The sequence below is a fragment of the Durio zibethinus genome, chromosome 14 (assembly GCF_047325235.1).
Source record: "Durio zibethinus cultivar Kanyao isolate XHJ-2024 chromosome 14, ASM4732523v1, whole genome shotgun sequence".
In the NCBI taxonomy this organism is placed as follows: domain Eukaryota; kingdom Viridiplantae; phylum Streptophyta; class Magnoliopsida; order Malvales; family Malvaceae; genus Durio; species Durio zibethinus.
This window is the reverse complement of record NC_143175.1, coordinates 22,539,578-22,600,525: the sequence shown is the minus strand read 5'-3', so window position 1 is coordinate 22,600,525 and position 60,948 is coordinate 22,539,578. Positions and strand designations below refer to the sequence as shown.

General features: G+C 31.7%; 7 protein-coding genes across 23 annotated transcripts; 3 read left to right on the top strand and 4 right to left on the bottom strand.

The window, feature by feature from the left end:
- The first annotated feature begins 4,579 nt into the window (after nucleotides 1-4,579).
- LOC111295123 (lipid phosphate phosphatase delta-like) lies at nucleotides 4,580-9,950 on the top strand. Of its 3 annotated transcripts, none has more exons than XM_022888494.2 (9): nucleotides 4,580-4,922; nucleotides 5,925-6,125; nucleotides 6,268-6,363; nucleotides 6,447-6,521; nucleotides 6,636-6,766; nucleotides 7,120-7,223; nucleotides 7,311-7,439; nucleotides 7,866-7,981; nucleotides 9,403-9,950. In XM_022888494.2, the coding sequence occupies exons 2-9, from the start codon at nucleotides 5,964-5,966 to the stop codon at nucleotides 9,811-9,813; spliced, it is 1,224 nt and encodes a 407-aa protein (XP_022744229.2). In that variant the 5' UTR covers nucleotides 4,580-4,922; nucleotides 5,925-5,963; the 3' UTR covers nucleotides 9,814-9,950. The 3 variants fall into 3 exon arrangements, with proteins under 3 accessions (XP_022744229.2, XP_022744232.2, XP_022744228.2); XM_022888497.2 differs by having other exon boundaries at nucleotides 4,829-4,947; XM_022888493.2 differs by lacking the exon at nucleotides 4,580-4,922 and adding an exon at nucleotides 5,380-5,651.
- Nucleotides 9,951-10,669: 719 nt separating this feature from the next.
- Nucleotides 10,670-16,658, bottom strand: LOC111293758 (serine/threonine-protein phosphatase PP2A-4 catalytic subunit-like). Its single transcript, XM_022886685.2, has 11 exons — nucleotides 16,393-16,658; nucleotides 14,684-14,740; nucleotides 14,445-14,528; nucleotides 13,934-14,005; nucleotides 13,198-13,269; nucleotides 12,961-13,001; nucleotides 12,578-12,644; nucleotides 11,699-11,890; nucleotides 11,509-11,598; nucleotides 11,303-11,410; nucleotides 10,670-11,117 (listed from the first exon to the last, which is right to left on the bottom strand). Exons 1-11 carry the CDS (start codon nucleotides 16,483-16,485, stop codon nucleotides 11,052-11,054), a joined length of 942 nt encoding a protein of 313 aa, XP_022742420.1. The 5' UTR covers nucleotides 16,486-16,658; the 3' UTR covers nucleotides 10,670-11,051.
- Nucleotides 16,659-21,573: 4,915 nt separating this feature from the next.
- On the top strand, nucleotides 21,574-26,048 carry LOC111293761 (DEAD-box ATP-dependent RNA helicase 37-like). Of its 3 annotated transcripts, none has more exons than XM_022886688.2 (7): nucleotides 21,574-21,925; nucleotides 22,110-22,989; nucleotides 23,063-23,146; nucleotides 23,536-23,778; nucleotides 24,248-24,415; nucleotides 24,618-24,731; nucleotides 25,464-26,048. In XM_022886688.2, exons 2-7 carry the CDS (start codon nucleotides 22,228-22,230, stop codon nucleotides 25,947-25,949), a joined length of 1,857 nt encoding a protein of 618 aa, XP_022742423.1. In that variant the 5' UTR covers nucleotides 21,574-21,925; nucleotides 22,110-22,227; the 3' UTR covers nucleotides 25,950-26,048. The 3 variants fall into 3 exon arrangements, with proteins under 3 accessions (XP_022742423.1, XP_022742425.1, XP_022742424.1); XM_022886689.2 differs by having other exon boundaries at nucleotides 21,798-21,970; XM_022886690.2 differs by lacking the exon at nucleotides 24,248-24,415.
- Nucleotides 26,049-26,744: 696 nt separating this feature from the next.
- On the bottom strand, nucleotides 26,745-28,924 carry LOC111293762 (Ubiquitin carboxyl-terminal hydrolase family protein). The gene is made up of 2 exons (XM_022886691.2): nucleotides 28,533-28,924; nucleotides 26,745-28,040 (listed from the first exon to the last, which is right to left on the bottom strand). The coding sequence occupies exons 1-2, from the start codon at nucleotides 28,808-28,810 to the stop codon at nucleotides 27,038-27,040; spliced, it is 1,281 nt and encodes a 426-aa protein (XP_022742426.2). The 5' UTR covers nucleotides 28,811-28,924; the 3' UTR covers nucleotides 26,745-27,037.
- A 2,483-nt stretch (nucleotides 28,925-31,407) lies between these two features.
- Nucleotides 31,408-37,825, top strand: LOC111295345 (F-box protein At3g58530-like). Of its 12 annotated transcripts, XM_089743867.1 has the most exons (12): nucleotides 31,411-31,717; nucleotides 31,841-31,900; nucleotides 32,060-32,143; nucleotides 32,318-32,446; nucleotides 33,516-33,586; nucleotides 33,876-33,962; nucleotides 34,059-34,270; nucleotides 34,379-34,447; nucleotides 35,126-35,231; nucleotides 35,751-35,833; nucleotides 35,916-35,963; nucleotides 36,714-37,825. In XM_089743867.1, the coding sequence occupies exons 1-4, from the start codon at nucleotides 31,559-31,561 to the stop codon at nucleotides 32,411-32,413; spliced, it is 399 nt and encodes a 132-aa protein (XP_089599993.1). In that variant the 5' UTR covers nucleotides 31,411-31,558; the 3' UTR covers nucleotides 32,414-32,446; nucleotides 33,516-33,586; nucleotides 33,876-33,962; nucleotides 34,059-34,270; nucleotides 34,379-34,447; nucleotides 35,126-35,231; nucleotides 35,751-35,833; nucleotides 35,916-35,963; nucleotides 36,714-37,825. The 12 variants fall into 12 exon arrangements, with proteins under 12 accessions (XP_089599995.1, XP_089599994.1, XP_089600001.1 ...); XM_089743866.1 differs by having other exon boundaries at nucleotides 35,751-35,963; nucleotides 36,686-37,825; XM_089743873.1 differs by lacking the exon at nucleotides 35,126-35,231 and having other exon boundaries at nucleotides 32,325-32,446; nucleotides 34,059-34,447; nucleotides 36,686-37,825.
- On the bottom strand, nucleotides 36,156-37,119 carry LOC111295346 (non-specific lipid transfer protein GPI-anchored 22-like). 2 transcript variants are annotated; one of them, XM_022888804.2, is made up of 3 exons: nucleotides 36,750-37,119; nucleotides 36,407-36,499; nucleotides 36,156-36,288 (listed from the first exon to the last, which is right to left on the bottom strand). In XM_022888804.2, exons 1-3 carry the CDS (start codon nucleotides 37,117-37,119, stop codon nucleotides 36,167-36,169), a joined length of 585 nt encoding a protein of 194 aa, XP_022744539.1. In that variant the 3' UTR covers nucleotides 36,156-36,166. The 2 variants fall into 2 exon arrangements, with proteins under 2 accessions (XP_022744539.1, XP_089599988.1); XM_089743862.1 differs by having other exon boundaries at nucleotides 36,157-36,288; nucleotides 36,428-36,499.
- Nucleotides 37,826-38,577: 752 nt separating the features above from the next.
- On the bottom strand, nucleotides 38,578-46,077 carry LOC111293878 (carbon catabolite repressor protein 4 homolog 1-like). Its single transcript, XM_022886917.2, has 12 exons — nucleotides 45,349-46,077; nucleotides 41,654-42,407; nucleotides 41,438-41,524; nucleotides 41,270-41,353; nucleotides 41,106-41,192; nucleotides 40,923-41,009; nucleotides 40,161-40,214; nucleotides 39,977-40,068; nucleotides 39,755-39,869; nucleotides 39,426-39,570; nucleotides 39,129-39,281; nucleotides 38,578-38,934 (listed from the first exon to the last, which is right to left on the bottom strand). Exons 1-11 carry the CDS (start codon nucleotides 45,504-45,506, stop codon nucleotides 39,136-39,138), a joined length of 1,809 nt encoding a protein of 602 aa, XP_022742652.1. The 5' UTR covers nucleotides 45,507-46,077; the 3' UTR covers nucleotides 38,578-38,934; nucleotides 39,129-39,135.
- Nucleotides 46,078-60,948: the final 14,871 nt, after the last annotated feature.

The following is a 60,948-nucleotide window of genomic DNA, read 5'->3' as shown; positions in this document are numbered from 1 at the left end:
TCAAAAATTAACTTTTTAGGCATGCATTTGAAGGATGGTCAGCACATTGCTTAACCTCATATTGCTAAGATATTTAAAAAATTTTCTAATGAAAATCTCTTCAAAAAGCAAGTGTAACAATTCTTAGGCATAGTCAACAACATGAGTGAATTTCTTGTAAATCTTGCATAAATAACTCATTTTCTCATATGGATACTAAAAAAAGAACCACCCGAGTGATCTCAAAAGTAAACATAGTCTATACAAATACTGAAGATAAGATTACAGTCATTTCTAATTTTAAAGATTTTCTCATATGGTAAAAAGATATTACAGATAAATACAAGTGATAAATTTTGGTGGACAATCCTTATTGAAAAAAAAGATAGAACCAGATAGATATATGGATAAAAAAGTGACAGATTCAAAGATTTGAAATTTTGAAAATTCATATGCTAAAAGAGATTTTAGCAGTGAAATGTGAAATCTAAATATTTGAATTTTACCTCATTAGATACCACTTTCTCGTGGAACTAGATATGTCAACCTTTGACCAGGTGCTCAATTTTAAGAAGAAATAGATGTCAAATGCATAGTTACTCAGACTCTCTTAATGATTTTCAAAGTACTCCTTTATTACAGCACATATAAAAAGAAAAGATAATGTGCTCGCAGTTATGTTATTCAGACCTCTTTGTAGTTGTCATTTTAAACCTCTTTGAAGATTATTCTTATGATATCAATGATGAATCCCTCACCTTTACCTTCATCATAAAAAAACCTCTTTGTTCCTCCTTTAATAAAACCCCACCTCAGTGATGAATTTGGCCTTCCTAATGAATTCCTCAACATCTCAGTTGAAAAACTCATTCCAAAATTACCAAGATTGCTTGTAATCAAATCTCTTAACCAAAAAGCCTCACACCTTTTGTTTAAATACAAATCCAAGATACTTAGAAGATATAGAGACACTTTCATTCAATATATTGAAATACACCCAGAGATCTATTTTGGAATATGAACAAATATGAGATTTTTATCTGTAGCTTTTAACTTTACAAATATAACATCATCAGAGTTAGGTAAATGTAAGTTTATGGCATGATCTTGAATTCTGTATACCATCTAATAGTGAAAGATTACCTAAAATTCTTTCATCTTAGTTCTTATAATCTATACTTGAACTTTTAGAACATCTAGTAATGTTGGATCATGGAGAGACATGTTGTACTTGAATTTGAGGTGTTGATGACTATGGTCCATTTGGATTCTTTTTGGGTTGATGGTTGATTGGTAAAAAATGTGAAAGAATGTTTTAAGCTTTTGAAATTAGAATTATACAGCAATGTAGTAAAGGTGACAATGATACCATATGAATAAATAGTTTCTTTTGAGAACCAAAATAGGTCAGGGAATTTGAAGAGGTGAATGAATGGGTAGTGTTCATTGGGCAAGTTTTCTGGATTAGAATTGAGAAAAGCTTGCTTCAAGTTGACATAATCAAATCCACTAAATATGTAGAAATATTGAAAAAAACTATTGGTAATATTTTTCAAGATCTTTTGAATGAAGTGAATAGCATTTTAGCTTGGAGAATTATTCTTTGATTTTTTTTAACTTAAGAGTCTCTTGGCCACAAAATATTATCAAAAATTGGGATACAACTTCCATGATTGTTAGCATTAGAGAAACTATAGTTATTTGTATTCACTAATATTATCCTAAAAATTTTTAAAGGTTTCAACTAGTCTTGAAACTAATTTGATTAAAACTGTATTTATCGTAACATTAGGATTGGAGTTTAATTCAACCAGTCCCCATACGAAAAACTTTTAGAATTTTGAAGGCTATTTGGAATGAGGAATATCATCAATTATGAAAAATAAGAACTTGGATGTGAAAAAAAGAACATGTGTCTATGTTGAAAAATGTTGTTGTTCAGCATCCATGGCTTTAAGATTGTATGTTTCTAGTTTATCTTCAAATACTTCAACTCATGGTTTTGTCATGAAGATCTGTGAAAGTGTTTCATCTGAATCATTTAAGTTATCTGACTTAATATTTTCAATCTAAGATTACGTGTCATATCTAGTATGAAAGATATCTTCAATAGAGAATTAGGGGATGTTTTCTTATGCTATTTGTTGCAACATTTCTGGAAAAATTTTTGGTATGGGAAAAATCATGAGTTGTGTTGGAAGTTATGGTTTTGGTGTTGGTTGAGGTATAGGGTTAGAAGGGGTAACAACAAAGCTTGAGCTTGGTTTTGGTTTTGGAGGTTGTAGATATAGTTGGTTTGTAATTCTTTTGGGCTTCTGGTCAACTAAGTAATTTTCTCTGAATTTGTGAATCCATTTTTTAGTTGTTCCAAAGGAAGGTTGTTTTGGTTTATATGATATTAAGGTGAAATATTATATTGGTTGTGAGGGTATTGATGTAGGAGGAGATTTGTACTAAAATGGTGTGAAAAAAGGTTTTTTAGGTAAAATTGGGGGTGGGTTGTATAGTTGATAAGGAGGAGAAGTAAAGATTTTCTAGTTTTCATATTCATCTCTATCAATTTGAGATTTTTAGAATGTGTTTGTATTAGTCTCTATGAAATTCTTGAAAATGAAAAAATTTTGAATCATAAGATTAAGTTGGTTGCATCATACACATCTGGGGTAAGGGTTGGTTTGTTTTTTATTTTTAATGAGCTTGGATTTTGCAGGGTTTGAAAAGTGTCTTTGTTTTTCTTTTTTAGGATAGATGACATAATAGTCAAACTTTTTCGAGGGTACACCAAGTATTATGATATTGATTGCAAATGCAAAAGATGCCAAAAAGACAACAACAGAAGCTTCTTTAATGATGATGACCATTCAAAAAAGCAAAAAAAAAAGATTCACAACAAAAGCTAAAAGAAAGATATTAAAAAAGAGACCTTAAAGTTGATTTCTTTGCAAATGGATTGGCTATCGTTTGAGCAGCACCTATGTTAAAAAAGACTATAACTATAATAAAAGGAGAATGTTTGTGGATAAAAATTTATACTGAAGATAAAAGTATTTTTGAAGGTTGAATGGTTTGGATCTTTTGGAGTTCTTGGACTGACATGTACTCAAAACATTAATCATCTGAATAGTCATATGTGTCTGAGTCTGAGCTATCATCATCATATAAGCGGTTCATAGTTCATATATATAACCAAGATATTCTAGTCAATGTTTAAGACTTGATGCCTTCTTGGCATAACATCAAACTGGTGGCCTAACTTTTTTGAAGACATGCCTTTCATTATAGTAGCCTAATTTAATATTCTTTGGTATAGTAACTTTTCTTCTCTTAAATGGATCAATGATACGATTGACAATTTTACAAGGCTTTTTGATGCAAAAAATTAACAATACTGTGGTAACTATAGATCATACATAATTGTATCACTACAAAACATGATGTAAAAAACTCTTTCTGATTCTAAACCTAACAACTAAAGAATAAGGAAAGAATTACCAAAAGATATTAGAGTTTTTAGCCAAACATATTTATAGAAGAGGATTTTTTACAAGGGAAAACTTCTTGAAGATATTAAGACTTGGCTTCTTCGAGAAGAAGGTACAAATTTATACAAGAAAAAAAATAAGTAAATAGTAACGAAATAAAATCTATAATAATGACATTAGGTTCATGATTAAACATAAAGCAATCGACTAGACTTAAAGCAACTTTAATAAAGTAGCTTTAATAAAGTAAATGTAAGATTCATTTTACTTTATTAAAGTTGCTTTAGTAAAGTAAACTTGACTTGAATACAACATAAAGCATGACCTGACAAATAACAAAGTACACATAAAGTTGACACCGAAGTTGATGTTGGTAAAAACAAAATTTAATGTACCATCATTTTGTCTTGGAGTCTTTGAAAGGGTTTGGAAAGCATTTTTAACAGTATCACATATAATTATACATAATTAAACTGAAATAAAAAATTTCTTCTAGTTTTATCACCATGACTGAATTTTTGACTACAATAGCATTATCACTTGAGAGAACGGTGGGTATGGTCTACAGAGAGGTTCAAAAGTGAATTATCGACGCCTGAAGTGAATTCATGTTCTAATAATTGGTTTGGGTCAAAATCTTCATACGAGTCTTGAAAATCTTACCATTCCATTTCTTTGATGACATCAAGGGAGTTTAATAAGGGTTTCATTCTATTAGTCCAGCATGATCAAGTTCATATTTTATTGTTTTAAAAAAGGATTATTTTTATGCACCATCAAATCTTATTTCATAAATCTTTTTATCAATCTTGAGCTGATAATTATATTTTAAAAGATAATTTTCTTATGAAATATTAGCTCTGGCCAATTTTGACTAAGTATTTTATAGTTCATCTCACATATTTAACGTTGAAAGTTTGTGTATTCAACATGATAATTAAATAGAAAATTTGATAATGAATAACTTTGTGAGTTATAAATTATATTATAAAAAAATACTATAATTCATCTATCATATAACTACAAAATTTATGAACAATCAGAATAATACGAAGATTAGGGGAAATTTTAGTGTATTTTTCGTAGGTTTTTATCCATTGAATCCTTATTGGAATGGTACCGACTATTGATGAATCCCTTTTTCAACTGCAACGATAAATTGTAGTTTCTCTCTCCTCTTCTTTATACTACCAATTACTCTCTCTCTCTCAAATCTTCACCACCAATTTTCACGATTGCTTCTCTCATCTTGTTTCATCACCCTTGCTTCTCCCTCTTCTTCTCGAACATGCCTTTCGCTGTGAAGTTTGTTGTGAACTCCTGATCCTGCTACCTCCTTTTGATTTTGCTTAATGCATAGTTGTTGCAGCGTTGAGTTCTGCATTTGCCTGCAGTTCCTGGGATAATCTATGCTCTCTACGTCATTGGTTTTGTGGATCGTGCTGAGTACTTTGGCTGAGTGTAGGCTTCCACTACATAATCTTCGGTCTCTCTTTACTATAATTAGTAATATATATGATGAAGTTAAAACTCCCTTTTTTTGTATAATTTAACTTTATATTTTGATGTTGTGCTCTTATTCACGTTACAGATTTTGTTAATTATGGTAAATTTTGATTGAGTTTTAGGTATGGGTATTTTCTTGGGTTAATAAATGAGTAGAGTTTTAGAGTTTTAGTGTGATATTGGTTGTTTATTGTTGAATATTTGTTTTGGTTTTGGTTTTGGTTTTGGCAAAGTATGAAAATCTGGGTTTCTTCGACTGCACTTGGTGCTATGTCAAAGCTTGAATCTGGGCATTCTTTCTTTGATAGTTTTTTTTATAGTTGTTGAAATAGTTAAAAGTTTTTTCTTCACGAAATGTCTACGCACCAGTCTAGAATAAAAAATATATATATGATTTTTTTAAAATGAAAATGATATTTTAACAACAATGGAAACTAAAAGAGAGAGATGGCAGATTGTTGGGAAACTGATCCGATTTTGATGATTTTGGATCCCAATTTTTTTTTTTTTTAATTTTGGACTAACGGCTGTGAACAGCCAAAGGGTGAAATAAGGTATTTCGAAACAATAGGGATCAAACTCAAAAGTGTCTCTAAAATTAATTTCAAGGGAAATTTTTGGATTTTACCTTTTTTTTTTTAGAATGTTCTAACCCGTGTTGTTGCTGACCGTTCTCTCTGCCAGGTAAAAGCCATTAACCCAAAAGAAAATTCTTAATTTTATTAATTAGCTCACAGAATTTTTTTTTTTCTTTTATGTGAGGAAAATTGAAAACTACAAATTTTAGCCAATTTCATCCCAAGTCCAAGTCTGTCAATAGTTTCAAAGTTACAAACTTAGAAACTGTTCTATTTTTTTTTTTCCATCTGTTTTGGTTTGTTTCTTATTATTATGGGATATAAGGCTTGGTTTGTTGATGTTGTTTGGTTTGTTTCTTATTCTGATTCCCATTTGCAGGGGGGAAAAGAAGGGAAAAGAAAGAGAAGGAGAGATTAAATGGAGAGTGTTGGAGTGTGGCAGGGGTTGGCTTTATCTGGAATTTTTTCATGGATTGTAATAACTTCATATTTCAATGTAACCAAAAAGATTAGATCTTTGCTCCAACCTTGTGTGGCTCACCATGTTGTAACAGGCACTTCTATAATCCTCAAGATCCAGGTTTCGACCAAAATAAACAAACACAGATTGTCATGTTTTTGTTTGATTATCTGGGTTTTTTGTCTTTTTGTTGGTTGTGAAGCTTATCTGGGTGATCCTAATTGTTTTTGATTTGGGGGTTTATTTTTTATTTGTTTGGCAGAAACATCAGCATAAATTCTGGGATGCTCTCTTTTCTGGGTTGTCCTGTGTAGTTTCTGTGCCCTTTTACACTGCGTTTCTTCCTTTGCTTTTCTGGGTATGTTTCTGTCTCTCTTTCTCTTTGTGGTTAATTTTGATTTGTAATTGTTCTCATTGGTTTTTTTTCAATGATGATTCCAGAGTGGGCATGGAAAATTGGCTAGGCAGATGACCCTGTTGATGGCTTTCTGTGATTATTTAGGGAACTGCATAAAGGTTTTTTCTTTTTTTCCTCCTAACTTGATTTTATCATTTCGTGTTGGTAATGTATAGAATGAAGTCTTAAAGTTAATAATATATTTGGTTTCTGCTTGGTGATCTGTATTTTAGGATGTAGTGTCGGCTCCTAGACCCAGTTGCCCACCTGTTAGAAGGATAACGGCCACAAAAGATGAAGAAGAGAATGCGATGGAATATGGATTGCCTTCTTCTCATACTCTCAACACAGTATGCTTATCAGGGTATTGAAATTTCCTATTTACATAAACCTTTTAATCTGCAGCTGTTGTAGCTTATATGACTCGCATTTTATCAATACAGTGTTCTTGTAAATGACTTTGAGAAATAGTTATTGAGACACCATTAAGTTGTGTTGAAAGTGCTTTTGGGAACATAGCATATATATTGTTGGCAACCTCAATTCCCATGCATTGATAGGACAGGAAAATGAGGAAAACTAAAAGAAAATTCATGGGTCGGACTGGTTGCCAATCCTTACAATAAATTAAGCACTCTATATTTACTTGTCAATTCATCAGTGGGTATTTCTTAAGAATTGAAATTATTACTGAATTGCTTTGCTTATTGCATCCAGATACCTTTTATACTATGTTCTGTCCTACACAAAATGTGAAGATGCTTGTGTGAAACTTGCTGCAGTCGCCTTTGCTTTCTTGCTTGTGTGCCTCATTGGTTTTGGTAAGTTATTTTTTCTTCAAAAGTTCTCGATCATACTATTAGCTTTCCTTACTGCAAATGTTCAACTGAATTTTATTTCCTTGGTAGGAAGGATTTACGTTGGCATGCACAGCTTGATTGATATCATTGGTGGTCTTGCTATTGGATTGGTGATTCTTGTAACGTGGCTAACAGTCCATGAATATGTGGATGGATTTATTGTCACTGGACAAAATGGTAAGTAAACTTATAGTCAGCATATTTGTGCTTTCATATGCTGAAAGAGTCTGTCTGATCAGGTTGAATTGTTCTCAATCCAATTAGATGAATAGGGATCCAAGCCAAGTATAGATCTTGGCCTGGTAGGGATAAGGACTCCGTTTGATAGAATGACATGTGCAGAAAGAGGAGACATGTTGTGCCATAGTGGAGGTTAGCTTGTAGTTCCTGTAATGATGGGGACTTTTAGAGGCTGTTAAGTCGGTCTTCTATTTCCCTACCCTCAGTTCTGCTGATTAAAATGACCAGTGGCTTTTGAGCTTACAAAGTACGATTGGTATTCTAATGCTCAAAACATAATTTATACTCTTGGTTTTAGTTGAGTATTTGAATTTTGAGACATAATACTTTCTATATTTTTTATGCTTACTTTTCCTCTTGCAGTTACATCCTTTTGGGCTGCCCTGAGCTTCCTTTTACTTTTTGCTTATCCCACTCCCGAGCTTTCAACTCCAAGTTTTGAGTACCACACTGCCTTCAACGGCGTTGCATTTGGAATTGTAAGTAATTGATCAACCATATAGCATTGAAACAATTCTTTGCTACCTGCTGTTATCACCAGAATTGTTATGGGCAATGCATCTTTGACTAATTACTTCTCTAAAAATTAATTTACATTATTGAGTGCAAAAGTTAAGATCAGAGTGGCAGAAAACAAGGAATTGATATTGTGAGATCATTGTTCATTTAAAAAAATAGGAAAAATGTAACTGTCTCTGGGCAAAATCTATAAGACAAAAAAAGAAGATAGCTGCAGTTGCTTGTGCCTGGAAAATGTAAAAGTTCGTCTGTACTGTTTTCTGTCACATCATATGCTTATGCATATTTCATGCTTGACAAACAACTGATACTCTTGGCATCTATGGTTAGCATTAGAGATATTTAGAGGTTATCATTAGATGTTATAGGGGTGGTTTTAGGGTTTATAATAGGTTATGGAATTACCATATTAACTCTTACCTATTGAGTACAATAAAAATTAGCTTTGGTTGTTTCAAGTTCTTTTGGCCTTTTGAGAACTTAGGATTTGCATGATTTAGCAAACAAAAGAGAATTTCCATTTGTTTCCTTCCAAAAAGCCTATGGTTAGGTGGCAAATCAAAATGTCTCAATTTTATTGCCCTTCTGACTGCATTATGGGAATGGTGGTGGTTGTGTCAAAGAAAATTCCTGAAACCGTCGGGTTGTCTAGAAGATGCATCAACTGTAATTCTAAGCTAGGGTTCTGCATTTTGACAAATATGATTAGTATGAATAGACATATACCCAAACACAGAAAAGATGAAGTAAATGCATTGGCCTAGAGGAAAAGTACCTAAGAAGTTATTAAAGTGATATGATTGGTGCTTTTCAAACATACCGCATGGTGTTTGATACCATTATAATACTAGGTAAATCACCTCATGCTCAAAAAATTTACTGGGAGTAAAATTCTGTGCCCTTGTTACCAGATAGAATGTTGTTATGGAGATAGCATTCATTGTTGCTATGAAATTCTTCCTTTTCAACCTAGAGTGATACCTTTACATCGAGTGAGTAATGTCTCCTTCATCCGAGTGATATTGAATTCGCTTTTTCGATTGTATAGGCAGTTAGGCACCCTACCCTCCAGATGAAACAGATCAACTACTCTACAACCATCATAACCAAGGCCTTCGCTCTAAGCCTTGTGCTCTAAGCCTTGTATTTATAGGAACTCAAATTTATTAATAATAGCACTGCAAGGCACGCATGTTACTTGTTAAGCGAGCAACATTTATTAAGGTAATATAAATATCACTTGTTTAAATAATGTCCGCATTTGTATTTGTATTTGTATTTGCATTAGCAAAGAAAATCCTTAGATCCCCCCCCCCCTCTTTCAAGTGCACCCAACAGGGATAAAAGGTAATGCTTTCACATTCATGGTAATGTTTACCAGGTGGCTGGGATACAACAGACGTACCACCAGTTCCACCATGAAGCCGTTCCACGAATATTTACCTCAGAACTCGCAATCCCTGCCTTTGTGGGAAGAGTGCTTGTTGGGATACCAACAATCCTGATTGTCAAGTTCTGTAGCAAGGCCCTTGCAAAATGGATTCTTCCTGTAGTATCAAATACATTGGGTATCCCAATAAAATCAACCAGCTACATCCCAATGCTTAATGGCTCAGCTACTGGTAAGAAATCCAGTGAGATTAAGCAGTCAAGTTATACCCACAAGATTTTGTTTTTCTCTCACCAAGATTTATTTGACGTCGACACCGGTATTAGATTCCTTCAATACGCAGGCCTTGCATGGTCAGTGGTAGATCTCGTTCCTTCTCTCTTCTCTTACCTGCGCTTGTGATGCTTGTCCTCGGTACTACTCATTAGCATGTTTTAGTGTGGCATGCAGCTAATTTGTAAATCAAATTTTTTGTTTGTCACTGAATTATCCTTTTTTTGAAATTATAGCAATTATAATTAAATATTATATTCATATAATCAACTGAATAATTAATTATTTTATCATAATCAAATTACAATAATTGAATAATCAATTAACAAATTATAACATAATTAAACATCAAAACTTACATAAAATGAAACATGAACTTAGAACTTAAAGTCCTAGATCTCTTCTTTGTCACTAAATACTTGTCATTAAACCAATAACTCATCCACCCATTCTCCAATTTTGCATATGTTAATGAAATGGTCTCATTGGTAAGTCCAAGAAAGTTGGGGATTTATGAGATTGGGAGAGACACTGTCTCTTGCTATATATAATCATGTATCCCTAAAAAATGGAATGAAAAATCATCTCTAATCTAGTCCAATTTAAAGTTTAATTTTTTTGGAGAAATGCAGAAATACAGAAATATTACGATGAGATATTATGTAACACATGGGGTATGCATCAAATCACAAACTAAACACCCCACGGGCTTAAAAATGATTAGTATCTTCCTTTTAATCTGCCATTTTGCAATACTTGAAATCTTCCTTTGTTTGTCTTTGCTTTCTCTTGTCAATTACCTATAATAATCTTTCTCGTTTGCCAATAATTTGTAATGCCCTTCCTAAGCCTGTAACCTTAAAAGAATAAAAATTTAAATTTCTAGTACCATCTGCCTCAACCGGTTAACGGCTTGATACCATTAACTGCTGAGGCATGATATAAAAACAGAATAGCTGGGAACTATCACCATTTGAGTCAGTGGTAAAAGAAAAAGTTAAAACACCACTAAAAATTGAACATTTCCATCTCCGGTAACGAGCTCAAAAAGATAGGATGAACCCAAAAAAAAAAGAGAACAGAAATCGAAAACAAACACAAAAATCTACATAATTAATACATTCTGGTAGTGTCAGTTCATCAGCTATTCAATCTCTTTGACAGAATATCCAAGTGTAAGATAGATTAAAGGCCATCTTTCTATCCTAATATACCTGCTTTTGGTGCTTACCATCACCAAAAAGAAAAATGGCATGTAGTAGATGCAACAGACTTCTGTCAAAAGATCTGCAACTACCTGACTATGTAAAAGGTTGGAGGAGAGGAGGAAAAGTAGAGTATCTTGAATCAGTTATGGCATAGCTGCTTCAGAGGAAGTAATCAGGTGTTCTACGAGTAACATCAGGTTCTCCTCTCCTTGGAGCTGGCTCAAACTGCATGAAGATGAACTTGACAAATTTTACAAACACAAAAAAAACATCCAAGAATTTGATTTCAAAAGTTAGCTGTTGCTCTTTTACCTTTATTTGTGTACACACGTGTATGCATGTATAGGAAAAGGAAAAGAGGAAGGAGGGGAAGAAAGAGGACAAGAAGGAGAGAAGAGAGAAACAGAGACCTGGATGAATGTGTGACTCTTGCAATCATCAACTTCCAAGATAGAAGCCATGTTCCCACAGCGATAACAATAATTAGGGGCACTAAATATAGTAACCACCTTTTGTTCCTGTTCCAAGGAAAATAATTGGTAATTAAAAAACCCAAAGCACTTTATACTAAGCATACAAGCAAATATAATAATTTAACTCTGACAATCGTGATTACATGTGCCCAGTTAAATCCATCCATAACCAGCTGATGAGCTCTAGCAATCAATTTTAAGTTGTTCATGTGATTGAATTGTTCAGATATATCCTGCAAACAAGAATGCAACATTTTGATATTAAAAAAACTAAAACAAAAGGCAAGACAACCACAAAACCTCAAAGAATGGTCACTCATGAACATTAGTTACCTGACCAAAAGTATACCCAGCACCACGTGGTGAGATACCCCAACCACATCGATCATCTGGATCAGACCACAATAAATCACACATGGGCCCTTCATGGGGAACCTCTTGAACACGATCAAAGTTTCTTATATTATCCAGGGTTTCAATTGAAGGGGACAATCCACCATGCAGACAAAATATTTCAGACTCCACCTAAATTGTAGAAAATGGCACTACATCAGTGCATGGAAATTCCACTTCAGTTCTAGGAGGTACAAAGTCAACTGTGAGCATTACCAAAGCTATATATCTCTTTAGCTGGGACTAAAATAATACAGTAATCAAGTAGGTTATCTTGATTTTACAATAACCGTTAATTAATCAATCTTCTTGTGCAGTGAAAACCATTTTTGGGGAATTTTTTAGCAGTTTCTTTAATCTAGCTTAAACATAAATACAAGAAACAGCCAATTGCTTCTATGGCATTCTAGAAAGATTTGATGTCATTTTTTTATGGTAGGAACTAAGAGAACTCTAGTTCCTGCTTTGAATGATCTCAATATGCTTTATAATGAGATTATAGATAACAAGCTATAAATCCCGACATTTTCTTGCCCAACCAAAAAGACAATGAGAATTATTCAAAACTTAAAATTGAAATATGAATGAATATTTTAAACTAATATAATATAATACTAGAACCACAACAATAAAAAGTATGGAGGACAACAATAGTATTCAACTGCAAAGCCAAATGAAATAGAAGACCACTAAAACATAAATGTCAAATATCAAAAAGACTAAGGCCAATATGTATGTCCTTAGTTCTTTCTTTCCTTGAATTTATGTTGGTATTAATTGAAATCCAAATAGTTTGCACCTTGTACAAGTTCTACTCACCAAAGCAGTTAATGGAAAATAGTCAAAAAGGTCTGTAAAGATCTTCCAAACGTTAGCATTGCCATACCTGTAAGTAAATCACCATAAAAAGTATCATCATGGAGCTGCAAGTGGAAGAAGCAACTATACTGTCTCCACATGACTCCAATTTATCTGAAGATTGAAGGGTATACCTCCAGAAACTCTACTAGTTTTATATATCATATCAATCAAAGCAAATACAATAATACCACTTGATTCTTTTAACTGGAGAAAAAAGTAGTTTAAAAAATATCATTGAAAAGAAAAAAGATAAAGAATAAGAAGACGTTTAGTAAAGCTAGCACAATTATGGCTCATGATACTACACCCCTTGTAATGAAGGTTGTGCAATAGAAACTCACTTTCGCAGACATTCATCATAAAACCCATAAACTTGAGTGATCTGCCAAAAAGAAAAGAATGACTAAAGAATTAACTTGACATTCAATATGATAGTTGGTCAAAAGTTCATATTAAACTTTGAATTAAGACTCAGATATGCAAAATATAACACCATAAAATGTCAAACTTTTGTGTGTGTATGTGAACATGTGTTTGGACAAGGAAGGAAGGCATGGAAGAAGTTGCAAACTTCATACCTGGCGGCTTTCATGATTTCCTCTGAGAATGGTAATCCGCTGTGGGTAACGGACTTTTAAAGCCACCAATAGCTGAGGGAGCAGAAAATCAATATCATCCAAATGAAATGCATAAATGGCCTAACCACTTAAGCTTGCTAATGATCTCTGATGTTGCTGATTTCAATTTACAAAGATTATGCTAGTAAATGGAAAACTGTCCATGAATGTAGTAATATAACATGCACCTTTATGAACAGAAAAAGTAACAGTAGGCAACAACATTTGACTCCAGTGTGTTAAGAAATATCTAGCATCAATCTACCATGGAGTAGTGATAAAAACCACCAGAAAAAAGTTTCCCATGATGTTCCTCCTTAATTACATTGAAGTTAAAGTGATAAATAAGATAAAATGCAGTTGCTCTATACCCAAAACTCCCTATCCAAAGGAAAATATAATGTAGCTCGCCATCTCTCTAACCGGTATTATCAGCCCAACAACAAATAGAAATCTTCCAAAAGGCAAAAGCATCTCAAATTCATAGCGTTAAAGGTCATTAATATCAAAACAAGTCAGGTGTTTTTTACTAGTGCTCATAGGAGCATGTAGCCAAATTTCATTCACACAGCTAGCAGCCAGAACCCATAAAAGTCTTATATTGTTTCAGCCTCTAGACCATACATTAGCAGAAATTAGAAACACATTTTCATGACAAAGGTAGAAAAAGGCATTTTGTAATTTAACATTTACATACCGTAACAGTTTCAACAGAATAGTACCCACGATCTACGTAATCTCCCATAAACAAGTAGTTTGTATCAGGACACTGTCAATTAAGATAAAACCAACCATAAGGCATAGGCTCAATGGAAAGACTGATCATGAGCATGGGAAAAAACAAAGCAAAATTATGTAACAGATGAGGTTTAATCAAGCATATGATAAGTTGTAATACATCCTAAGAATGCCTGAATGACACTGATAGGTCACTATCTAATGATTAAAGAGATTCAACATTAAGTAGAAAATTTTTATTGAAACATAACTCTAATGCAAGAAAGTGCCAGAGACAAAAAGCTGACATGTCTAACCAATTCAAAAGAGAATAAATTAAAAATATCTGCACTACAGTGACAAGATACCTCTGCAGATCTACAATCTTCAAACATTTGAGGTATCAACTAATTATTTTACACATTCCATCAGCTGAAACAGAATAACTGAATACCAAAAAAAAGAAAAAAGGTCACAGTTAGAACAAGTACCTTCCCTCCAATTCGAAAAAGTTCTGCAAGATCATGAAACTGCCCATGAATATCACCACAAATTGTCACAGGGCTTTTCACAGGCTGTGATAAAAAACAAAAAACAAAACAAATCAATGTTTTCCAATTTCAAGTACGAACAATCTCAACATTTCCAAAGCACATCCATAAATAAACACATACAGATCACAGACTCCTGAAATAAGGGACTAAACACAAGCAAGACTAAGATAATAAACCTGGACATTGCTTTCTCCCATTAATATTTCCTTTGACTTGTCACATAATGCTCTGACCTAAACAAGGCAAGATGAAAACAAATACAGTTACTAACAGTTATATTCCCCCAAGATGAAACAGGGGAGAAAAAAAAAGGAATTCCATTCATCAAACTAAGAACAACATAATTCAAACAAAACGAAGAAAACTGTGGCTTTAAGAACAGTTTAAACACACAAAATTTTCCATGCAAATACCCTGCGAGTGCATTTGGTTCGGGGGAATCCACAAATTTTCCCCATGAATCTTGATGGTAGGTATTTGTTTCTCACGTTCGATTTAGGGTAATCCAATTATGGGAGAAAATGTTAGATTCCTAACAGTACCCAAAGCTCTAAAATCAGAAACCCACCTCTCCCTTGGTATTTTAAGATTCCAAAGGAGAAAGTTGCCTTATTTCCAAATTTGACCTAAGTTAAAAATTTGTCACATATCCATTACCCTTTCGAAAAGCAAGTCTAGAGATCAGTTTTAACTTTTTTTAAAAAAATTTGCCTTGTTTTTTATTCAGTTTTAATATGTTGTAATTAAGGCATTTCTTCTTTAAAATGCCTTAATTGTTACATATTAAAATTTTGTTTCTTCCTAGAAACACCATAAATGAATCATATTAAAATTTAACTATCCCTCTCAATTAAAGCGTTTCTTCCTTCAAGTGCCGTAATTGAGGAAAAAAATCAATTAAGGTGTTTTCTTTGAACAAACACTTTATTCAATGTTTTTTCCAGAATCTTTACCAAAACATCAAATAAGACGTTTCTTTGAACACATGCCTTATTTGACCCATTCAAATACAGCGTTTCCTTTTTATGAACACCTTATTTGATAGACAATCTTTCGGAATCTTTACAAAAGCAAATAAGGCGTTTCTTTAAACAATCGCCTTATTTACAAAGCCCATTCAAATAAGGTGTTTCCTTTGAACAAACATCTTATTTGATACTTTTTTCAACATAGTTACAAAAGCAAATAAGGCGTTCAGCTCTTCCAAACGCCATAATGGATATTTTTCTTATATTTTAATATAGCAATTACCGCTTGATGTGTAGTTAAACACCATAATTGGGTATATTTAATTAAAAAAATTAAAATCTTTCTTTTCTTTTGCTGCCAAAGACATCATTTGTCGTTTAAGTATTTTTTTATCAAAACAAAATGAAAGGTTGCCTACAGCTTGTCAAGGAGATTATAATAATTATACATGAATTAATAAACCAAGATTCTCCCAACCAAACGAGTGAATCTGATTACGGGATACCCCAAAAATAAAACAAAATCCCAGGTATCAAACTTTCCCAGGTACCACACTTTCTCTGGAATCCAAGATTCCGCAAACCAATGCCCCATGATTTATTTCAAAATTACCTACATCGAATAAATAAAAAATTTGATTTTCTTTTACTGCTTTAAAATTTAAAAAAAAAGTTACACTTTTTATTCAATAACTCAATTAACTCTAAATTAAATTTTAAAATTTTAAACAGCAATAGAAATTGGCAATAAATATTGCAAATTTGCAATAATAAATTCAATTCAAAATCACTTTGGATATTTATTTCGCAGCGGAACAGAGCCTAATCGATTAGTCACCAATAAAAAAAATCATATTATTGAATTAATTCAGCCGTACTTTCTTGGGAAACAAACAGATCGTGAGAAAAAAAGGTACCTGCTCCTCCGAAAGTGGCTTGCACTGCATGAGCTGCGAGATCTGCTCATCGAGATCGGTGGCTGAGTCTGTTGGTGACGGATTAGCGCCCATCTTTGATTTATCAGTTGGAAGAATCGAGCGTTGAAATAGTTATCCGGATTAGGGCAAACCCTAACCCTAGTTTGGATTGGCAAATTTTCTTCTTTTTTTTTTTCGTTTTTCTCTCTACACTGTCCGGCTCCCCTGCTTCTGTTACGAAGACGAAATAAGGGAGCGCGTGAATTGAGGCAGCGAGTGGCGCATGTTGGGTGTTAGTATCCGGCGCAGAGCTGGATTTCGATCACTTTTTCCCTATTAACATTTTATGAGATTACCTTATTACCCCCAAAGACTTTTATATTAGTTTCATCCATTGTTGCTCTTTCCTTTTTAAGTTTAAAGGAAAATGAGAAAAATAAATTACAGACTGTAGTGCTTCTAACTACATCCATTTTTTTCTCCCCACAATCACTTTTTTTAGTTATCTTTAAGTAAAATTATTTAATTATTATTTAATTTCAATTTTAAAATTTTTTATATACATATCTAGTAAGTTATATAATTTATGAAATTTTTATATCTAATAAGTTATATTTAGAGTTTAAAAACTATCAGTTTAGAAAAAAATTTTATATCCTGAAAAAAAAATTTTAAATTAAAAAATTACGATTTGTTTCATATAATTATAAGTTTATTTATAAATTGATAAAAAAAAATTATACATACGAATCTTTAAAACTTTTTTTTAATTTAAATGATCTAAAACCAAAAAAAAAATTTATTTTAAAATATACGAATCTGGATACTTTTAAAAGTTTTCGAAGTTATAAATTCGAAAACTTTAAAAAAAACTGAGAGATTTACAAATTTAAATTTTAAATGTGAAAAGAAGTTTGAAAAAATTAATTAAATAATTTAATATATAAATTATTTAAAAATAGCGTGTGAGGAAGAAAATAAAATGTGTTTAAAAGCTTTATTTTATGAGCACTTTAAGAGTTAAAATAACTAAACTTCGCTCCTAGATTCTCTAATTTTAAAATATTGAAAATGGATTAAGGGTATGGAATGAAAATACTTGTTTATATATAACTCAAAATATAATTGAGAGGTGCTAAATGCACTTTATTTTTTCTTTTCATATCTTTATTTTAATTTTTAATAAGTGAAATTATATAATTATTTTTCTCACAATTTTTTAAATTTTATAACTTTTTAAAAAGTTATATAATTTTTCAAAAATGAACTTATGAAAAATTATGAATCTTTTCAAAAATAAATTTTCAAAAAATCATATGATTTTTCATAAATTTATTTTTGAAAGATGAGATAATAAAAATTTTACTTAAAATGTTTCTTAAATTTTCACTATCCCACCTCCAAGAAATGAATTTTCAAAAATTCATTTAACTTTTCGAAAATCTATTTTTAGAGAAGTTTATAATATTTCAAAATTTTATCTTCAAAAAGTTATATGATTTTTTGAAGATTTATTTTAGGAAAAGTTTATGATTGGTTTCCGAAAATCCATTTCAACAAAGTTATGTGAAAATTTAAATAATAATTAAGTAATTTTATTTATAAAAAATTTAAAAAAATTTAGAATGTGAAAATAAAATATTCAGATGCATTTAACAACCCTCAATATGATTAGATTTTATATATCATCGAATTTTTGAAAATATATATAGTTGGTTAGTTATAAATGTTCAACATAATTTGTTGATATCTTTTACAATTTCTATTATAATGTAGAGGTGGAAAAATAAATCAGCATCCTTCGTTTCTTTCGCATGCAAAAAAAACGCATGTTCAATCACTTTTTGCATAATCATAATTTACAATATATTTATTAATTAATTATAAAAAGCTTAATATTTTTACAAGGATAATACTTCTAAATTTTATTAAAAAAAAAAAATCCATGATCTTTTTATTTTACAAAACTAAGGCTATAAACTTTTATTTTGAAGTTAATTTAAGAAATATATCATATGATTAAAATCGAAATAAAAGTGTCTCGTAAGATTTAAAATATAATACTTAACTATATTGTGATTTGTTTTATTATTTTGTTTACTTCAAACAATTACTTTTTTTATTTTTTTCATCTCAATTTATATTATCTTTCTAAAAATTATTCCTTTAACTTATCTTCAACTTCTCTCTCTAACCAAATCAAACCCCTAAGCATTCTATAATTTATCTAGACTAACTTTAAACTCAAGAATAAAATCCAAAAATTAAATAACATTATGTTTAGATAAATATTAATAAAGAAAAAGAAATGAAAGGAAAAGAATGGAAAAGAAAGTTTTTTAAAGGAAATAAAAAGATACATGTAACCATTGTTTGGATAATTAAAATTAATAAATGAATGAAAAATAATTATAACAACCATTGTTTGAATAAATAGTGAAAAAATAAGGAAATGATTTATTATAATAATTTTTTTCAATTATAACTTTTCATTACTTATGATTTTAGAGCATTCATAGACCATGATATGTTTACTATCTCGTCTGACTTCACAATTGTTGCTATATCAATGGTTTTTAATCAAGTGAAACAAGAAGATATTTTACAAACATGTATTGATAGATTTTGAGCTAGTCTGTCATCTCATAAACCTAAAAAATATATATCTATTTATTCAACAATTCATCCAAATTAAATCACACAAAAAAATTTTTATATTGGAAGATATATGTGAAACTTACTTAAAAAAATATATGGCTTTGAAAAAATTATAGAACGATTGTGATCTGCTTACATTTTTTTATTAGATTTTTAATATTATTAAAAAGATAGACATAATAGTATTTTTATTAAAAAAAATCAACTTTCCTTTTCCTAACTTTTCCTCTAAATTGGAATATTAAAAAAATTAAATTTACAAAAGAAACCAAATGTTATTTAGTTTATAACTTTCCCTTTCTTTAAATTAATAATTTATCCAAACAAGGGAAATAGGTTTTGTTTCCTTTACATTCATTTACTTCATCTCCTCTCAATCCAAACACATTATAAAAAATCACTACTTGCTCCGCTATTGATCACCGGCCTTGGCTTCATTTCTCTTTTGTGTGGCACCATTCCTCTATTTCCTTATTTGCCTAATACCTAATAAAAGCTCAATATACGATAAAAGATGTTGCTACAATCTTCTCTATTTGAGCACTCTGAAACATAGATCAAAATTCAAAACCTTTCAAATTGTCCTTGCCACTATTTGCCACTCAAGAATTTTAAAATAATATTTCTTATTATATTTCAAAACCTTAAAGAGAAGAGCTATACGATAAAAAAAAAATCGAAAATTCTTATAATGAAAATTTTTTTTATTTGTTTTTTGGGTGTTTTGCTGCTAATTTGTGTATCATGATTGTTTGACAATGGGTGATTGATGATTTTTCATTGCTAAGTGGGTTTTTTCTAGTGGTCTTTTATAGGTTTAGTTAATTACTGATTATGGGTTCACTAATTGTTGATATGTGTTGAGGCTTTGTTATGGATTTTTTGCTATTTGTTTTGTAGATTTTGGCTTTGAATTGATTGTTAGTTTTTTTTTTTTTTAGTTATTGAATTCTGATGAATACTGGCTACTGAATTGTTTAAGGTTATTCATTGTCCAATTTTCTTCTATTTGGTTTTATATTTATCTACATTTTACCGCTGTTTGCTCAATTGTCTAGGTTTTGCTAAATAAAAAATATTGTTTGCTGAAAATGACTTTGACTAAGTTTCTGGATTAGCAAATTCATTATCTCTTTAAAATCAAATAAAATTTTTAAAACCTAACCAAACCATTAGAGAGAGAATTGATTTGGTTTTAGAGAAATAATGAATAAATTTTTAGAGAGAGAATATGAATCAAGATGAAAAAAAAATGGCAAAAGTAACAGTTTTGAAGAAAAAAACAATAAAACAAATAATAAAGTAGTTAAGTGTCACGTTTTAAATATCAAAAGCACTTTCATTTTACCTTAACCATATGGTATATTTATAAAGTTAACTTATTATTTTATTGTAATTAAATCCAAGATAGTATAAAATATTTAATTTTTTGTAAACTTTTTTACTTTAATGGTTTAATTTGTAGAAAATGTTTGCTTAGATTTATTTGGATGAGTTAAATGACAAATATTTGAGATAATATTATTTTAAAATTTATGTCAATTGGACATAATTCATCAATTCTTTAGATTTAATGGATATAATTAGTAATTACAATGAAATAAAAATTTATAGCCTTAATTTCATATAATAAAAGGTTGAGAGCTTATTTGCACTTTGGAATAAAATTCGAGGATTTATTTGGGTATTAAATACATATTTTTTATTTTTTTTAAACTTTAGTCTTGATTGTTAAGATGTGAGTTTTATTCATTGATAATGTTTAAAATATGATTTTGATTGAATTAAATGATTAAATTGATTTAATTAGATTAATAGGTTGATTATCGAATTAATTTTAATTAGTTATAAAAAATAATTTTAGACAAATTTTTATTTTTGATTATTTTGGTTTAAAAAATTAAATTAACTAAAATTTTATTCGAAATATAACAAAATAAAAATATAAAATTAAAAATGTAAGAAATGTAAGTTATTAGAATTTTTAATTTAATATTTAAGTATTTGAATATTTGGTTAAATAATATTATTTAGTTTATTTTAAATATGAGAAATTAAAAATATAATTTAACTCAATTATATTTTATTATTTAATTAACAAAAAATTAACTAAAACTTTTGAATTTAATTCAGTAATTAATTTTTGAAATTAACAAGTTCATTGTCAATGAAAATAAAATATATACCCTAATTTTATTATTCAATGTAAGGTTTTTTAAAGTAACATTAATTTATTTAAATGTAATTACAAAAAAATATAAAATTAAAAAATACACATATCTTTTGACTTAAAAAAAAAAACTTATCATTAAAAATTACCCATAATTTTCTACTATTATTTTCTTTTGAAACGTTTTTCTTTTTAAAACAAAATCATTTGTTTTCATCAGCATAACGTGTTTGCCCAATTATAGTTTAATTAAACCTTATATGATTATTCCTTAAACAGGATCATATTACAATCAGACAAAATAAATATTCAATTTATTTTCTCATAAAGAATCACTTAAACACTAATTAATTGTTACTATCCGTAATTAAAGATATATTAGAACGTTGTCTGGCCGTTGATGGGAGCTTTTAGTTATGAGTTTATGACGCAAGCCAAAAATTGTACGGTCACCGAATGACCTTTTGTAGATTTTTTCTCACTCTCTCTCGTTTCTAAGCTGCAACCTGGACGCGACACCAAAGCAAAAAAAGAAAAAAAAAAAAACAAAAACGAAGCGCAAAGAAAAGAAAAGAACAGAAAAGAAAAGACCAAGAGAGAAAAAGTTTTCATCTGATTTTGAAAACCATAAAGTAACAACAAAAAAATCAAGACACCCGATTTTTTCGCTTTCTGACCCCATCTTGCAAAAGAATTTCCAACAAGGTTTCTGCTGTTTCTGTTATCAATTATAGTGGTTTTTTTGTTTTGGTATTTTTTTCTTTGTAAATTCTTTTTTTTTTTTTGCATTTTCATTATATTGTTCATATTTTTTCAGCAAATTTTTGGGTTATATTAATTGCATTTTAAAGTTTTTTTTGTCGACTTTGCTTGCATTTTCATTGAACAGGTCTGATCTACAAAAAGGGAGAGAACAACAGGACTTTTTGGAGGATTTAAAATTTTGGGTTTTGTTTTTTGGTTGGATTAGGTTTTGTTAGTTTTTTTTTCCTTAGGTTTGGGAAATTATGAGAACTTCATGGGCAGATTCTGTAGCAAACTCTGCATCTGAAATTGGAGTTTCAGATAACAATTCCTTTCCTCGTCCAACTCGATCCACTTATGTCCCACCCCACCTTCGTAACCGTCCAGCCTCCGTCGCACCTAACCCGTCAGGTCCGGTTACTGAGAAGGCAAGTTTTAGCGGGACCGCTGGTGGGTCCCAGTGGTCACGTTGGAGCGGCGGCGGCGGGACAAAGCCTGAAATCGGGCGTCCAGGTCAGGGGTATGGTTATGCTGGAGCTGGACAAGGTGGCAGCGGCGGTGGTTGGAATAATAGAAGTGGAGGTTGGAATAGGAGAGAAAGGGAAGTGAATCCATTTGGTGATGAAGGTGAAGTTGACGATACAGAACAAGCTTTTAGTGAACAAGAGCATACGGGGATCAATTTCGATGCTTATGAGGATATTCCGGTGGAAACTAGTGGTGAAAATGTGCCGCCACCTGTAAATACATTTGTTGAGATAGATTTAGGTGAACTGTTGAATCAAAACATTAGGAGGTGTAAGTATGTTAAACCGACTCCAGTTCAACGCCACGCGATCCCTATAGCATTAGGAGGAAGAGATTTGATGGCTTGTGCTCAAACTGGGTCAGGGAAGACAGCTGCTTTTTGCTTTCCAATTATTAGTGGAATTATGCGGGAGCAGTATGTACAGAGACTGCGTGTAGCACGAACTGTTTACCCTCTTGCACTCATTCTATCTCCCACTAGGGAGCTTTCTTGTCAGGTGAGATTCTTAGAAAATGTAATCTTTTAGAATGGTTTTATGTGTTTTTGTTCTGATAATAATGCACTTTCAGATACACGAGGAGGCCAAAAAGTTCTCGTATCAAACTGGTGTCAAGGTGGCAGTTGCCTATGGAGGAGCACCAATTAACCAACAGGTTGTTATTGCATCAAATTAGGTTTTGAATATCATTCTTGCTCCATATTATATGACATGTATAGTTATTCTTATTTACTGTGTCTCATGCTAAACTAGTTTACTTTTCTACATTTTATCTATTTGTTTGATCTAGGGATATTAACTTGTTTAGATTAAGTATCAAGGAAACTTAGTTTATGTATTATATCTACATCTAATCATGTTGTATGACTTATCTTTTTTATGTTCTTATGGGATCTTTTTTTTTTTATTTTATTTTTTGCTTTTCTAGTTATCTCCTGTGACTTTTGGCTTATTAGTCTCCTTACAAACCCCTATCTCTCAGTACATGAGTATTCATTGTTTCCTTCTTTTCCTTTGTTTACTAATGCTTTGTTCTATACTTAGTTGCGAGAGCTGGAGAGAGGAGTTGATATTCTTGTGGCAACTCCTGGGCGATTGGTTGATTTGCTAGAGAGGGCTAGAGTGTCATTGCAGATGATTAGGTACTTGGCCCTTGATGAGGCAGATCGCATGCTTGATATGGGTTTTGAGCCACAAATCAGAAAGATTGTTGAACAAACGGACATGCCTAATCGGGGTGTTAGACAGACAATGTTGTTTAGTGCCACTTTTCCAAGAGAGATACAGGTAGGTTATAATTGTTAAATATGGTTTCTCTGTTGATTCTCATTTTATCTGTTATTTGAGTTTCTGAGCCGTATTTTTTGACATATCCCACTGATACGTTTTGCACTTATAACTATAAAATGTTTCACATTGTGAATGAGTTTCATGTTCTTCTGGAATATAATTTTGGTGCTGGTTTGAATTCTTTGGGTATCTCTATATATATTTTATGGAAAATGGAAATTGTTAATTAACCAGGGTAAATTGACTTTGCCCTTGGCATTAGCTAAAGGACTAAATGATTGGGTGGGGTTGGTTATTTCACTTTCAAAATTTATGAATCCAAAAGAAGCAAAAATGTTATTTTGCCTTAATTTTGCTTTAGAATGATTTCCAAATGCGATTAAGATGATAGAGAGTTTTTTATAATAAAAAGAAAGACTATTCAAATTACATCACATAATTCCTTTTTAATTTGGTGGCTATGCAGAGACTTGCATCTGATTTTCTTTCAAATTACATATTCTTGGCTGTTGGGAGGGTTGGGTCAAGTACTGATTTGATTTTTCAAAGGGTTGAATTTGTTCACGAGTCTGATAAGAGAAGCCATCTCATGGATCTTCTGCATGCGCAGAAGGAAAATGGAGTTCATGTCAAGGTAATGTGAGACTCTCTTTTATGCACTTGCATATTGAAGTTCCATTATCCATTTTTTAACCGTTGAGGTTAATTACTAGATATATTTGTTTTGATGAATATTTTACATTCAGGGTGCTAATTCAGGTATCTGGTCTCAGTGAGTTGATAGGTTGCAGATAATTAATACTTGTTGATAGTTGTGTGTGTCTTTGACTTTGCAGCAAGCTTTGACATTAGTTTTTGTGGAGACTAAAAAAGGAGCTGACTCATTGGAACATTGGTTGTGCATTAATGGATTCCCAGCAACGACCATCCATGGTGATAGGACTCAACAGGTAAATGTTAAGAAATAAATTTGCTAAAGAGAAGTGAAAGAATATGGCCTTTGTGGTTGGGTGGAATGATATACTTGTTCTTTGAGTGCGTTTCTTGATGTGTGATAACTACACTTAATGTTCCTTTTGCCTGTGTTATATGCAAGTATTATTAATTCCATTGAGCATTAATATCATTCCAGTGACTTCTGGATGCAAACTTGAAGGTTAAGAACTTTTTTGGAAGCCAGAATTAGACAAATGATCTGGATTTTTCATTATGGTATTTGTTAGATATACTAAACCACGTCTTTGGTGGCATTAAAATGTGTTCATTCTCTCTGCTAGTCAATTCATCTTTAGTGATCTATTTGTTATTTGAAAAACATTTTGGATAGGTTTTCTAGGAGTCTTTAGGTAGCTGATTCTAACCTGGAACAAACATTTATGCCAATTGCCAGATACATGAGCTACTTGAGCTGAGATTGCAGTTAATAAGTATTTCCACAATCCTCAATTGGGAAGGCTTTTATTTTTGTTCTAGCTGAAATTATATCCTTTTGACTTCTTATGCCTAATTAAAGTTTGGTTTGGGAAAAGGTTATTGCATCCACCTTTTAGTAGTAAAACAGGTTTTTTAGTTGAAAGTTGGTCTGAGTTGTGTTGCAGTGTTTATGCCATATGCTATATGTTCACCTTAATTTGGCAGGAATATGTCTTTACATAAATGCTACGGGTTTGTTTTGTATGCAGGAAAGGGAACTAGCATTGAGATCTTTCAAGAGTGGAAAGACCCCAATTTTAGTAGCTACTGATGTGGCTGCTCGTGGTCTTGATATACCCCATGTAGCTCACGTGATCAACTTTGATCTTCCTAATGACATTGATGATTATGTCCATCGGATTGGAAGGACGGGGCGAGCTGGTAAAACAGGGTTGGCTACAGCTTTCTTTAATGAGAGCAATTTGTCCCTGGCAAGGCCACTTGCTGAGCTAATGCAAGAAGCAAATCAAGACGTACCTCCATGGCTCACCCGTTATGCATCCCGGGCTCCTTATGGTGGTAACAAAAATCGACGATCTGGAGGAGGGCGTTTTGGTGGGCGTGATTTCAGAAGAGAGGGTTCATTCAGTAGGAATCTGGATTACTACGGTGGAGGGAATAGCGGTAGTGCATATGGGGTTGCTGGCAATTATGGTGGAGGGTATGCTCCAGGTGTGACAAGTGCTTGGGATTAGGTCCCACTTTATACTGGATTAATTTTTTCATGTTTTTCTTGAGTATATATATTTTCCATCAGATTTAATTCCAGGATTATTCTGTCTCCATTGTCACTATTTCCATTTGCATCTGGGTTCTAACATAGGACATATTCTTATGAGTTCTGTAGAGGGCTGTAGGATTGATGGTTAATTGCTAATGAGCAGACATTGTTGTGGTTGGGATGGTGACATAGGAAACAAACTATTTACTTTTAGCCTGTCTGCTGGTCACTAATGAGGTTGTAGTTATGGAGGGTGATATAGGAAACTCCACAACAAACATGGAGTGATAAGTAAAAATATCAACATATCAAACAGGTGACAGTTGGGGGAATTAGCTCAGATGACAAACTAAGGGGCTACTTTAGTCATGAGCAGGGTTTAGTTCAAATATACTTACCAAATCATAACAAATAGAATCTGCTCTGACTGAATTGACAAAGAATATGAAAATACAAAGATTGGCATTAAAATTGACAATGCTAAAGAATCCTACACTAGTATGAACTGGACTTTTACATCTTACCATTGCACGACTTTCTGAGATCAGAAGTCTTCAATGTTGAAAGGACCCTATAGATACAAAGCGAAAGTGTCAAGCAAACAGGTCCAGAATAGACATTGCACAACTAAGTGAAAAAAAAAAAATCCTTTGTCAGATTGGAGAACCATATTTTTCTCATCTGGCGGTGCTTCTATGGCTTGAGCTCTTGCAAAATGGCATTAATGTGGGTTTCCCTACATAATTATTCATTTCTAACTTCTTTAACATGAAAACAAAACAAGCACAATTGACCCTATTAATCAAATAAAAAGGACTTAGATAAGTCATGATACAATTGAAAAATATGGAAGGTCTTCTAACTCTGAATAATGTCAACCTGACATAAGCAGCAATACATCCACGATTGTTGCATCCTAATAAACTTCTATAATCATAATTTGATATTTTGCTCTCATACTGAGGTTAGAGATTAATCCACGATTGTTGCATCCTATTAACCGTAAATATCTCAAGTTTTAATCATCTTTCCCTTTTAATGGATAATTCTGTCAGGTAATCATTACTCTTTACTGAATTCATCTTCCACATCTGAGGTTTCCTCATAGTGTTCATCACCTGTTCCAATCTCTTCTTCCTCGGTCTCTTCTTCTTCTTCTTCTTCTTCCACTCTATTCTCCAAGTCTTTCAGTAAAATGTCCTCCCGAGGTATCAGATTCACACCTTTACCACGATAAAGAAGCCCTGTCCTCATTACATGATAGAACTTCCGTCTCAGATGAACAAGAGGATGTGGGTTTACTAGCTTTCCCCGACTGTATCCTTCCTTGAGAGCCACAGTTGTTGTTTTGCATTTCAAGGACAGGTAGAAAATCCCCGGATATCTAGTAAATAATCGAGTAAACTTGTGTGGGATGTTCAGTTCCTCTCTCAAGCTTCTCAAGTAGTTCCTCTTGGTCTTCTTGTGAATCGTCAAGCTCAAAAACTCATGCAACACACCAACAGCCCTTTTCTCCATAAGCTCACTATTTGGATCAATATGCCGAGAATCTTCATATGGAGATATGTAGGGAAGCTTCTGAAACTCCTCCATCCAAGCTCTAACCTTCTTCTGGTCTCCATAACCCCTTGGGAAATTCATTGGGAATGCCAATGTGGTTTGGCCCCTCTTAAAATGCCTGTACTCATCGCCCATCTCACCACCCTCATTACTTCTTTCCAATGCTGAAACAGCAAATTTCTCGCGCCATTGCACAAGTCGCACAGCACCAACACCAGTCGGTGCCTTAACAAACCTAAAATGATCCGGGTATTTCGGGATCAACACTTTCTCAAAGTTATCTGGCAAACCAAGATCCCATTTCAGATGATGCAGGGACTGAAGAGGTGCAGTCCTACTTTTCATCATCATAAGCACCCTAGAAAGCCTCTCTACGGTATCATTCTCATGCACCTGGTGTATGCTTTGCTCTTGTGAATCTAACAAGAGTGCAGTGCCAGTCAATTGAAAGCAAGGCAAATTAGCATAACGCGCATGTGGGAATTCTTCAAAAAGAGTAGGGTACCTAAAACAAAGTAGAAAAATTTTTTTCAATCACTAACTACTATCCTACATATTCAACTCAATAGTCAATACCACTTTATTAAACAAGGAATACCACTTTCTTTTCATTGCCTAATACAAGCAGCATATGACAGTACAACAATTACCGACTAATAAGCATCCACTAACAATGCAAAACCCCAAATTGTCACTCTCATACCTGCAGGTACAGTTTGATATTGCTTCAAGCTTCTGCCATCGGGCAGAAAAAAAAACACAAATTTTTTGCAACAAAATGGGTGGTTTTGATATTACATTTTAATCAATTTTCATTTCTAAGCAATCATGATTTTACTTTCTACCATTTGCTTTCATCAGATAACTTCTTACAATGCAAATAGTAATTAGCAAAATAGCAATCAAAATGGAGCCTTTTTTATTTAGTTTTCGTTGCAAAACAGGGCAAAAACATCAAAAGGGTATTCAAAAATAGAGGAAAGAAGACCAAAAATACCTGCGCAAAAAGCGAAGAACAGGGACAGTGAGGCCAAGGAGCTTTTGCCAATCGGCAAAAGACTTGGCAGTAAGATAACCGGTGGGCGACCGCTTTATAGCATCCTTCAAGAGGCAAGCCGCTTTGAGATCGGTCTCAGTATCGATGACATGATCAAGGCTCCGGTTCTTCACCCATTTCAGCCTCACCTTTACTATGCCTCTCACTTGTTGATGCTCAATCTGGGGATGTGAAAGCAGCTTTTTTGTTAACGAAACAAAGTGTTTTGCTTTGAACATTGTTTGTAGCCTGAAAATTCTCTAATTAAGGCAAAAATTATAAGCTTTGGCGATTTTTTCTTCTGTTTTTATTTTTCCTGCCAAGGGAAGAACTGAACCAAAGTAGATTTTTTTTTTTAAGCCGAAACCCAAGTAGTTTTGCTATCTGCTTTCGTGTTGGGTTCATCAGCCCAAATCCGAATGTCCATTTTTTTGGAAGCTAATATTTATTTTCTTATTTGCTAATATTTATTTTTTTATTTGCTGATTCTAAATATTATTATTATATAATTAATAAAAAATTATCTCATATAATATGAAGTTTTTTAAACACTTCAAATAAATTAGTGTCGTAACGTCTAGATCCGGAGATCTATCGCTAGACATTGACTTTCAGGGAGTCGCCACCAATCTTTTTTATCTAGGTGCGATTGGTCACCTAAAGAATCTGTCCTTCCAGGGAACACCTAAGTTTAAGGGTCCCTAGAAGAATAGGTTCAGGTCTGCTGACCAGAACAGGGTTCGGGAGTTCGGTTACGTGTGAGGAAGGTTATAGCACCCTCACAACGCCCATCAAAAGATGGTACCAGCTTGAATTTGTGTTATCCAAAAGCTTTAAAATTTTACCAAGTAATTAGTTATTGGAAATTATTCTCAATTGACTCTAATACTTTTAGCAGAAAATTGAGAAAATTCCCTCACCTCAGGAGTATGCAAGAAAACTACTGTTTCACTTACAGAGGCTCCGTCGTCGGATTATTTAAAGAAAAAAACAAAATCAAAATTAAGATAGAAAGGGAGGAAAGAATGATTTTTTTTTATAGGAAAAATTGATACTTTCAACTTTTCCCTAAAAATATTTTTTGGAAATTTTGATTTTCAAGGAAAATTGATACTTTCAACTTTTCCCCAAAAATATATTTTTTTTGAAATTTTGATTTTTAAGGAAAATTGATACTTTCAACTTTTCCCCAAAAATATATTTTTTTTGAAAATTTATTTTTCTTTTAAGGAAAATTGATACTTTCAACTTTTCCCTAAAATATTTTTTTTCGAAATTTATTTCTGAGGAAAATTGATAGTTTCAACTTTTCCCCAAAAATTTTTTTTTTTTTTGAAATTTATTTCTGAGGAAAATTGATACTTTCAACTTTTCCCCAAAAATATTTTTTGAAAATTTATTTCTAAGAAAAATTGATACTTTCAACTTTTCCCTAAAAATATATTTTTTTTTTGGAATTTTTTTATTTTTATTTAAAGAAAATAAAATAATAAAAAATAAATAAAAAAAATATTACATAAACCTAATCTAATAAATAAAAAATAAAATAAACAAATAAACAAAGAAAAAAAATTCAAAGAAAAAAAAAAAAAAAAAACCTGGAGCGGCTCGGATCGTGGCTCGGCTCGGCTCGGCTCAAGGCAGGAAAACGGCTCGGGGGGAGCGGCTTGGCGGCTTGGCTCGGCTCGGCTCGGCTCGGAGGGGGCTGGCACGCGCGGGTCAGAAAGCGGGTCGACGCCCGGGTCGGGTCGGGTTGCGGCAAAACGCGCGGATCCTCTGGGTTACTTAAGGCCAAAATGACGTCGTTTTGGGAGGGTATAAAAGGCACCTTCCTCCGTTTTTCGACAGAACGCTCCTCCCCCTCTCTCTCTCTTCTTCCTTTTTCTCTCCCTTCTCTCTAGAAACCGAAGAACACCGGTGCCGGATTCTGGAAATTTTCGCCAGAATCTGGAAATTTCACCGGAAGTTGGCCGGAAAGTCGCCGGTTTCTGGGATTCTTCGTCGGAAACTGGGCAGGTCGCCGGAAACTTCAATGTTGGCCGGAATTTTCGCCGAAAAATTCAAACTTCGCCGGAATTTTCGCCGGAATCTGGAAATTTCCCAGAAATTTCCAGAAAAAATTTTCGCCAAAAATTTCTAAAAAATTTTTCTCACTCCCAGAACACTCCTAAACTTTTTCTAACTTCCTATACGCCTCATTTTCTCTCAAATCAGTAGCTTTACTTACTGTTTTCTGTGTTCCTTGCATTCTGTTCCAGAGTCCCTTTTATAGGGATTGATCAGGAGTTCCTGATCAATTCCAATTCCTCCTTGGACGGGAATTCAATCTTTGAATCCCACTGGACTCTTCTGATTGAATTCTCATTTCCAATAGGATTCTTCAGCCTTCAATCTCAGCCCTCCAAAATTAAAATCAAAATAAATAAAAAATACTAGATAATTAGAAAAGATAAATCAAAAGATATTATAAAAAAAAAAATCTGATAATCAGGAAAAATCAGAACAGATAAAAAAAAAAAATATATATATAACTATATACATATAAATCTAATCTAATAAAAAATAAATAAATATATACATAATAATAAAATATATAAAATACATAAAATACAAAATAATACAGGACAAATTGAATTGGGCCCTACCCATTTGGACCAGGCCCAATTGATCTGGGCCGGACCCAATTGGGTGTCTACAATTAGTATCAAATTTTTAATTTTTTAATTTTATATTATGAATATATTTAATAAGATATTTAAAAATTAACAAATATATATGAAACATTTTTATAAATAAATATCACATTTCTAATTTCTTGATAGCAAAAAAAAAAAAAAATCTACGAATTTAAAAATTACGTCAATAATAACAATAATAATGGTATAGGTTAGCTTTTGGAAAGGAGCAGAACTGCAGAAATACAGAACCGAACTTTTTGTTTTTGGCCGAACAGAACCGAAAATCAGCTTTGGGTATTTCCAGAGAAGATGGAAGGAGAAGAGCAGACATTGATATGGAACAAAGAAACAGTGCCCAAAGTGATGAAAATAGTGAGCGCAAGACTTTGTCAAAGAGACCTCATCTCTGTCCTTTTTGTCGGCCCTTGGCTTCACCGCATTCTCATTTCCTACCCTTCTCTTTGTCTTGTACTTTTCTCTTGTCAACAAATCTCTCCTTTTCTTTTCTTCTATAGATCTTTTCCTTTTTTTTTTTTTTTTTCAGTTTCTCATTTCTTTTTTATGATCTGGGTATTTGTTCTCTTTTGCCAGGCTGTTGATTTACGTGAGATGAGTAATGCTGGAGGTCGATTCGTAGCTGCTCTTTCACTGGTTTGTCAATTTTTCATATTTCTTCCTTTTAATTTGTAAAGTTGTAATTTTTTTTAATCTGTTCTTGAAATGTTAGTAGCATTGGATTTTTGTTAGCAAATACATAAAAGGGTAGACATATAGGCTTAAAGCAAGTAAATTTTTGCATTTTCTTTGTAGCCAAGATATCAGCATGTGAAGCAAATAGGCCTTGAATTTGCACAAGATATAGATGATGATCGTCTCGAAGTCCTTAAGAACGAGGTGAATTATTGTCCAGTTATTCTTTGGAGTTTGTAGATGTATCTTTTATTGAAGAATTTAGGAAGAAATAGGCTAAATGTTTTCGGTTGCAGTTGGATGTAATTTATGCTTTTGAGACATTAGAATTGAGCCTGATTCCAAATATGTTTCTTGATAATATTTTAAGCATTCCAGTTTTCAGATTCACTTCGAGGCCTTGAGTTTTTAAATCTGAATGGCTGCCAAAAGATATGTGACAAAGGAATCGAAACTCTTAAACAGTTGTCCTAAATTGAAAGTTTTCTCTATATATTGTAATGTAAGGTATTTTCACATTTCCCTTATTTGGTATGGATATATTCTGACTTATGTTTTTATAAGCAATCTTTCTTTAATTTATAATTCTAATGCATCTTTCGATATGGACTGAGCTTCAGGGCAACTGATATTGGTGTGAAGCATCTGGTATAGAACTGCAAATATATATTTGATTTGAACATAACTGGCTGTAAGATATTTGATGACTAACTGGTGCAGTTTTCACCTTTTATTGTACAATATTATAAACATCAACACTGATAAGGGTGCCATAAATTTGACTTAACTTATACTACATTTGGGTTTTGTATCTTCTGCAAGGCCTATTATGAGAGGGTTGCAATACAGTCTTTTAAGCATGTATTTTATTAAGGGTGATTATGTTGACTGAACCTCAGAAATTCCTAGGAATGAAGTTCGTGAAACCATTTTTTCCTGAAATGGGAATTGTGGTACAAATGCAGAGTAGCAATGAGGATAATTTTAGGGAAAGATGAACTTGTGGGAGGTTTAGGATGGTGGCAATTACAATTGAAAGAGGGATTAGATTATTTATTTACAAAACAACAAAAAATTTCATTATTGCTCAACGAGGAGTGATTGAGACTTGATGTTCTGGGTAACAAGAGAATGGGAAAAAGAGGATACTCAACTGGAGACTACAAAAAAGATACAATAGCCTATGATTTAATGAATCACATTAGATTGGATAACAAAAAGAGATCGCATACATCCATTTGAATTGTTGATGCATAATAGTGCCTTTTTTGTTAGATTTTGCTGTAGCATATTGTGCTTTTATAGTAAGTTGATTTGAACATCCAAACATGCTCAATTGCAGACTTGAAACTTGTTTTTCTTTCTACATGAAAAAGTTTTGTTGTTTGCACCATCACCTTGAATGTTGTGCAAGGGGTTTGGTTTACAACTTTACCGTGAAACTTTTATAAATTTGTTTTCATCTTTTTAAATAGTTTATAATTGTATATTTTAGTCACTAATCAAATATGAAAGTCAATTTAAGGTATCCTGTTTGATTTTCTTTGAATGAAGTACTTTTATGTGACAATCACAGAATTTATCAGACAAAAGTTTGCAATTTGTAGCTGACAATTACCAAGAGTTAGAGTCGTTGAATCTGACTAGGTATGCTAATCTGCTTTGCTTAGGTTTTAGTGGGTGTTGTTCATTAGGATTTAATAATGTATGGTTGATATCTGCTTTTACATATTATATATTCTCTACTGCTACTTTTTCAGTTATCTTTTAGGCAAACATTTGTTTAAAAGATGGTGACTAGATGATAAATGTCAGTAGCTGGCATGCAAGCTCGTCTGTCACACAAAGAAAATGATACTTTGCTTAGTTAATGTTGTTTCACTTCTTTTTTGATACCTGCTGATGATGCTTGTGTCTTGTGATGATCTGGTTCCAGTTGTTTCAAGATGACAGATAGTAGCTTGTAACAAGTATTGGTTAACTGCTCCTTTCTCCGAAGTTTAAATCTTTATGCACTTTCCAGGTATGCTATATTTTCTTCACCTGATAATCTTTGGTTCTTTTTTGTTACGGACTTATGGTTCCTAACTTGTGTCACTTTACTTCATTGCTTGTGCAGCTTCACAGATGAAGCTTACAAGAAGATATCTGTTCTATCGCATCTAAGATTTGTAGATTTGTGTGGTGCCCAAGTAAAAACTAAGGTTTCTGAAAAAGTTTTTATAGGATGCAGTTTGTCAAAATTGAAACATTTGATTGCCAAAATCTCTCAGATGAAGGACTTTCCTGTTTAGCTAAATGCAAGAAACTTGTATCTCTCAATTTAACATGGTTGGTGAACTATCTCGTACACAATTCTGTATGGCAAAGAAGGTAATCTGATACAATGTAACAGCCAGTGTTCTTTATTTATTTGTTTTTCTTTTTTATTTCTAACAGGTGTGTACAGGTCACTGACATGGGGTTCATAGCTATTGTTGAAGGTTGTACCTCTCTTGAATTTCTCAGGTAAATGCTGAGTGACATATTATTTAATTTTGAAGAACCATAATAGGTATTTTGTGCCTTCAAATGTTGTCTCTTGAGTCTTCTCATTATTATTGTTATTATTATAATATTTTAAATTCTGCATAGCAATATTTCTCTTTCCTCGTGTACTATTGTGATGGAATGCATCCTTCAAAGAGTTCAAGCTTGGCTGCCTCTGCCCTCTAACCCCTCTGCATCATGAGTCTCATATTCAGTTGCAGCCTACTGGAGTAATACCAAAAGTATTGCAATGCATATTTAAAACAATAACAAGCGAGAATATCTTGTTATTCTGTTGTCAATCTAGATTTGGATTCATAACATTCATGGATATTTCAGTACCATATACTATATGCATCAAAATTCATGGGCAACAAATAATTTTAAATTTCTTCAAATAAAAGCATGAAACAATTAGTCATATCTCATAATAAGTTCACAAATGAGAAAAATCATTTTCTATCTCATAATAAGTTGACGAAAGAGAAAAAGCATTTTCTCCATACTTTTTTTTCTCATTTAGTGAATGTGCAGATGTGAGAATGGTTAGATTTATAAGCCATGAGTGTCTGATGCTGATTTGTGAAGATACAAATGTCACCCTCTAGCCTATAAATTCTGCTCATGTAAAAATTTTTTATTCCTGATGACTTGCAGTTTGTTTGGGGTAGTTGGGGTAATGGAAAAGTGTCTTGAGGCCCTTTCCAAGTTTTGCTGAAATACTATCATAACTCTTGATGTTAATGGATGTATGGGTATTAAGGTAAATAACTATTTTCTTCTCTCTATAAGGGATTGTCCTATGCTTATTTATAGGAAAGTTATGGCAGTTATTTTTCAGTTAAGAATCTTTATTGTTGTATTCATATCAAAGAAAAAAACCCTTGCATTTAGATATCATTCTGCTCTTAGGTGGATGAACATACCACTGTATAAAGGAAGGGAAAGCAAATGTATTGGAGTGCTCAGATGTGAAAATAATGTTTGGAAGGACTACTTGAAAATGAAAAGGCATCCTGTAATATGCACTGCCGTAAACTTTACTAGGGAGTCGAGTGCTCAAATGTATGTCCATGTGTGAAGTGTATCCATTTGTGAGCTTGCTCAAACCTGACAGTTGACACCTATTTGCTCATCATGACACCATTGAGAAGTTCCACATCTCAAAAATAAAACTTATTTTCCTAAGAATTATTAATAGTTAATAAAGCATGCACAGTGCTTTTGCTAATAATTTCAGTAAAATTCTTTTGCTAAACCTATATTGATGTCTGTTGCACAGACGAAGCCATGATGATTTACATCAGTTATTCCCACAGTTATTCCCACATCTGAGATGCTTCAAAGTGCACAGCTGATCGGGTGGTACGTTAAGCTTGAAACAGTTTGATTCTTTTAGGGCTGCCAATTATATTTTGATGCTATTCGTTTTGGTTATGGATGCAAGTGGATGCTTAAGCATGATGCCACCGTGCAAGATTCTGAGCTGCACAAGGTAATGGGAACTGCCATTTCCATCATGTTCATCTGTTCTATCAAATCCAAGAAAATCAAACTCGACACAAGATTCTCTAAACATTTATGTAGGACAACAATCATTATAGAACTAAACAGAAAGTCAAGCATATCAAACCAAAGTTATTTTTAACAAAAAGAAGATACATTAATCCATGTGATTATGATTGCATGGCGATTTGTCTACATGTTAATGGTAAAGATTGATAGTAGGAGTTGCCAGGTTAAAATCCTCGCAATCCTCCACACACCAACCCATCCTTCTTCCTTGCCCCTGCTGCTTGAACTTGTAGAGGTGCCTGTCACTAAATGTTATAACCACAAAACAGAACAAATATCACTAATGATAATAATGAAAAAAAAAATCCAACAAAAAAAAAAGGATTCAGTGACAATTTTGTACTGATAACTGATCAGCATTACCGTCGACTGCGTTACTATTACCCTTATCGGATGTGGCGGCAAATTGCTCAAAAACCTGAGCATCTGTTGAGTTTGGAGGCAAGTGTAGAAGCTCTGCATCCAAAAGAAACAAAAGCTCAGTAAAATGGTAAAATCAAGTGATAGATGATTTAGTACTGACTGCAATTTCTTTCTTTGTTTCTGCATTAATATTTATAAACTCCTAAATATGAAAAATTATAATATTGAGACATGAAATCACATATTTATACATTTGATAACAAATGGAACAAAATACAGAAGGTTGCTGACATGGCCTGGTTACCAGTCATATTTTGGACTATGAAGCAAAGTGGAAGGGTACCTGGGCACTCAGAAGCATTAGATGGAGCGTGGCAAAATGAAGGGAGGCTCAAGGCTAGGGTGGCATTTACCTTGAAACCAAGGTCGGGGTCGTTTCGATCAGCAACCAGGAGGCACAAGCACTTCTTGGTCTGGTTAATTTGTTTTCTGAGGTTACTGCAACATGTGGTATCAGGGATTTTAGTCTTTCCACCAACAAAAGGGATGCATGTTGAGAGAGCAACTAATTGGTTAGAACATTCCTTTCTGTCTTTGGCCAAGTCTGAGCTCACACAGCTTTGAAGTATCAGGAAAAGGAAGCAAAAAAGGGGTACTCTAACACTGCTTAAAACCCACATTATATTGAAAAACAGAGGGAGAAGTGAAGTCATGAGCTTCAAGTTCTAAGGGAAACGAGATGAATTTATACATGCCAAGAACACAAACTTTGATTTGGTGAAAAAGAGGAGTCATTTTCCAAAGTAGATTTCTGAATTTTGAGGGGAAATTGAAAGAAAGAAATGTTTTAAAAGGAGCAAGTTTCAGTGCCACCAAATAAAATTTGAACTAGTGTACGTGATTATGAAATGATCATGACTTTTGGCGGCTAAATGGAGTATGATTGGACAAACATTAATTGCGGAAGTGAAAGTGGTAGGCAATGATTGTCATTGGCAACCGAAGCTCAGCAAATATTACTTGTTTAAGCATTCGTACAAGACGAGGAGACTGAAGAAACAATCATCCTTTTCGAGATGAGAGCAGGGCACCTATGTTTAGACACGCAAATTCAGACTCCGACCACATCTTAAGCTTACAGGGAGGAAGGCTTCAGATGGAATTTTGGGTTTTAGCTCATTTCAGTCGAGCCTAGTCCTACTATTATTTTGTTTGGACTTAAGATGGAAATTTGGGTTTGATCTCAGTCGCATCTAATCTATTAAGTAAAGCCCAACTAAATGACCTCTCACTATGTAGATGAGATAAGACTAATTAATAATATTTCATTGATAGTATTAAGTTGGGTTTTACATTAGATTATCACTTAATGTTAATGGGTACTTAATTTTAGTTGTAATATATCTTCTTTTTGTTGCATTTCAAAGCTCCATTTTGATGTGAAAATGGGTATACATATTGGTGCATGGAGGCAAAGTGGAGACATGCAATGCAATGCAAAGCAAAAGGCCTGAAAATGGAAGCGCTCTAACTGGTTTTTGAGCAATGGGGATTATGAGCTTTCACAAGTAAGAACTTTTTGTGTTAACCGATATAAAACAAGCAGGAAGGATCGAGGATCCATGATTTTCCTTTGGAGACAAACATTTGCTATAAGCTTAGTTAATTTCCTTTACTCGAGTCTCTCTGCATTTATGAGTTAAGAAACCTTCAGCTAATGAAGCTATTTAATATTAATTTAATAAAAATTTTCCATAATTTTTATATTTATTTAATTTTTTAAAATATTAAAAAATTATATTTATCGATATACTGATAAGAACAGATACATCTTAGCCAAAAGGATGCGTATATAATATATTTTTTATTAGGAAACTTGAAAGTAACTTATATATATATATTATATAAATAGGAAATATATTTAATGAAATGCCAATAAACCAGGAACAAAGGTTTGGTACTAACTACTTTCTTAAAAATCTCACAAATGTAAACCAGAAGCAGTTTCTTATGCTCATACTTTTATTGTTATTTTTTGTTATTTTTGTGCAGCAGCTGGACGTATTACAGTTTGATAACCAACATGGGCAAATTCTAATCATCTTCCAAGGAAAGAACTGTTAAAAGACGAAGTTTCACCAATTGATTTTGGTTGCCATAAAGAACAAAAAGAAGAAGAAAAAGAATATTATTCATGGAACTTTAGATGGAAGGAGGGAATGCAATCGCATGCCACTAACCACTTGCTTTGCAGAGAATTTAAAGTACAGACACAATTAATTGACTAATTATACTGAGCCGGTGGACATTGCTATTGGGAAAAAAAATGAAAAAAAGAAAGAGAAAAAGAAATGCATAATGACTTTTGCTATGAAACAGAGGTGTGTAACATATTACAAAGCAGATCATAGCAAGGATCCCCCAAAGAGATACCTTAAAACCACAGGGAGCATGATCTACCATTCTTACATTAACTAATCTGTATCCATCGGCTTCTCTGAGTCATTTTCTTGGGGCATCTCCAAGACCTACACAACAGGCAGCAGCTTGTTATTAAGTAAATAATCTTTCAGGAGACCTTGGACCACACATATAGAGATGCTGATTTGCTGCAGGAATGCATAAAGAGAGACAACTGCATTTATCTCTTTAACTGAAGAATCACCAGCTCAGTTGTATTTGTTGTAGTGGAAACAATCAAGGGCAGGAACAAACAGCATACCTTAAAGTCAGCGTCTAGGCCTGGGCATGCACCGAAATTCAGCTAACAGAGCTATATGATCAGAGGACCATTCTGGAGAAGGAAGGGCTGTGTCTTTCCTCAAGCTATCCTCGTCCAAGAGTTCCAATAAGGACTCCACTGTTAAAGAGTCCGCTGAAAGCACAAACCAATACTCATAAGCAGCTGCAATCACTAAAATCTACACAAAAATCTCGAGAAAAAGGCATTCCAGAAAAATTAAAATTTTATATGCACAATTCAATCAGCCAATTTTTTCAAAAAAAAAAAAAAACCCACCTGTGTAAAATATGTAATCAAGGGTGCCAATAAAATCTCTTGTGCAATTTGTGAATAAAGGTTCATTAGTTGTGGGGTCCATTCTTCTTCTCTGTTGTTCCAGACCAAGACCAACACCTCTTGCAAAGGATGAGTAAGCACTAACCTGTTCGAAAAACCTTACTGTGTCAAACATAACCCCAGATAATATATATAACACCGCCACCCTTTTTCCACTAAAGGCTGTATCCTTTATTTTCTTAAAACCCCTATTAAAACATTAAAAGTGATGGTAGGGTAAAAACATAAAGCAACCTCTTGATGCAGTTAAATAATGGAAGAGAGCTTACCAATGGCAGCTGATGAGTCAACTTGCTGTGAGGGCGCAAAATCGCAAGAGGATCTACCAATAAATCTGGATGCAGGGGATCTACCTTCCCCATAGCAAGAAGTGAATGGGGAGCACTGCACAAAATTCAACAGTACATTTAATTAAGCAAAAAGTCTAATGCAAATAAAATGGATCTGAAGCACTAAATAATCCAAGGTTATGTAAAAGATAACAGACTTACCTTCCGGGAATTGAATTAAAATCCCCACACACCAACATTGGAATGTCTGCACTCGCAGCTATTTTCTCCAATCCCTTTAAGAGAGTATGCACCTAAATTAACATTAAGAAAATACAAAATGAATGATTATTTTCAATTATAGAAACATGTATAAATAATTTTGCAGATTAAAGAAAATTAGAACCTGCCAGATTTTGACATCCTTTAGCTCTTGTTGGACATTCAAATGCGTATTTGCCTGCATTCCAAAACCAGGAAACAGTTAAATGATGCATGTAGACCAATTGACAGGAGTAGATAGCAACAAATCAGGCACCTTTCAGTTTTATGAAACCAGCCATGGGCTACTTTACTCAAACCTAGGCAGACCGAGAAAATATTACTGCTCTTACATGTGCAACAACTTGTGATTAACTTGCCATTTTCTAATTCTTTTCAGATTACATAGAACAAAACCCAGGCCGACCCAGAAAATATTACTGCTCTTACATGTGCAACAATATGTGATCAGCTTGCCATTTCCTAATTCTTTTTAGATTATATATAATAAAACCCAGGCAGACCCAGAAATATTACTGTTCTTACATGTGCAACAAGTTGTGATCACTTGCCATTTTCTAATTCTTTTTAGATTATATAGAACAAAACCCAAGTAACTTAGCCCATTAGTTGACTTCAAGACTATAAGGCTAAAGATAGTCCCAAAAATCCTATTTGATTTCAGAGCAGAACAGCTGCAGTATGATTAAATCATGTTCAACTTGCTAATGGCCCAATAAAAACACCTGATCAAAAAGCTAATCACAGAATAACAATCACCACTAGCAATATGATGTCATGTTTTAATAATAAATAAGGTATGAAAACAAAATCATGCAAATTAGAAAAACAAAAAAGAGAAGGCCAGAGATATAAAGAATAGAAGAATAAAATTAACAATCCTTACCACACAAAGAAGCTGCCGCTTCCCAGGATTGTCAGCTCCGTGATTGCTAAACTTTGCTTCCAAAACCACAATTAGTGCAACATTATCCTTCAGAGAAAAAAAGAATTTACATGATATCAATAGAAAAATATATTATAAAAGAGAATGGATACAGATCCAAATTAGCTGTAAAATATTTATTACCTTAACCAAACGATTTAAAGCAGCTTTCTTCTGAGTAGTTTGAACTGCAACCTCAGTCAAGGATTGAGCAGCCTTATTAAACTCAACCTGCAAAAGACATGATTTACTTTAGAATGACAAATATGTGTATAAATCCCTATACCACATTCGAAATACTTCCAAACCTCATATTTTTTGACATGGGAAAATCTATCTCTACGGAAAAATGTAGCACAGCCATCAATTGTATGGATATTTCCATTGTAAACCTGCATTATAAACAACATAAATTATACATAAAAGAGTAATATTACTAAACCAGTGAGATGCGAATCATGGAGTTCTTAAGCAACCTCGTTTGTCTTCCTCTTGTATAAAGCTTGATACCCATGTTTGTCCAGCTCAGGGGCAAAAAATTCCTCAAAATGGTCACTTTGCACCTGAAAAGATGAGAACAATTGATGTTGAGGCATGCTCAATGTTCACCTAGATGCCCAAAGCTATGTCCCAGTTTCAAAATGAAACTTCTGAAAGAATAGCTACCATTAAACAATAACTGAAAGTATTACCTCTTGAAGACAAACAATGTCTGCCCGATAACCTACAATCTCCCTCAACGAATTCTGTCTGCGATATGGCCAAGAAAGAGCCCATGAAGGGCAATAACTGTATAACTCATTGCTGGCATACGAGTCAGACAAAATGTTATATGAGAGAACAGTAAAAGTTCCAGAGGTTGAAATACGGCCATCTGAATCTAGATGTCCCATCATATCAACTCCGCTTACTGGGATCAAGCGCCGAGGACTAGGGGAAGGTGCCGGAATAACACGAGATGTCAAAATAGTATTGGGATGTCCCACAGGTAGTTTCATTTCAGCATCTATGACAACACATTCAAACTTGAGAACATGTCCAATATCATCTGCTGTTGGTGTATATGTTTTAGAGCGTCCAACTTCAAACCAGGTTTCACCACCACTCCTCTGTGTAACTGCAGCAGGATACAAAGGTGTTGAACCATTTGTCAAGCTAGTGCTTGATGCAGAACCAGTTAAGCTAGCATTAATAACTCCAGACCCTGAGCTATTGAAACGGCCAAATATCTCTTCCTCCTCATTTCCATTTTCATTTACAGCACTTGCAGCTCTGTCATGCAAAACACGGTGATGCTGCCATGCATCAGAGAAGCACTTTGGAGAGCAATGGTAACTTTTAGCAACAGGTATTTTAGCCTTAACACAACCTAGGCACTGCAATGTTGCTTGCTCGGAGGGATGTACACTACAGACAGCAACTTTTCTATCACTTTGTATGCGATACCTGCAATAAGGACCCAAAATAGGAGTACCATGAATTGTACAGGTAGTATAGATGGAAAAGTTTGAAACAATCAACTCACTATATAAATTTCCACCTAATCCTAGAAGCAGACAACACAATCCAATGAAAAGACCTTAAAAGACAATAATAGGTGCACAACATACAGTCAAAATACTCTCTTTTCAGATATAAGAATCCAGCAATTACAACAAGAATGCAAAATATCCTTGTCTCAAAGTTTAGTGAAGCTACAAGGAACCCAAAGCATGTGTCAAATCATTAGCAGAGATAGTATTTTATAGTGGTTAAATAGTTTTGTCTTACCATGAAATGATCTAAATACTATCCAAGGATGAAAAATCAATCAATTCAATTTATTATACGGCTAGACATAACTGATGTCAAAACCAAAGGATAAAGTTCTAGCATCTTTTGTGATAAAACATATGGCAACTACTATAACTTTCTATTACCCTTTACAGAGTCTCTAATAATTTCCAAAATGCAACTAGACTTGCTTGGTCCACCCACAATTTACGACATAGGCAGTAACACATTAAATGCCTCACCTATACCTTTTCAACAGTCAACATTCATGTGATTATTATGCATCCAGTCTTTTAGCGGAATGATTCTTTCTTTGTACGACTGACATTTTCAGTGTAGTACTTCTCAATCTAAATTGAAACATTCTTACAAGCTTCAAAGACATAGGGTGGCCACAATAATGAAAACACCTGTAACAATTATTATTAGTGACGGAACATACTACTCATAGAGTCTAGTCATCATGGCATATTGCATCTATGACATGTCATTCCAAATTAAACAAAGACAGCAGATAACAACAAAGTGTTCGATTGCAAAACTTGAACTCTTGCAGTTAAAAAAGCAGTGTGAAACCAAGGATTTAAATTGCAGTTGCAGCCACATTTTCAGTTGCATCGTATTTATTGAGGTGATGGACATAATGGAGACCATCACGGTCATTATGGTCATCGCAATCGTGAATTTTTTTAAAATTTTCAACAACTTCCCGTGAAATATGTTAATTATAATTATAACCATAAAACTCTTGCTTTATGATTTTTAAAGTAGATTATAACTTTTCATGTCTTTTATTTACTTGAGAAAAAAAACATATTCACAATTTTTTTTGAAATTATAATAAAGTATTCATATTTAAAAAATCACTCACGGTAATTAGAAAATAATAAATGTTGAGATAAATAAAAATGTGAAAATAGATAATTAAGGTAGTGAATATATTTGATTCTTTAAGTTCCATATACTCATCAAGATATTGCCACACTAAATTTACCCCTTAAATTTTTCCCTAACAAAATTATCATTTTAAAATAAAAAATTTATTCCTAACAAAATTTTCCTTGAATAAAAAATTATCTCCCATATTAAAAAGATTAAGCTGGCAATTCCCATATATATATATATATATTAAAAAATTCAACTCACACCCCGTGTCTTCTCCCTAAATTTCTCCCATTCCATTTACAATCTATTCTCTGGTCTCTACCTCTCATCCAAGTCCCACACCACAACTTCTCTTGCCTTCACCCTCATCCCCTGTCTCTCGGCTCTCCTTTTGCATGGTCTGTGCTGTCTGCTCGTCTCTCGCAGCCTCAAGTCTCACTCTCATCTCTCATCTCTCCTCTCTCATTTCAAGTCCCAGCAGCCCCTGCCCCCTAGTAGCAGTGCACCATAGTCCAATCCAGTCCCAAATGCAACTTGCAAATACAATCCCAAATACACAGAATCACTGCAAATTAGGAAAATTTTCAACAAAAAGGTAATTTGAATGCTGAATTGGTTGAATTTGAGTGAATTGATGTCTCTGGCAGTTTGGGTTTTGTGTTTTTTGGGCTGAACTTATGAATTGATGTATGTTCTCTGGCTTGCTTTTTCTGTTTTAAGCTTTTAACCTGAGCCGAGTGAATTTTTTTTTCTTGAATTTTTGGATGGAAACAGAGTAGTGGGCAATAATGGACCGTTATTGCCGCTATTGACAGTTACTCCGTTTTTTGCGGCCACGATGCGCCACTGCCATCAGGATTCAAATTCTTGTCCATTTTTTCTTCAATAGTGGTGGCAGACAATGGCATTACTGCAAAATAACGGCTGCTATATCGCTACTCCACCACTATTTATATCCCTAGGGCAAACTAAATGGGAGTAAAACCAAACAAAATGGCATGAAACTCAACGCATAACTGAATCAAGAAACCATTTCTTAGGCTTTCAAAAATTAAAAAACCACGTTAATAAACGTATATGATAAATCCAGCACATATGGCAGCAAAAAGTAGATTGCAATCAAGTTACAAGAAATCAAAATATCTCCAAATGCACAGCCAGAAAGGCTCAACTTATAAACCTCAATTCCATACATCCCCTTATGGAATTATTTATAACCACGCACCAAAGAAGTTCACATGTATTGTATTTACCAAAAACAACCAAAAAATATCACACCCAAAAATTTAGCTCAAACCCCCAACTGGCCAAAATGAGAACTACCCAAAAGACTACAACACCAAAAAAATAATAGAACATCAAAAAGCTGAGAACTTTTCTTGATGCAAACACTTACCACCTTTAAAAAGAAGTTCACGTGTTTACTAAAAAGCAATCAAATAATAACACACCCAACACTGCTAGCTCAAAATCCAATTGGCCAACTTGACAACTAATAAAAATACAAAAGCCCCCATAAATAAAAAATAAAGCAAAAAAAAAAACTATAATTTTTTTAATTCAAACACTCCCTAGCCATAAAATATTCATATATTTACCAAAAAAAATCAAATAAGCTTGGCTAAAACCCCAATTGGCTAACATGAGAACTACCCAAATGACCAAAATCCTCCCCAAAAATCAATAAAATAGATAAAAAAAATACCCTTTTGATATTAAAAACACTTACCACTTGTACCTCAAGAAGTGACCATCAAGAGGGGCAGACTCGGGCACATCATCGGTGGTATCGGTCTTGTCGGGTCGGCGTAAGAGCACGTAAGGGGTGAGCTCGCAGCCAACAATTGGTATATCAGAAGGGAGGTGCACCCGTAGCACGCTCAGCATGCTTTAACTTATTTGGCTTCCTTTGTCAGTCACAGTTCGCAACGTTCACCGCTTTGTAAACCTATCAAATCCAATCCCACACTACGCCTAGCAACAGCACCTGCAGACCAAGAAACGTCTTTGAAACGATGAACAATCTTATCGGAGCGCAGTCCAGGCGGATCCGCCATTCACTAGACCCCAAAACCCGCCAGCCTTGAGACCCGAAATCACCCTTTCTTTTCCAGTTAAACAAACCCTAGAAAACCTCTTAATTTCAATCTCAAAATTAAAAATGTAAAGCTAACAACAGATCTTGTACCAAAATTTAGGGTTTTGAAAGAAAAGATCGAAGAAAAAAAAAAGAAATGTAGAGATTTCTAGAGAAAGAAAGAAAGAAAGAAAGGGTGAAAGAAGAGATCGAATGATAATTAGGGTTTTACAGAGGACGTGAAAACGAAAGTGTTTATTTATATACTTATAAAGAGAAAAATTAGATGAAATTTTTTGAGGATAAATTAGTTTTGAACCCTAAAAAAAAAAATTGTACGGATATTTATTGTTTTTGGTTTTGAGAGTTTGAGAGTGGCGTGGTGGTGATGAGGCGTAAGGGTGGCTTTATTTGGGTTTTCCCCCAGCTCTTTATGGTAAGAACGGAAAAGAAAGGGAGCCATAGGCATGATAATAATTTATCCCTTTTATTTAATAAAATAATTATCTGAAATTTCCTTTTTTATTTATGTACGATATTAAACAATTGTGAAAAAAAATTTTAAGTTTCTTTAATAAAACAATTAGTGTATTTGAACATTTATTATTTCCTTGATTCTTTGTTAGGTCATTTAACATATAAATGTAAAACAAAAAATGGATTATGAAAATAAAAAATATTTCGCTTTTTATTCACTCACGGGAAAAAATTAAATTTTATAAACATAATTAAATAGTTGATATTTGTTAATTAATTAATTAAGTAATTTAGATTTTTTTTAATAAAAATGGGTGTTTTAGTTTACAAATCTTATGTAAATATATAAAAGTTAAAACTTTTGATAAAATGAAAAATATCCAATATAAATGGCTTATAATATTAATATGTAAATGGTTTTAAACAATCGTCATTTAATATCTAATAAATACAATTTATTTTATTTAATATTTTTTAATTTAAAAATAATTTAAAAAGCTAAATTAACTATATTTATGTTTTTATTATTTACTTTAAATCACTCTAAATTAAATTCATATTAAAAATATTAAAAATTTGATTGCCATTATTAATAATTTCAAAATCCTTCTCTTTTTATTTTTTCAAAACACATTATGTTTAATTATTCTAATTGTCAATCATAAATTATTCTTAATTTAAAATAGTATTACACTTAATTTGATTCTCATTTTTATTTTACTCAACAAATCATTCAAAAGTTACAAAATATTCCATAATTAGTTTAAATACCCATTCTTTATAAGTAAGAGTTTTTTTATATGCTTAATAAATAGAAAGCATCATTACATTTTTTTTCCTTTATACTTATTTGGCCATGGAGTTTCTTTTGTCATGGAGTTAAGATAGCCTAGATCTTTTTTTTTTTTTTTCCTTTATGATGTTATATATGGATGTGGATTAGATACACAAAGGCGAACAAAGTAAATTACAATATGTTAAAATTTTTATTACTTTATGTTTATTTTGTATTATTTTGATTATTTTTTTATGTGTTAAGATCTTTCATATGCAGCTTTTATCACTTTCGTATAATAATTTATTTTTTTAATTCATTTTGAGAAGAGATTCTTTAATTTTAAAATATAGATTTTGTATTTGAATTTAAATATGTTATGTTTTATCATATTATATTTCATAAATATGAGATTTGGATCTATTTTTTTAATGTTTTTGCAGTTGATTGTTGAATTGCTCATCACTCAACTTTTCTTGAAAATCAGTTGTTCTAAAGCTGCGTGATTTTCTTTCTAATTACTATCTTGCTTTTCTTTTTTTTTTTTTTTCTCAACTACTAATTACTATCTTGATTCTTGAAATTTAAAATATATTTAGAGTTATTTTAGAAATTTATGTGCAGAAATGGCCAAAGTTTCTATTCATGCTTAAAATATATAGTACAACTTTTTCAAGCATGATAAGTAGGTCTACATCTTTACTTCTTTCAAAATGATATTGATATGCTTTGCATGAACCAACTAGATACTTAGTATATTTTTTAAGTGTAATTAGTTGATTGCTTTCACTTATGCTATGATCCTTTTTGTCCACAATTTCGTTATGGTTAATTTGGATTCAAGTTTGTGACCTTTTTTTGAGAATACCTATTGCTATTGACTAAATTATTTTTGCACACATGAGTTTTTTTTTTTTTTTTAACTAAAGTACTAATTAGAAAAATGTCTTTAATTATATGGCTATGAAAATTTTAGCACAAATGAATAATATGGAATACAAGTTTTTTAGGAAAGAGGTGGTTTGGATTAACAAATATTGTATCATATCTTGCTTGATGTTTAACAATCCTAATCTATTTGATGTTTCATAACCGACTAATTCATAACCATATTAGTAATCTTAAAGCCCACATCTATTTTAAATTGTGTTTAAAATATTTTAAAAGATTTACAAAAAGTTGGGTTCTTATAAGTTATAAAAAAAAAATTGAGTATCATTTGGATATTTAATGGATTTAAAACACAAGCATCTTGATTGAAATTTACTAATCAAATAAATATGGTATTTGCTCTAATACATAACGACAATTTTGATTTGATTTGATTTATTTTGATAATATAAGGTAGTGTTTGGTTTAACAAAATAGAGTCATTTTCTATTTTCATTTTTTTAGAAAATGAAAAATATAAGTAAAAATGTGTTTGGTAATTGAAAATGAAAACAAACTTTTAGAAAACAAAAATGAAAATGGGTTAAAATATGAAAAAAAAAAAAAAAAGAGAAGATATTTTCAATTATGAAAACAATGGATGTATATTACTTTTTTTCTTATTTTTTGCAAGTTATCATATTGGAATACTTTTTAATGTTATTAATTAATTAATATATATTATATTTATAATTAGATGCCATTAATAATAATATAATTGAATATTTTATTTATTTCCTTTTTTTTGCATTTTTGGAAAATAATTTTTATTTTCATTTACCAAATATATTTTTAAAAAACAAAAAACAGAAAATAAAAACTATTTTCAAAAAAATGAAAATAAAAAATAAAAAAACTTTTTTTTTAAACCAAGTAGATGTGTTTTATTTATAGAGATTAATTTCAAAATCTTCCTTCTATTTTCACAAGTATATTAAATGTATTTAAAAGATGTCTGTGTAGTTTTCCTAAATTATTCACACTTAATTAATATGTATTTGATTTGATACATCTTCAATTTAAAAAATAATGTATCCATATAATTGTCTTCATTTTGAATTACTTTTACCTAAAAAATGTTTTGCCTCCTATAAATCCGATCAAGCCGAGAGTTTAAATCGAATTTAATGTAGTAAATGAGGAAGAGAATTGATTTAATGTAGTAAATGAGGAAGAGAATTGTGCCATTTAATGGGTTGATAACATGATATATCATTAAATTAGGAAAGAATTAAAAAAAAAAGAAGAAAAAATTAGGTAAAAATTTAGAATTTGTAATTTTGAATGGAAGATCACATTAATTCCATCTCTTTTATTTTAACTTACAACTTCCTACATTATATGGTTAATAATAACTTTTTCATATATTTATTATAATTAATCTTGATAGTAATATAAATACAAATGATCTTTCAAAAAGAACATTATGCAAATTGAATTTGACTGTTCTTCATCTTTAATTTTATTACAATTTTTGGTTTTTTTTATATAAAAATTTATTTTTGTAGTTTGCTTGCTGCTTTTTTATGAGTTTATTGAGGTTTTACTCATATTCATTGTTTGTACAATTGTTAGATTTTATTTTTAAAATAACAACTTTAGCATCTATATATTTTGGTATAACCCTTTTTTTTAAATAATTTATAGCTTAAAAGCGATTATTGTATCTTTACTACTATATAATACGGTGCTGTTAGATAACCGTTTTTTCTTGTTTTTTTGGTGAGATATGAGTTGAGGTTTAGTGATTATACCTACAAATTAATGTTTAATTATTTTTTTTATTTTGATTCTTTACTTATGGGATAAGATCAACTTGTAGTATAAATTTTTTAATTTTATACTTTCTTTTAATTGTTAATTTCAATAAATTTAAGAAATGAGAAAGACAAATAAAAAAAGATTTAATCTCACCATTTGGATCTATTGAAATCAATAATTTAAAAAATATATAAATTAAAAAATTTTACACTAATATAAATTAATCTCTCATTCTTATTTTGTATCATATTAAACTTTTAAATATTTTATAAAGTGTTTTAATTATGTTATAATTAAACTTTTTACATAATTACATACTTATGCATTCCATGGGCCTAAAACTAGTTTAAGATAATATATTTGTGTAATTCAATTAGATTCAAGTCATTCATGCCAACTATTTTAAATAAAAAAATTATGACCTAAAAATTTTTAAACGTTAGAGTTGATTGTTTGGTCTCTCGATCAATGAGCCTTTGTTCCAAAACAATAAATTTTTAATGGTTTTTTTTGTGTTGTAGATACCAAATTTATACGAGTCTCAATTTAAAATTTTTGGTTTTATCGAACTCATGGGCTAAGGCCTGATTTCTTTTTTGGGCTCGAGCCTACTGTTGTTGTTTTATTTTTTTTATTATTCATTAGATATTAATATTAATTTATTAATTAGACATTAAAAAGACAAAAAAAAAATGAAAGCAAAAAAATAAAAACAAAAAAAAGGAAAGCAAAGAGGCTAGTGCCAATGGATGCCATGTACGTCACCACTGCTACCCCTATCCAATCCCCTCATCAAAGCCCTACAGCCACTCTTACAGCCTACCATGCCAAACCTATGACCTAATTATCCTGAAACCCAAACACCCATATCCTTAAAAGTACCTAGCTCCCATCCCTTTTAGTCTTCAGACAAACCCAGCAAACCCCAGTTTTCACACCTAGAAAAATCTCAACTCACACACCCAAAAATCAAGCGATTCCATACCAAGAAACCCAAACATTCCACCCACTAGAAAATAAAAAACAAAAACAACACCAAAAAAACTAGAAACAAAAAAAAAAAAAAACATAGTCCTCCCTATATAGAGGAATCTCAGCACCAAAGTCCCCTGCAAACAAGCAAAAGATCCATAATCAGTTTCGTTTTAAATAATAAAAAAAAAAGAATACTAAAACTTTAAATCTTAATCTATAACGATCGGGGTTGTTTCCAGTGAAAAGAAGACTGAATTTAGAAAGATCACATTGAGGAAAACATTTGAGATATTTTTGATGTTTTTCGACCACCAGTGGCGACCAACACAATGCCATAGCACCAAACTCTGGCGAAGCTAGAGAGAATTTTAGGAGCTAAAATTTTTTTTTCTGAAGATGGGATAAAATAAATAAAAAAAGTTGATATTTAAAATAAAAGTTTGAAGCAAAACGATGTTGTATTGGGCAAAGGAAAAATCTGTACGTACATGAGACTAGGGGTGTAAATGAGTCGAGCTGAGCCGAATAGTGAGAAGCTCGAGCTCGAGCTCGACTCACAACTTGGGGCTCGATACTCGACTCGAGCTCGATCGAATTTTATTTTTCAAGTTCGAGCTCGATTCGTAATCGAATTCGAGCTACTCGAGCTCGTTCGATTAAGCTCGATTAATATGTAAATAAGTTCGATTCGTATACTCGACAAGAGTTTGATTATTCATGCTCGAATTCGAACTCGAACTCGGACTCGAAATATTTTATTAATTAAAATAATAAAAATATATTTAAATATAAAAGCTCGATTAGGCTCGCGAGCTACTCGAGTCAGATATAAGAATACTCGAATTTGACTAGATCGATAAGTTGAGCTATTCGAACTCGAGCTCGACTCGACAATAATTGAATCGAATTCGAGTTTTTTTCGAATCGAACCCGAGTAGCTTGCGAGTACTAATGTATCATTTACACCCCTACATGAGACCCGACTCGGGATCCGCATGAACCGACCCGACGACCTAGTGACCCTCAATTCCTGACCTTTGATCGGTTTAACTGAATCAGTTTGAACCACCTCTACCCCAAACCGTCAGACCGGATCGAACCATCGTTGACCGAACCATTGATCGGTCCAGTTCTTTTTATTTTTTATTTTTATATATTATTTATATCATTTTTAACTTTATTATTATTGCTATTTATGTATGTTTTAAAACTTTTAGAATTTGTTAGAATAAATATTTCTTGTTTTATAATAATAATTAAATGACAATAACAATAATAATAATAATGATTTTAAAACTTCTAATTCATTTTAATTTTTTTTAATAACCAAGTGTTAAATAATAAATAATTAATAATAAATAAATATATAAAATGATTATAAAATGAATTAGTAATAAGAAAATGTTCCCTATCTAGATGTTAGAAGGAATACAATCGTGTTTTAAATAATGATAATTTTGCCTAGATGTTGAAAAATTATTATAAAAAAAAGTAATACTACAAATTAATAATACTATTAATAATAAATTTTCATAAAAATGATTTTTTTTAATAGTTTTTGAAAATCATAAAAATCGAACTTGCTTTGAAAGTCCGCCTAGATGTTGGAGATTTTTAGAGATATTGGTGTTTTTTTTTTTTAAAATTGAAACCCTAAAACTAAAACCCTAAATCCCAAACCTTAAAATCAAAACCTCAAACCTAAAACCCTAAACTCCAAACTCTAAAATCAAAACCTTCAAATCAAAATCATAAATCCTCCAAACCCTAAAACCTCAAGCTTTCAAATCCCAAACCCTAAAACTAAAACCCCAAAATCAAAATCTTAAAATCCAAAATCCCACACCCTAAAATCCAAAACCTTAAAATTCAAAATTCTAAAACCCTAAATTTAGCACAAAATCCTGAATCATTGCCCCAAAAGTCATCAAACCTTAAAACCTTGACCTAAACCTATACTCAAAATCATTTTGAAACTTTAAGGATACGTGTGAAAATCTCAAGTGGAGTAATTTATTTTCGAATGTCACTTAGATGATTGAGTATTTAGGAAATTTTATTCTATTAAGTTTTTCGAGTAGGTCCTTAATTCATTTAAACAATGGGGTTAATAACTAATTAATAATAAAAGTATACTAATAAAATGTGATCTTAAGTATAAATAGTGACACCTAAGCTCTGCTTAGATGTTGAAGAGTCAATGTGGTCTCGTTATATTTAAGAATCTATTTTTTAAAAAAATTTGCATTTCATCATCTTGTATAATATCCATTGGCTTACGTGTATCATTATATTATTGTTCACACTCATTTCGCATTTCTCTATCTTTAATTTTTATTTATTATATGATAATACCATTATTTCTTTCTCATATAAAATGTTTCACAAAACAAATATATATATATATATCTTTTAAAGTTATGATATTATAAAATAAAATAAAAATAACATTTCGAATAAAATAATTCTTGGTACTCTGCTTAGATGTAGGAGAGTCACCAATAATTATCTTCTACAAAGAGTGTAATTTTTTTATTTTTTATTTTGAGGAATATTATGTTAAATCTTAAGTGAAAAGAGTTATTCTAAATTTTACCTAGATGCTAGAAAATTTTAAAATAATTTTTTAACTTAAAAATTTTTTCAATATTCTTACATAAAGAGTTTTAACAAAAAATTATTTTAAAATGAAGGGGATTATTATTAAATTTCAAATTAAAACCATTTCATCCAACCCTTAAAAGAGCTCATGATTAAATAGTACTAATCTATGGGCATTGTGAGAGTACTAATCCTTTTTCATACATAATCGACTCCTGGACCTAACCTGTTTTTCGTAGATCAAAATTTATCTTTTCGATAAACTTTAAATCCGTTTTTATAGTTGTATTAAAAAGATAAACTTTTGGGTGACCAATCACACCCTAAAAAAGATTGGTGGTGACTCATCTTATTTTTTTTATTTTAAAATTTTTTTCATCTAGCTGTCCCAAAATCGTTGCGATAGCTTGGTAACTCCACTAGGGACCTTTGAGAGTCAAGCTCAAATTTTAATTATGTGCTATTAATAGTTGTTGAATTTAATTGGTTTTATTTGATATTTAATTTAATTTTTTTATTTTAATTTTTCAAAATATATATACATGCAAGTTAATAATAAAATAAATTGTATGTTAGTTATTACTTTATTTTGATTTTATGTTTATGATTTATTTATGTTATTTTGATTAATACATTACTTTGCACACACTTTGCATATTCACTCACATGCATAAGCTCTAAACCCAGACTTTTTTTCTTGTAGGAGAAAGTAAAGCAGTTACGCTCTCGTAAGGTGATAACCTCCGTATTTATTAGCAAAATACTTTCACTTAGATTAAACCATTTTTGTTAGTAGCTTATAATAGGTAAGAATTGGAGAGCTTTACTAGTCTATAACAGATGATGATGTGAGCAATAGTTTGGGAACCTTTAGACGTATAAATCCTAACCCAACATATCGTGAGCCATAGGAAGCTTGCTTGGGTAGAGCCCTGTTGACCTTTTATAGAAATAACCTAAAAATGTATTAATATTTTAAAAAATGGATAATAAAAGAAAAATATTTTCTTTAAAAAAATAAATTTTCTCTTAACATGTAGTTCATTCATTTGGTAATTATCTAGATTTTACATTTTCATAAATTATTTTAGAATAAAATGATTTTTTTAGAATTATCTAAGAAGCAAAAAAAAAAAAAAAATTTCAGAAACAAATTAAAGATTTTTCTTAAATTATTTGTTTATTGGCCAAATAAAAATTAATTTTCAAGTCCTAGTTATTTTATTTTTCCTTTTCAAAATTTTTTTTTTTGTATTTTATTTCATTTTTCACATTTCATATATCATAATAAATAATACATGTATCACATCCCATGCGCATTATAATAAGATAATATGAGCATTCCATCACATCCATGTCAATGGATAGTACATGCATCCCATGTTATACATATGTTGATAAATGATATATGCCTTCCATATGCGTCTTAATAGATAATGCGTACGCTTCATTTCATTACTTATTTAAAGATAGTGTCAGTTTCACTAGGTTGGCATAACACAAGCATTACATTTCATGTAAAAATATAATGTGCACTTGGTAGGTTCATGCATTCCATACAAGTATGCTGCATTAGTCATAGGTATACATCTCAACATTCATGTAAAGTATGTCATTGTATTGTATGTATATGGATTCATGAATAGTAGGGTCTTATAAAACATACAATGCATTTCATATCCCACTATCCCCTGTAATATAACATTACATTCCTTGCATACACATTTATGGTTGACAAAAATTTTTATTTCAGTCCTTGTACATATAAAAATCTATTGTCATAGGCATATATGCATTTCATGACATTCTTTACTGATCATATTCATGTATTCGTAAACATACTTTATGTGTCATGTAAGTTAGAAATTATTTTTGTAGCATTTATTCAATAAGGGTAATAATCTAGAATTTTTTGTTTAAGTCCCAGAATAAAATGTTTATCTTGGTGGGAATTAGAGTGGCAAAAATAAGAGATCAATTGGAAGCAAAGATTAGTGCTTTAAAGTTCAATCAAGAAGAATTTTGGCTCGAGCTTTTGGAGATGAAACAATAGATTGCTCAATTGATAGAAATGGTTAAAAGTAATGGTATGGTTGAGTTTATTGTTCCTCAAGGATCGTTGTCACTTTCATCAAGTTAAGATCAATCGACTTTTGTTAGTTTCAGCATTTTTCTAGAGCATACTAAGGCATTGGATGATTTCAATAGTGACTAAGATTTGGGCAAACTTAAGAGAGGAACTAGCCACGCAAATGACTGAGCTCAAAAGTTTGATTTTCAAGAATGAGTCACTTGGCTTCAAACAACCATCACCAATTATTCCGAGTCCAAACTCATACCTAAATCCTTCTTATGACTACTTTCAACCTTCTTTTCAAGCATATCGAATTAGGCCCTTAAATTTCATGCAACCTCTGATAATTTTACACCTGAATCCATGTCCACCACCTTATATTTCATAATTACTTATTCAACATACTATCCTATCATCATTTTTTTAGCCCAATCTTTGACTTAGAGTTTCTCAATTGACTTCAAAATTAACTATACCACCATTTTTTCAGCAAAGTATATCAACCATAAGATAAAAAAACTCTGGCAACACCAAAGAAAAAACTCCTATTGATCCAATACTCATGTCCTACATAGAGTTATACCCATTGCTCCTAGAAAACTATCGCATTGCCTTTATCTTGTTGAACCTTGCAAACCATTTTTTTTCAAATGGTATAATCCTAATGCCTAATGTGAACACCATTTTGGTGTCGTGAACCATTCTCTTAAAGACTACATAGCTTTGAAACATAGGATAAAAAGTTTGATGAAAGTCAGATCTCTAGGTTTTGAAGTCAAAATGAAGCCAGTGGTTCATAAAAACTCTACATTGATCCATGTTGAGATAGTAGGCAGTGTTACAGGCAATAGTAAGGTTGGCTAGGATGATGAATAAAAAGTAAAAGTTTTTAAAGCAAAGAGTTATCCTCCCAACAATCATAGTCAACTATTTTTAGATTTTTTAGGCAAAATAAAATAGAGTGAAAGTAGATCTAGCATTTTTTGGCTCTAGCCCTAGAATAGTTCATAATGTGAAAACTTAATACTTTTGAGAATGAATGAAAACCTTTTTTGACCTGAATTTTTTATGAATTGATGCCTCTGTCCACTTTTAATAATTGTATGTCTAAAGAAGCCTATGAAAAAAAAATGATAGTTGTAACTATGCTTTCATCGAACTTTTAAAAATAAAGAAATGTCTTTAGATAACCCAGCCAGAATATAGGATGGAACTCAAGTTTCCCTCAATAACAATAATAAAATCTTACTTATATATCATGCATCATTTGTGTGAAGTCATTGTTTTTCATGTCGACTAAGGACAAAGAATGATGATTGTAAGTATACTTTAGTCAAACCTTTGAAGCAAAAAGATATTTTTTATAATAGAATTCATGTCACGCATTTCTGACTTCTAGTAATTAATAAAAGGGTTCAAGAATAGTGCATCATAGAAAACGAGATCATATAAGTCTATACACTTGAGTTTATACCAGAATCATGAAAAATGAATATGCAAATCGGATGGACATAGTTAAAAAAACCCAGAGAAAGATAAAAAAAAATAGTTACAAGAATGTAATAGAACATGGACAGACAGTTGGCAGAATTAAAACAAATGTTAACAAAGTTGACAAAAGGAAAAAGAATTATTGAAACACGTGGGGTAAGGAAGGAAACAACTGTTAAGACACCATCGTATCCATCTGGGTTTACATATGTTTAAAACCCCCATTTACCGTAAGCACCTCTAGCAACTCATCAACTTTATACTGACATTTCTACCAAGTTACCATCAGTTCAAAGAAATATAAATCTCGAGCCTACTCTTTACAACTCCATTGCTGTGCCTAATATGGATGATCCTAAAGAATTGAAAAAATTGACAAGGGTGTCAAATCCATCAAGAGATACAGTGATAAAGGATAAATATGATTTGTTAAAAGAGAGACTAAAGGCAATTGAAGGCTATGATATATATGAGAATGTTGATGCTAATGACCTTACTCTAGTACTTGATCTTATTATTTTATCAAAGTTTAAAGCTTCAGACTTTGAGAAGTATGATAGAATGAAATGTTCTTTAACACACATCACCATGTATTGTCAAAAAATGACAGGTCACACACATAATAATAAGTTATTGATCCATTATTTTTAAGATAGTCTCACTGAATCTACAATAAAATGGTATGCCCAATTGGATTGAAATAAGATTTACTCTTGAAATGATTTGGCTAGAGCCTTCCTAGTATAATACAAGCACATTGAAGATATGGCGTCAGATAGGTTGTCCTTACAAAACATGAAGAAAATGTCAACTGAAACTTTCAAAGAATATGATACAAATAGAGAGACAGGGCGGCCTAAGTTCAATTACCCTTGTTATAGAAAAAAGTTACTGTTCTATTTGTCAATTCTTTAAACATTCCCTATTATAAAAGAATGATCAGGAATATCTTCAAAAACTTTTCTAACATAGTGATTTTTAATGAGATTATAGAAAATGCAACAAAAAATGATAAGATTAAATTAAAAGATGCGACAGATGTTAAAGAGAGAAGTACATCGAAAAAGAATGAAGAAGAAGTGCAGACAATCACAATAGAGGGGCATCTACCCAATAACTTTATCCTATACAATCTTTATCCTTTTCATCAACCATATCACTCTGTCACAGGTAATATCTCTCATAACCCATATCTTTGTCAACCAAGATAGCATTTAGGCTTTCCAGTAAATTTTCATCCTCAAATGACCATTCATGATTTTATCCCTACATTTGAACCTACCACTCGACCAATAAAAAATCAAAAGAGACTAAAGAATGATCAAGAGAAATTGTTAATCTCTATTTTTTATCTTTTATCTTTACTAATAAAAGGTTGATATTTCACTCTTGTGCCTAAAAAAATAACACTAAATTCATTGGCAATAAGTTATGATCCCTATGGAAAGTGTGATTACATATAAGAGCAATCGGTTACTCAACTAAAAAATGCAAACAATTGAAAGAAAAGGTTGAAGATCTTATTAAGAGTGGTATTCTGACTCCAAAAGTGATAGAACAATGGAAGTTGACTTCATTCAATTACCAAATGTAAGGAGTTGAGATGAAAAAAGAGGTCTTTAGTTCTAAAAAATAAAGACAGGATGATTTCTTTTGAATCTTTTTACTGTGTATGTATGACATATGCATGGTGTCTCTAGGAGTTATCCAACTTATTTTGGAAGAATTGAATATTTTGGATCTTTTAATGAAAATTTCTCTTTATGCATTTGTTTGAATAAAAAGTCCCACATAAGTAATTTTCAAGATACAAAAAATAAAAAACAAAAAAAAAGAGGAAGAAAAAAAATGAAGTTTTCTTTTGTAATAAAGATAGAGGAATTCTTAAAGGAAATGGTGATTACTATTAGGAAAAAGCTCATCAAATAATTTCACACCTTTTTTAATACTTTCATGCCCCTAGTCACTTAAATGACTTAACTCATCAATCATAATCCTTCAGGGAATGTGAGTTTGAATTCATACTTTAAATGGGTGATAATCTTTTCCTGGACAATGAGTAAAAGAAATCAATTTTAAAAATTTATTTTGATTTTTTTTAAAAAAAATCAAGTAAGATGCTTTTTCAAATTTTCAATTATTAATTCAATGTGTGTCAAAATTTTGCTATGACCATAGACACAAAAATGCCTGAACTTTTTCTCTTAGGTAACCCTTGTTTCACCTCTTAAGGCTCATTGATTAAAAAAAAAAAACAGAATCACTTTTTGCCTAAAATAATTTGTTTCCTACTTTTATACTTTTTTTCTTTCTTTCATCAAGAAAATGCAAAAAAATTAAAGCCCAAATAGCCTTTTTGAATTGTGCAATCAATTCTATAAAACTTGATTTTTATCGTCATGAGAACATAGTGTGGAAAACAAGATGGGGCATCATAAAAAAATAAAAAAATAAAAAAAGATAAAAAATAATAAAAAAATAAAAAGATCTTTTTTTATCTCATCCTTCAATAATTTACTCTTCGAATCAAGTGATCATATTTGAAATGATGAATAGCTTTCTTTCTTTATCCTTCTCATATATAAAAATTATTCACTTGCTACCATTTGAGCCTATTAAATTTTTTGTTCTCAAATGAACCATGGTTAAAGATCATTTTTTACATTGGGGGTAAAATAAAGATACTTTCAAGAGACCAACTTCAATGAATATGTTTAATATTGAAAGCATCTAACATGCCCTTCGGAGATAAGAGTTCGGGGTAAAAAAAAAAGTTTCAATTAAAATTCTAAGAATTCAAAAGAATAAACAACTAAAGATGAAGTTAGGCATTTTCAAGGAACAGCAAAGAAACCTTGGGGATAAGAATCTGAAGCTTTAGTTAGAATCCAAAAAAAAAATCTAAAAAAAATAAAAACAAAACAAAAAACAAAAAAAAAATATACCTTAAAAATGAGAATTCAGGGAAAAAAAGTGAATAAAGTTACTGAAATTAAAGCTAGATGTTTCAAAAAAACGTAAAGAAATAAAGCTAGAGAATGCTCCTCAAGATCATTGGCCTAATTACTATGAATAACATATTTTGAGCCTATTTATTCATTTTTTTAGAACCCTAAACGTCTGCATACATTACATACCTTGAAAAGTTTATTTTGATAAAATGTAGACACTTGGATTGAAGAGCAATGTCTTTGAAAATTTGTATATAATTACTGGTATTTGGTAAGATTTCACCAAGTTCTTCATTGATAGAAAAATATAGCTCTAAGGTGAAAGCCCTAAAAGGGGAGTTTAGAGCTAAAATCATTCTTGAGGTCCTAAAAAGAATTTTAGAGTTCCAAGGTTTTAACCAAAATAAAAAATCTCAATACAAACCTTTTGAAAGATCAGTACCCATTGAAAACTTTACATTTCATCAAAAAACAAAAAAAAACCATTTTTTTCTTTTTCCAAACCTTGTTCGAAAAGTAATGGCTAATTTTGACATATATTGAAGTATCACATTTTCATTAAAAGAAAAGTGCTTCAAAAAATTATCTCTTTTGTGAGCCTAAGAAAAACCCTTGAACCTTCGTCGAGCTTTCCATGACATATGCTTACCAGTGAAAAGAATTGAATTGTCAATTACCTCTCATCCACAAATATTTCAAATAGTAATCATCAATTTTCAAGATATTCAAAAGTCTTGAATTTTTAAATTTTCTCATTAATTGCAAAGATACTTTATATGGGGTAATTTTTTGATCATTTTTAAAAATTTTCAAGATTATTTGAGCATTTTGTGCATAATACCGAAATCATTTTTTTATAAAAATTAAACATTAAAAATTTGACCAAAGATTTTTTTTTTTTAAAAAAAAAGAGGGGTAAAAAGAGTTTTTGCATTTGTATTGCTTGCATCATTAGAAAGACATTTGACCTGCAAACAAAAAAACAAAAAAAGAGACATTTGTAGTTACATAACTTGTCTGTGCATCATTAAAGGTACATTTGCATTTGCATCACTTGTATCTATATCATAAGAAAGACATTCGCATTTGCATCACTTGTATTTGCATTTATATAAGACATTTGCATTTGCACCATAAGAAAAATTTGCATGTGTATCGTAGCATCTACATCTTAAGAAAAGATATTTGTAGGGGCATTTACATGAAAAGAACATTAT

Bases quoted from the DNA above. Each gene is read 5' to 3' on its own strand.
- LOC111293758 (XM_022886685.2), bottom strand. From the start codon at position 16,485: ATGGGCGCTAATCCGTCACCAACAGACTCAGCCACCGATCTCGATGAG. The intron at 14,006-14,444 runs GTACTTGTTCTA...CTTAATTGACAG, and splicing joins TTTTTCGAATTGGAGGGAAG to TGTCCTGATACAAACTACTT. The intron at 13,270-13,933 runs GTATGTAAATGT...CTGCTCCCTCAG, and splicing joins ATTCTGTTGAAACTGTTACG to CTATTGGTGGCTTTAAAAGT.
- LOC111293762 (XM_022886691.2), bottom strand. From the start codon at position 28,810: ATGTTCAAAGCAAAACACTTTGTTTCGTTAACAAAAAAGCTGCTTTCA. The intron at 28,041-28,532 runs GTATTTTTGGTC...ACTTTGTTTTAG, and splicing joins GTTCTTCGCTTTTTGCGCAG to GTACCCTACTCTTTTTGAAG.
- LOC111295345 (XM_089743863.1), top strand. From the start codon at position 31,559: ATGGAAGGAGAAGAGCAGACATTGATATGGAACAAAGAAACAGTGCCC. The intron at 31,718-31,840 runs GTACTTTTCTCT...CTCTTTTGCCAG, and splicing joins CCTACCCTTCTCTTTGTCTT to GCTGTTGATTTACGTGAGAT. The intron at 31,901-32,059 runs GTTTGTCAATTT...TTTTCTTTGTAG, and splicing joins TCGTAGCTGCTCTTTCACTG to CCAAGATATCAGCATGTGAA.
- LOC111293761 (XM_022886688.2), top strand. From the start codon at position 22,228: ATGAGAACTTCATGGGCAGATTCTGTAGCAAACTCTGCATCTGAAATT. The intron at 22,990-23,062 runs GTGAGATTCTTA...ATGCACTTTCAG, and splicing joins CTAGGGAGCTTTCTTGTCAG to ATACACGAGGAGGCCAAAAA. The intron at 23,779-24,247 runs GTAGGTTATAAT...GTGGCTATGCAG, and splicing joins CTTTTCCAAGAGAGATACAG to AGACTTGCATCTGATTTTCT.
- LOC111293878 (XM_022886917.2), bottom strand. From the start codon at position 45,506: ATGCTGAGCGTGCTACGGGTGCACCTCCCTTCTGATATACCAATTGTT. The intron at 41,354-41,437 runs GTTGCTTAAGAA...TTTATAATGCAG, and splicing joins ACAAGAGGAAGACAAACGAG to GTTTACAATGGAAATATCCA. The intron at 41,010-41,105 runs GTAATAAATATT...TTTTCTCTGAAG, and splicing joins CTTTAAATCGTTTGGTTAAG to GATAATGTTGCACTAATTGT.
- LOC111295346 (XM_022888804.2), bottom strand. From the start codon at position 37,119: ATGACTTCACTTCTCCCTCTGTTTTTCAATATAATGTGGGTTTTAAGC. The intron at 36,500-36,749 runs GTACCCTTCCAC...TTTTGGATGCAG, and splicing joins TAATGCTTCTGAGTGCCCAG to AGCTTCTACACTTGCCTCCA. The intron at 36,289-36,406 runs GTAATGCTGATC...TATAACATTTAG, and splicing joins TAATAGTAACGCAGTCGACG to TGACAGGCACCTCTACAAGT.
- LOC111295123 (XM_022888494.2), top strand. From the start codon at position 5,964: ATGGAGAGTGTTGGAGTGTGGCAGGGGTTGGCTTTATCTGGAATTTTT. The intron at 6,126-6,267 runs GTTTCGACCAAA...TTTGTTTGGCAG, and splicing joins CTATAATCCTCAAGATCCAG to AAACATCAGCATAAATTCTG. The intron at 7,224-7,310 runs GTAAGTTATTTT...TTTCCTTGGTAG, and splicing joins TGTGTGCCTCATTGGTTTTG to GAAGGATTTACGTTGGCATG.